At 45.7% G+C, this 72,089-nt stretch overlaps 2 protein-coding genes across 3 annotated transcripts in view; one reads left to right on the top strand and one right to left on the bottom strand.

Annotated features, from left to right (window-relative positions):
* LOC127911845 (ADP-ribosylation factor-like protein 15) overlaps positions 1-11,646 on the bottom strand; it is a 174,542-nt gene extending 162,896 nt beyond the window's left edge. Inside the window, exon 1 of the mRNA XM_052479729.1 lies at positions 11,283-11,646. Coding sequence (XP_052335689.1) covers positions 11,283-11,498 — 216 coding nt within the window. The 5' untranslated portion in view covers positions 11,499-11,646. The remainder of the gene's footprint in view (positions 1-11,282) is intronic.
* A 17,629-nt stretch (positions 11,647-29,275) lies between these two features.
* snx18a (sorting nexin 18a) lies at positions 29,276-59,772 on the top strand. 2 transcript variants are annotated; one of them, XR_008079618.1, is made up of 4 exons: positions 29,276-30,632; positions 31,625-32,094; positions 56,287-56,974; positions 57,102-59,772. XR_008079618.1 is itself a non-coding variant. In XM_035736562.2 (3 exons), the coding sequence occupies exons 1-3, from the start codon at positions 29,593-29,595 to the stop codon at positions 56,538-56,540; spliced, it is 1,764 nt and encodes a 587-aa protein (XP_035592455.2). In that variant the 5' UTR covers positions 29,276-29,592; the 3' UTR covers positions 56,541-59,772. The 2 variants fall into 2 exon arrangements, 1 of the variants encoding a protein (XP_035592455.2); XM_035736562.2 differs by having other exon boundaries at positions 56,287-59,772.
* Positions 59,773-72,089: the final 12,317 nt, after the last annotated feature.

The following is a 72,089-nucleotide window of genomic DNA, read 5'->3' as shown; positions in this document are numbered from 1 at the left end:
GACATCAAATCAAATAACATTTTATTAGTCACATGCGCCGAATACAACAGGTGTAGTAGACTTTACAGTGAAATGCTGAATACAACAGGTGTAGTAGACCTCACAGTGAAATGCTGAATACAACAGGTGTAGTAGACTTTACAGTGAAATGCTGAATACAACAGGTGTAGTAGACCTTACAGTGAAATGCTGAATACAACAGGTGTAGTAGACCTTACAGTGAAATGCTGAATACAACAGGTGTAGTGACTTTACAGTGAAATGCTTACTTACGAGCCCCTAACCAACAGTGAAGTTTAAAAAATATGGATAAGAATAAGAGATAAAAGTAACAAGTAATTAAAGAGCAGCAGTAAAATAACAATATATACAGGGGGGTACCGATACAGAGTCAATGTGGAGGCTTATATACAGGGGGTACCGATACAGAGTCAATGTGGAGGCTATATACAGGGGGGGTACCGGTACAGAGTCAATGTGGAGACTATATACAGGGGGTACCGATACAGAGTCAATGTGGAGGCTATATACAGGGGACCACCGGTACAGAGTCAATGTGGAGACTATATAAGGGGGTACCGATACAGAGTCAATGTGGAGGCTTATATACAGGGGGTACCGGTACAGAGTCAATGTGGAGGCTTATATACATAAAATAGAACAGAGTCAATGTGGAGACTATATGACAGGGGGTACCGGTACAGATAAAGGTTTCAAGCAATGTGGAGGCTATATACAGGGGGTACCAAATAGGGTACAGAGTCAATGTGGAGGCTTATATACTGGGGGTTCCGATACAGAGTTTTTGTGGAGGCTTATATACAGGGGGTTCCACATTACAGAGTCAATGAATGGAGGCTTATATACAGGGGGTACCGATACAGAGTCAATGTGGAGGCATTTTATATACAGGGGGGTACCGATACAGAGTCAATGTGGAGGCTTATATAAATGGGGGGTACCGATACAGAGTCAATGTGGAGGCTTATATACAGGGGGGTACCGTACAGAGTCAATGTGGAGGCTATATACAGGGGGTACCGATACAGAGTCAATGTGAGGCTTATATACAGGGGGTACCGATACAGAGTCAATGTGGAGGCTTATATACAGGGAAATGCCGATACAGAGTCAATGTGGAGGCTATATAGGGGGACCGATACAGAGTCAATGTGGAGGCTATATACAGGGGGTACCGATACAGAGTCAATGTGGAGGCTTATATACAGGGGGGTACCGATACAGAGTCAATGTGGAGGCTATATACAGGGGGTACCGATACAGAGTCAATGTGGAGGCTTATATACAGGGGGTAAGAATACAGAGTCAATGTGGAGGCTTATATACAGGGGGCAGCAGTACAGAGTCAATGTGGAGGCTATATACAGGGGGGTACCGATACAGAGTCAATGTGCGGGGGCACCGGTTAGTTGAGGTAGTATGTGCATGTAGGTAGAGTTAATTAAAGTGACTATGCATAGATGACAACAGAGAGTGGCAGTGATGTGTAGAGGGGGGGGGGTTCAATGCAAATAGTCTGGGTAGCCATTTGACTAGATGTTCAGGAGTCTTATGGCTTTGGGGGAGAAGCTGTTTAGAAGCCTTTTGGACCAAGACTTGGAACTCCAGTACCGCTTGCCTTGTGGTAGCAGAGAGAACCGTCTATGACTAGGGTGGCTGGAGCCTTTGACAATTTTTAGGGCCTTCTACTGACACCGCCTGGTAAAGAGGTTCTGGATGGCAGGAAGCTTGGCCCCAGTGATGTACTGGGGCCATTCGCACTACCCTTTGTAGTGCCTTGCGGTCGGAGGGCCGAGCAGTTACCATACCAGGCAGTGATGCAACCAGTCAGGATGCTCTCGATGGTGCAGCTGTAGAACCTTTTGAGGATCTGAGGACCCATGCCAAATCTTTTCAGTCTCCTGAGGGGAGAATAGGTTGTGTCGTGCCCTCTTCACAACTGTCATGGTGTGCTTGGACCATGTTCGTTTGTTGGTGATGTGGACACCAAGGAACTTGAAGCTCTCAACCTGCTCCACTGCAGCCCCGTCAATGAGAATGGGGGTGTGCTCAGTCCTATTTTTCCAGTAGTCCACAATCATCTCCTTTGTCTTGATCAAGTTGAGGGAGAGGTTGTTGTCTTGGCACCACACGGCCAGGTCTCTGACCTCCTCCCTATAGGCTGTCTCATCGTTGTCGTGATCAGGCCTACCACCGTTGTGTCATCGGCATATTAATGATGGTGTTGGAGTCGTGCCTGGCCGTGCAGCCATGAGTGAACAGGGAGTACAGGAAGGGGCTGAGCACGCACCCTTGAGGGGCCCCCGTGTTGAGGATCAGCGTGGCGGATGTGTTGTTACCTACCCTTATCACCTGGACCGGCCTGTCATGAAGTCCAGGGTCCAGTTGCAGAGGGAGGTGTTTAGTCCCAGGGTCCTTAGCTTAGTGATGAGCTTTGAGGGCACTATGGTGTTGAACGCTGAGCTGTTGTCAATGAACAGCATTCTCACATGTGTTTCCCTTTGTCCAGGTGGGAAAGGGCAGTGTGGAGTGCAATAGAGATTGCATCATCTGTGGATCTGTTGGGGCGGTATGCAAATTGGAGTGGGTCTAGGGTTTCTTGGATAATGGTGTTGATGTGAGCCATGACCAGCCTTTCAAAGCACTTCATGGGTACAGATGTGAGTGCTACAGGTCAGTAGTCATTTAGGCAGGTTACCTTAGTGTTCTTGCGCCTTAAAATATAGCACAGGAACTATGATGGTCTGCTTGAAACATGGTTGGTATTACCGACTCTGACAGGTAGAGGTTGAAAATGTCAGTGAAGACATTTGCTAGTTGGTCAGCGCATGCTCTCAGTACACGTCCTGGTAATCCATCTGGCCCTGCGGCCTTGTGAATGCTGACCTGTCTAAAGGTCTTACTCACATCGGCTGCAGAGAGCGTGATCACACAGTGGTGACAAGCCTTGTTAAAATGATAACCTTGGATTAGCTAACACAACGTGCCATTGGAACACAGGAGTGATGGTTGCTGATAAATGGGCCTCTGTACGCCTACGTAGATATTCCATAAATTAAAATTCAAAATGAGTTTTTCAGCACCAATGACAAACGCCCTAATTACTGTCCCAGTAAGGGATATCTCCAGGGGTGTGCTTAATGGACCAGTATACTTAGACCAATGTCCAGTCCAGTTTAAATCCTCGCTAGGCAGGGTGGATCTGAAATAACTTCACCGGTGAAAGCAATAGGATGAATACACCTTGAAGTAAATCTCAGGTCTGTTAAATGAACACTCAATTGTTATTGATCATAGTGATTTAGGAGTATAATCGTTAAAACAGGACAATATACCCCACCAACATTACACAACTATACTGAAACCCCTTAAAATGCTGAAATGAAATAAGTATGCCTAAATCGAAATCAGATTAACCGATACGTGACACGGACATAGCGCCATAGCAGGAAGCTTGGAAAACTGTCAAGCCAAGAGGTTGTGAGTTCAAATCCCAGGTGAGGACATGTTGAATAATAATGACTGTATAAATGTACACAAATGTAATTATGTGTCAAAAGTAAATTGAAAATACGTTGTTAAAAGCACTGTGTAAGTATCCCTAATCCTGCCAGCAGACGAAGAACAATTACTGGATCAGTGGCTCACCAATCAGGGCCTTGATTGAACTGGCAACAGTAACAAGGCTTGATGTGTAATGGAACAATACATTTTTGGGGGGAGAACGTTTCTTTGGGACCATCAGGCGACGTCCTGACAACTGATACACAGAAACGGTTCTTGCAAACGTTCCCATGAAACACAACCATCTTATGTTCTGAGAACCGTGTCTAGAACATAACCATGGCAATCATGTTCTCAGAACCCCTCAGAAAACTGGACATACGAAACGTGTCTAGAACATAACCATGGCAACCATGTTCTCACAAACCCTCCGAAAACTGGACATACGAAACGTGTCTAGAACATAACCATGGCAACCATGTTCTCAGAACCCCTCAGAAAACTGGACATATGAAACGTGTCTAGAACATGTAATATTGTACGACACACTGCATTTGGGAAAGTATTCAGACCCCTTTAACTGTTTCCACATTTTGTTATGTTACAGCCTTATTCTAAAACTGATCAAATAAAACATTATCCTTCATCAATCTACACACGATACCTCATAATGACATCACAATACCCCATAATGACATCACAATATCCCATAATGACATCACAATATCCCATAATGACATCACAATACCCCATAATGACATCACAATACCCCATAATGACATCACAATACCCCATAATGACATCACAATACCCCATGATGACAAAGCGAAAACTGTTCCTTTTTATTTTTGCAAATATAAACAGAAATACTTATTTACATAAGTATTCAGACCCTTTCCTATGAGACTCAAAATTGAACTCAGGTGCATCCTGTTTCCCATTGATCATCCTTGAGATGTTTCTACAACTTGATTGGAGTCCACCTGTGGTAAAATCAATATATTGGACATGATTTGGAAAGGCACACACCTGTCTATATAAGGTCCCACAGTTGGCAGTGTATGTCAGAGCAAAAACCAAGCCATGACGTCGAAGGAATTGTCTGCAGAAAAAAATTCTGCAGCTTTGAAAGTCCCCAAGAACACAGTGGCCTCCATCATTCTGAAATGGAAAAAGTTTGGAACCACCAAAACTCTTCCTAGAGCATAGAGATCCTTGAGGAAAACCTGCTGCAAAGCCCTCAGGACCTCAGAATGAGTAGTTGTTGTGTGACTGAGTAGACTGAGTAGCAGTTGACTGAGTAGTCGTTGTGTGACTGAGTAGTCGTTGTGTGACTGAGGAGACTGAGTAGTCGTTGTGTGACTGAGGAGACTGAGTAGTCGTTGTGTGACTGAGTAGACTGAGTAGTCGTTGTGTGACTGAGTAGTCGTCGACTGAGTAGTCGTTGTGTGACTGAGGAGACTGAGTAGTCGTTGTGTGACTGAGTAGACTGAGTAGTCATCGACTGAGTAGTCGTTGTGTGACTGAGGAGACTGAGTAGTCGTTGTGTGACTGAGGAGACTGAGTAGTCGTAGACTGAGTAGTCGTTGTGTGACTGAGTAGTCGTCGACTGAGTAGTCGTTGTGTGACTGAGTAGACTGAGTAGTCGTAGACTGAGTAGTCGTTGTGTGACTGAGTACTGAGTAGTCGTCGACTGAGTAGTCGCTGTGTGACTGAGTAGACTGAGTAGTCGTTGACTGAGTAGTCGTTGTGTGACTGAGTAGACTGAGTAGTCGTCGACTGAGTAGACGCTGTGTGACTGAGGAGACTGAGTAGTCGTAGACTGAGTAGTTGTTGTGTGACTGAGTAGACTGAGTAGTCGTCGACTGAGTAGTTGTTGTGTGACTGAGTAGACTGAGTAGTCGTTGACTGAGTAGTCGTTGTGTGACTGAGTAGACTGAGTAGTCGTCGACTGAGTAGTTGTTGTGTGACTGAGTAGACTGAGTAGTCGCTGTGTGACTGAGGAGACTGAGTAGTCGTCGACTGAGTAGTCGTTGTGTGACTGAGTAGTCGTCGACTGAGTAGTCGCTGTGTGACTGAGTAGACTGAGTAGTCGTCGACTGAGTAGTCGTGGTGTGACTGAGTACTGAGTAGTCATCGACTGAGTAGTCGTTGTGTGACTGAGTAGACTGAGTAGTCGTCAACTGAGTAGTCGTTGTGTGACTGAGTAGTTGTTGACTGAGTAGTCGTTGTGTGACTGAGTACTGAGTAGTCGCTGTGTGACTGAGTAGACTGAGTAGTCGCTGTGTGACTGAGTACTGAGTAGTCATTGACTGAGTAGTCGCTGTGTGACTGAGTAGACTGAGTAGTCGCTGTGTGACTGAGTAGACTGAGTAGTCGCTGTGTGACTGTAGTGACTGAGTAGTCGTTGTGTGACTGAGTACTGAGTAGTCGCTGTGTGACTGAGTCGACTGAGTAGTCGTTGTGTGACTGAGTACTGAGTAGTCGTCGACTGAGTAGTCGTTGACTGAGTAGTCGTCGACTGAGTAGTCGTGGTGTGACTGAGTACTGAGTAGTCATCGACTGAGTAGTCGTGGTGTGACTGAGTACTGAGTAGTCGTCGACTGAGTAGTCGTGGTGTGACTGAGTACTGAGTAGTCGTCGACTGAGTAGTCGTTGACTGAGTAGTCGTCGACTGAGTAGTCGTGGTGTGACTGAGTAGACTGAGTAGTCGTCGACTGAGTAGTCGCTGTGTGACTGAGTAGACTGAGTAGTCGCTGTGTGACTGAGTACTGAGTCGTCGACTGAGTAGTCGCTGTGTGACTGAGTACTGAGTCGTCGACTGAGTAGTCGTTGTGATCAGAAGAATGTGATCAATGACTTCCGAAGTCTTGTTTTGTCAAATAGCCACCTGACTGGTTGGGTAGACTCTTCATGAAACACCCCCTATCCCTGATAATTAGGCTTGGGCGGTATACCGTATACAGGGGTATTTTCGAAAAAGCCACAGGATGTTTTCTCAGGTTACACTCACCCCAATTTGATCGCCTCCATTTCCGTGGCAACCAGTCCATGGGTCAACAGCATCAATGTAACAGTTTTCCTTCCGTCCCTCTCCTCGCCCCTACCTGGGCTCGAACCAGGTACCCTCTGCACACGTCAACAACCGACACCCTTAAAGCATCATTAACTATCGCTCCACAAAAGCCACGACCCCTTGCAGAGCAAAGGGGAACAACTACTCCAAGGTCTCAGAGCGAGTGACGTCACCGATTGAAACGCTATTAGCACCACCGCTAATGGCTAGCTAGCCATTTCACACCAGTTACAGGTGCATACCATCCAGTATTTTACTCGCTAATGTTCAATCCAGGTGTGCAAAGCTCTTAGAGACTTCCCAAAAGAAAGACTCACAGCTGTAATCACTGCAAAAGGTGACTCAGGGGTGTGAATACTTATGTTAATGAGATATTTCTGTTTCTTTTTTTTTTCAATAAATTTGCTAACATTTCTAAAAAAAAAAAACTGTTTTCACTCTGTCATTATGGTTGGTATTGTGTGTAGTTGGGTGAGAGAAAAAAAACGTTAATTTAATCCATTTCAAATTCAGGCTGTAGTCCAATGCTCTAACCACTAGGCTCCCTGCCGCCCCATAAATCAAGGGGTGTGAAACCTTTCTGAAGGCTATGAATATTGTCTATGTTTAAGCTACTTTTTAAATCATCAAAAGTTGAATAATTAGTGCTGAGCGTTTAAACCAAAATAGTTTTTTTTGTTTTGTATTTTTTAAACAACTAATTGACCAACGTCCGGTTAAGTTATTTGAATTGCATTTCGTTCTTTTCTTCTTTTTTTTTCTGCGAGCTGAATTTTGAATATTGCGCAGTTTCTCTAAAGATAAAATAATATCAAAAACCAAACCGAACTGTGCGATGTAGTAGGGAGTTGTAGTTTGCAACTGGGCAACGTTCTACATAGTTTAGCGCAGAAAGTGTGGTTAATAACCTACTACGTCCGGTCTGAGACGCAGAGAAGAGGCAGAAGAACTCGATAGAGGGACAGAGAGCAGTTGCTTTGTGAGTTACTTCCACCTGAAAATAAATGACCTAAGATTGATAGTATTCAGCAGTCATAAAAGTATGCCTTATTTACTGGGAAGAACTACTAAAAATAGTGATTTTTGTCAGACAGCAGCTCTATAGAGATGAGATGATGACTTGGATGAACCAGTCATCTAATAAAACTAATTTAATATACACAACAACTGAAATATTTTATTAAAATAAAGTCATGTGAATGAATGATATGCAGTACTCTGCAGTCACTATACCACGATGGGATTTTTTATTTTTTTTTGTCAAGCAGGTTAATGAACTCCGGGCTCTATGCAGTTCTCTGGAAAATGACACAACTGTAAGTGGAAGGTCAATGACATTCTGCTGGCAGAACGCATGGCCCCTCTTTTGATTGGCCCTCACGTGTCTGACAATGGGCCGCGTGCCAAGTCTCTCACTACCTGCTGCCAGTGTCGTTTTCTCATAGTAGGCTTTGGTAGGTGTTGTATTAGGAAACAACATTGAGGTCAAAGTAGCTTGTTTGACACGTGTCAACGAGCTTTGGGTGTCGGGTGTGTTGGGGAAACAACTGTATTTTGATATACATCACTGGAATGTAACAAGTAGGTTAGATTGTATTTTTCAACAAGAGAGTTGGACTCAAGTATCTACGTTACAAACAAAAAAACACAATGACCCCAAATACTACATCAACAGAATGACTACGGTAGGCAGCTACAGGCTTGGCCAACATAATGCACAGAGATAACGGTCGGAGACACCTGCCAATTCACACAATGCCTCAGCAAGAAATACAAAGTACTAGCTCTTCATTACCTTTTGCGCCATACACTGAGTTGACAAAACATTAAGAACACCTGCTCTTTCCATGACAGCGACCAGGTGAATCCAGGTGAAATGTTATGATCCTTCCTTGATGTCACTTGTTACATCCAGGAGATCAAGGGTCAAAATAATGCTGTTTAAAGCCTTGACACAACTGAAACATGGATTGTGTCTGTGTGCCATTCAGAGGGTGAACGGGGCAAGACAAAATATTGAAGTGCCTTTTGAACAGGGTATGGTAGTAGGGTGCCAGGCGCAACGGTTTGAGTCAAGAACTGCAACGCTGCTGGGTTTTTCACACTCAACAGTTTCCATGTGTGTATCAAGAATGGACCACCACCCAAAGGACATCCAGCCAAACTTGACACAACTGTGGGAAGCATTGGAGTCAACATGGACCAGCATCCCTGTGGAACGCTTTGTGGAGACCTTGCAGAGTCCATGCCACAATACATTGTAAAATGTATAAAATAAAATAAATAAATAAAATACTCTTCTGAGGGCAAAAGGGCAACTCAATAGGAAGTTGTTCATTGCGTTTTGTACATTCGGTGTTTAATTTTTTGTTCAAATCACCTCTATAGAAACACTTTTTTTTTTAAAGCAAAAGCTTCACCGATCCATTAACCGCTTAAGGATTTCGAAAGCCTTTCTCAAAAGACAAAACAACAACGCAGTACCTCTATATGTAGCTCTGTATCAAATCAATGAAGAAACACATCCTGAAGAGACATCAGCCTCCCAACACATAGGACAGTCAGGGGGAGAGATAAACATATAACTCAGTAAAGTATCTCAGCTGATTTAGACTAGACTATGTGATCTGCCTCAGGCTTAGGAACCATATCTACGGCTACGTTTACACAGGCAACACAATTCTGATCTTTTGCCCAATTATTCGGCAAAATATATTTTTTAATGTTTTTATTTTATTTAACCATTATTTTGTATTTTTTATTTTACCAGGTAAGTTGACTGAGAACACATTCTCATTTACAGCAACGACCTGGAGAATAGTTATGGGGGAATAGCGGGGCGGGATCTGATCTGATCTGTTCAAAAGACCAACTACGGGTCAAAAGATGTGTAAACTCAGCCTTAAACATCTTCACAGCAATATAAGCACAGAGATATTGGCTAAACCGCTTCATTTAATACTCGGCTTTATATCCTATCTTGACGCCTTCATACCAGAAGACTGGACTGGAGAGAGAGCTGCTTAGTGCATCTCCATTCATACCAGAAGACTGGACTGGAGAGAGAGCTGCTTAGTGCATCTCCATTCATACCAGAAGACTGGACTGGAGAGAAGACTGTGAATCTCCATTCTACCAGAAGACTAGACTGGAGAGAGAGAGCTGCTTAGTGAATCTCCATTCATACCAGACTTAGTGCATCTCCATTCATACCAGAAGACTGGAGAGAGAGCTGCTTAGTGCATCTCCATTCATACCAGAAGACTGGACTGAGCTGAGTGAGAGAAGAGACTGCTTAGTGAATCTCCATTCATACCAGAAGACTGGACTGGAGAGAGAGAGCTGCTTAGTGCATCTCCATTCATACCAGAAGACTGGACTGGAGAGAGAAGAGACTGAAGAGAGAGAGCTTAGTGCATCTCCATTCATACCAGAAGACTGGACAGAAGTGCATCTCCATTCATACCAGAAGAGACTGAGAGAGAGAGAGCTACCAGAAGACTGGACTAGTGAATCTCCATTCATACCAGAAGACTGGACTGAAGAGAGAGAGAGCTGAGAGAGACTAGTGATCTCCATTCATACCAGAAGACTGGACTGGAGAGAGAGAGCTGCTTAGTGCATCTCCATTCATACCAGAAGACTGGACTGAGAGAGAGAGTGCATCTCCATTCATACCAGAAGACTGGACTGGAGAGAGAGCTGCTTAGTGCATCTCCATTCATACCAGAAGACTGGACTGGAGAGAGAGCTGCTTAGTGCATCTCCATTCATACCAGAAGACTGGACTGGAGAGAGAGAGAGCTGCTTAGTGAATCTCCATTCATACCAGAAGACTAGACTGGAGAGAGAGCTGCTTAGTGCATCTCCATTCATACCAGAAGACTGGACTGAAGAGAGAGAGAGCTGCTTAGTGCATCTCCATTCATACCAGAAGACTGGACTGAAGAGAGAGAGCTGCTTAGTGAATCTCCATTCATACCAGAAGACTGGACTGAGAGAGAGAGCTGCTTAGTGAATCTCCATTCATACCAGAAGACTGGACTGAAGAGAGAGAGAGCTGCTAAGTGAATCTCCATTCATACCAGAAGACTGGAGAGAGAGAGAGCTGCTTAGTGCATCTCCATTCATACCAGAAGACTGGACTGGAGAGAGAGCTGCTTAGTGCATCTCCATTCATACCAGAAGACTGGACTGAAGAGAGAGAGCTGACTTGAAGAGAGAGAGAGCTTAGTGAATCTCCATTCATAAACCAAACAGTGGCTCCCTTAGTGCCTGCTGGACCCCTTGCATACCAGAAGAAACCCCAGTGCATCTCCATTCACAGAAGACTGGATCTAGACCCCTCCATTCATACCAGAAGACTGGACTGAAGAGAGAGAGAGCTGCTTAGTGCATCTCCATTCATACCAGAAGACTGGACTGAAGAGAGAGAACTGCTTAGTGAATCTCCATTCATAAACCAAACAGTGGCTCCCTGCCTGCTCCCCCTTGCATACAGAAAACCCCACCCCCACCATCTCCCCCCTCTCTCTCTCACACACACACACACACATACACACACGCACACACACACACACACACTCACAAAAACAAGAGCACACCCACATAACAGACATCTTCCCCCACACTCACAACACACCACCTGTTATGACGATGGTTGGATATATACATTTCTTACCGTATAGAAGCCGATCCTACACAGAGCTAAGGACAGCTGCATGTGCTCAGACATCGTCCCCGGCAACAGCGTTACCCCCGACAACACAACAAGCCAAGCTGGTAGAGAGGTTACTGAATGAGGCCAGGCAGGAAGGAGGGACGACGGAGTGAACAGCGTAGGGAGACGATCCTCGGCACACTTCCAAGTCAACAGGAGAGACCTGTCGCACAGCATAGTATGGAACCTGAACCAGCCAATCGTTTACACATCTAATATCTTCCTTGAACTTCAACTGAAAACCGGAGGAGAAGAGGGAAGAGAAACAGGAGGAAGAGGAGGAGCAGGAGGTAAGAGAGGAGGAGCAGGGGGACGAGAGAGGAGGAGCAGAACCACAGAGGAGAAAAAGGAGGAAGGAGTACTCTTCATATTCATTCATAAAACTAAAGAGAAACAATGAGAATGAAGCTGTTAGGCAGAGATTAGTAGGAGGAAGAGGAGGAGGAGGATAGCTCTGTATGGCGATTAAGGGCTCAGATATAACAACTAGCCTACCAGCACACTCCAAAATAAGATTACAAATTGGATTAGAGACAATTACACAAGTCCACGCTGTTTACACACCAGTGCCCTCACCACACAATGTCAATCAAACTGGGTTGACGTGTGTCATATTGATCTGGTCACGCTGTCTGTCTGTCTGTCTGTCTGTCTGTCTGTCTGTCTGTCTGTGTCTGTCTGTCTATATATACGTCTGTCTGTCTGTCTGTCTGTCTGTCTGTCTGTCTGTCTGTCTGTCTGTCTGTCTGTCTGTCTGTCTGTCTGTCTGTCTGTCTGTCTGTCTGCCTGCCTGCCTGTCACCTGTCTGTCTGCCTGCCTGCCTGTCTGTCTGTCTGTCTGTCTGTCTGTCTGTCTGTCTGCCGGCCTGTCTGTCTGCCTGCCTTCATCACTAACAACCATCCTGACCCAGCTCCACCACATACCTTCATCACTAACAACCATCCTGACCCAGCTCCACCACTTCATTCACTAACCACCATCCTGACCCAGCTCCACCACTTCATTCACTAACCACCATCCTGACCCAGCTCCACCACTTCATTCACTAACAACCATCCTGACCCAGCTCCACCACTTCATTCACTAACAACCATCCTGACCCAGCTCCACCACTTCATTCACTAACAACCATCCTGACCCAGCTCCACCACTTAATTCACTAACAACCATCCTGACCCAGCTCCACCACTTAATTCACTAACAACCATCCTGACCCAGCTCTACCACTTCATTCACTGACAACCATCCTGACCCAGCTCTACCACTTCATTCACTAACAACCATCCTGACCCAGCTCTACCACTTCATTCACTAACAACCATCCTGACCCAGCTCTACCACTTCATTCACTAACAACCATCCTGACCCAGCTCCACCACTTAATTCACTAACAACCATCCTGACCCAGCTCTACCACTTCATTCACTAACAACCATCCTGACCCAGCTCCACCACTTCATTCACTAACAACCATCCTGACCCAGCTCTACCACTTCATTCACTAACAACCATCCTGACCCAGCTCTACCACTTCATTCACTAACAACCATCCTGACCCAGCTCTACCACTTCATTCACTAACAACCATCCTGACCCAGCTCTACCACTTCATTCACTAACAACCATCCTGACCCAGCTCCACCACTTCATTCACTAACAACCATCCTGACCCAGCTCCACCACTTCATTCACTAACAACCATCCTGACCCAGCTCCACCACTTCATTCACTAACAACCATCCTGACCCAGCTCCACCACTTCATTCACTAACAACCATCCTGACCCAGCTCTACCACTTCATTCACTAACAACCATCCTGACCCAGCTCCACCACTTAATTCACTAACAACCATCCTGACCCAGCTCCACCACTTCATTCACTAACAACCATCCTGACCCAGCTCCACCACTTCATTCACTAACAACCATCCTGACCCAGCTCCACCACTTCATTCACTAACAACCATCCTGACCCAGCTCCACCACTTCATTCACTAACAACCATCCTGACCCAGCTCCACCACTTCATTCACTAACAACCATCCTGACCCAGCTCCACCACTTCATTCACTAACAACCATCCTGACCCAGCTCCACCACTTCATTCACTAACAACCATCCTGACCCAGCTCCACCACTTCATTCACTAACAACCATCCTGACCCAGCTCCACCACTTCATTCACTAACAACCATCCTGACCCAGCTCCACCACTTCATTCACTAACAACCATCCTGACCCAGCTCCACCACTTCATTCACTAACAACCATCCTGATCCAGCTCCACCACTTCATTCACTAACAACCATCCTGACCCAGCTCCACCACTTCATTCACTAACAACCATCCTGACCCAGCTCCACCTCATACCTTAATTCACTAACAACCATCCTGACCCAGCTCCACCACTTCATTCACTAACAACCATCCTGACCCAGCTCCACCACTTCATTCACTAACAACCATCCTGACCCAGCTCCACCACTTCATTCACTAACAACCATCCTGACCCAGCTCCACCACTTCATTCACTAACAACCATCCTGACCCAGCTCCACCACTTCATTCACTAACCACCATCCTGACCCAGCTCCACCACTTCATTCACTAACAACCATCCTGACCCAGCTCCACCACTTCATTCACTAACCACCATCCTGACCCAGCTCCACCACATACCTTCATTCACTAACAACCATCCTGACCCAGCTCCACCACTTCATTCACTAACAACCATCCTGACCCAGCTCCACCTCATACCTTAATTCACTAACAACCATCCTGACCCAGCTCTACCACTTCATTCACTAACAACCATCCTGACCCAGCTCCACCACTTAATTCACTAACCACCATCCTGACCCAGCTCTACCACTTCATTCACTAACAACCATCCTGACCCAGCTCCACCTCATACCTTAATTCACTAACAACCATCCTGACCCAGCTCCACCTCATACCTTAATTCACTAACAACCATCCTGACCCAGCTCCACCACTTCATTCACTAACAACCATCCTGACCCAGCTCCACCTCATACCTTAATTCACTAACAACCATCCTGACCCAGCTCCACCACATACCTTAATTCACTAACAACCATCCTGACCCAGCTCCACCACATACCTTAATTCACTAACAACCATCCTGACCCAGCTCCACCTCATACCTTAATTCACTAACCACCATCCTGACCCAGCTCCACCACGTACCTTCGTCAGGTCATTGAGTTTATGGCTCTATTTATTTGTTACATAGAGCCCAACCCAAAATAAATATATAATTTGTTTACAATAACAACATGCCAGACCAAAATAACACATTATTATGAAACCCCACTTCATTAAAAACATATTTTAAAATGTAAGCCACCATTTCAGCAGAGGGAGGTTTGATAGTAATTAATAAAGTATTAGGTAATTAGCTGTCTAATCGCCTAAACAGAATTGGGTCATTTGTTGGATGATTGACAAGTGAGTGCCAGCAGCCTCGAAACACCATACAAGGATAGATTGACTTATGATTAGCGACCTTTAACAACAATGTAAGTATTCAGGAATGCACCAAGATACAATTGTATCTCCTCAAAAGATGTAGGCCTATGTATGGCAACAAAACAGCTGGCAACAAAATGAATTCAAACATTGGGGCTGGTGTAACATAAATCGCCCCAAATAAGGCATCCCTCATAATTATCTCCGTGGCAACGCACGACTCCAACACCATCATTAAGTTTGTTGACAACACGACGGTGGTAGGCCTGATCACCGAAGACGATGAGACAGCCTATTTTGGGAGGAGGTCAGTGACCTGGCAGTGTGTTGACAGAACGACAACCTCTCTCTCAACATCTGCAAGACAAAGTAGCTGATCGTAAAAATAGAGGAAACATAGGGGCCAAGCACGCCCCCATCCACATCAACGGGGTTGTAGTGGAGCGGGTTTTAAATTCCCTTGGTGTCCACACACACCAACACAGTCGTGAAGAAGGCACGACGACATCTCTTCCCCCTCAGGGGGCTGAATAGATTCGGCATGGGCCCTTAGATCCTCAAGAAGTTCTACAGCTGCACCATTGAGAGCATGTTGACTGGATGAATCACCACTTGGTACGGCAACTGCTTGGTATCCGACCGGTAGGGCGCTACAGAGGGTAGTGTGTACGGCCCAGTACATCACTGGAGCCAAGCTCCCTGCCAACCAGGACTTCTATACCAGGCAGTGTCAGAGGAAGGCCCTAAAAATTGTCAAAGACTCCAGACACCCAAATTATAGACGGTTCTCTCTGCTACCGCACTGCAAGCGGTACCGATGAATAAGTCTGGAACCAACAGAACCTTGAACAGCTTCTACCCCCCCCCCCAAGCCATAAAACTGCGAAAATTATTAACCAAATAGTTACCCGGACAATCTGCATTGACACCCTTTTAGCACCAACTCTTTGACTCATCACATACGGCTGCTTATTAACTTTACTTAACCTTTATTTAACATTTACTTTACCTTTATTTAACCTTTATTTAACCTTTATTTAACCATTACTTAACCTTTATTTAACCTTTACTTAACCTTTACTTAACATTTACTTAACCTTTATTTAAACTTTATTTAAACTTTAATTAACCTTTATTTAAACTTTATTTAAACTTTATTTAAACTTTATTTAAACTTTACTTAACCTTTATTTAAACTTTATTTAAACTTTACTTAACCTTTATTTAAACTTTACTTAACCTTTATTTAAACTTTATTTAACCTTCATTTAAACTTTATTTAAACTTTACTTAACCTTTATTTAAACTTTACTTAGCCTTTATTTAAACTTTATTTAACCTTTATTTAAACTTTATTTAACCTTTATTTAAACTTTATTTAACTCGGCAAGTCAGTTAAGAACTAATTATTATTTACAATGACGGCCTACCAGAAGCACTCCTGTGGGGGGATGGGGGCCTGGGTTTAAAAATTACAAATAAATTAAATAATAAATATAGGACAAAACACACATCCTGAAGAGAGACAACACAACACGACATAAAGAGAGACCTAAGATGACAATATAGCATGGCAACAACACATGACAACACAGCATGGCAACAACACAACATGACAACACAGCATGGTAGAAATATAACATGACGACAACATGGCAGAAACACAACATGGTAGCAACACAACATGGTAGAAACACAACATGGTAGCACCACAACATGGTAGAAACACAACATGGTAGCACCACAACATGGTAGAAACACAACATGGTAGCAACACAACATGGTAGCAACACAACATGGTAGCAACACAACATGGTAGCAACACAACATGGTAGAAACACAACATGGTAGAAACACAACATGGTAGAAACACAACATGGTAGCAACACAACATGGTAGAAACACAACATGGTAGCAACACAACATGGTAGAAACACAACATGGTAGCAACACAACATGGTAGCAACACAACATGGTAGCAACACAACATGGTAGAAACACAACATGGTAGAAACACAACATGGTAGAAACACAACATGACAACACAGCATGGTAGAAATATAACATGACGACAACATGGTAGAAACACAACATGGTAGAAACACAACATGGTAGCAACACAACATGGTAGAAACACAACATGGTAGAAACACAACATGGTAGAAACACAACATGGTAGCAACACAACATGGTAGAAACACAACATGGTAGCAACACAACATGGTAGAAACACAACATGGTAGAAACACAACATGGTAGAAACACAACATGGTAGACACAACATGGTAGCACCACAACATGGTAGAAACACAACATGGTAGAAACACAACATGGTAGCAACACAACATGGTAGAAACACAACATGGTAGAAACACAACATGGTAGCACCACAACATGGTAGCAACACAACATGGTAGAAACACAACATGGTAGAAACACAACATGGTAGCAACACAACATGGTAGAACCACAACATGGTAGCAACACAACATGGTAGAAACACAACATGGTAGCAACACAACATGGTACAAACATTGTTGGGCACAGACAACAGCACAAAGGGCAAGAAGGTAAAGACAACAATACATCACGCAAAGCAACCACAACTGTCAGTAAGAGTGTCCATGATTTGAATCTTTAAATGAAGAGATTGAGATAAAACTGTTCCGTTTTGAGTGTTTGTTGCAGCTCGTTCCAGTCGCTAGCTGCAGCGAACTGAAAAGAACTAAGTGTGGGATGTCCGAACCAGGGATGAGTGTACGTTGGGAACCATTAACAGAATGTGACTAGCAAAACGGGTGTTGTAAATGAAGAGATGAGATAAAACTGTTAGATATCTCAGATAGGGGGTGTTTGTTGTCTGTGGAGGATGAGGGCTGCAGTAGGTATCTCAGATAGGGGACTGAACAGGTGTTGTATGTGGAGAATGAGGGCTGCAGGATATCCCAGATAGGGGGATGAACAGGTGTTGTACGTGGAGGATGAGGGGAACCATTAACAGATAGGGTGACTAGAACAGGTGTTGTATGTGGAGGATGAGGGCTGCAGTAGGTATCTCAGATAGGGGAGTGAACAGGTGTTGTATGTGGAGGATGAGGGCTGCAGTAGGTATCTCAGATAGGGGGAGTGAACAGGTGTTGTATGTGGAGAATGAGGGCTGCAGTAGGATATCTCAGATAGGGGGAGTGAACAGGTGTTGTATGTGGAGGATGAGGGCTGCAGTAGATATCTCAGATAGGGGGAGTGAACAGGTGTTGTATGTGGAGGATGAGGGCTGCAGTAGATATCCCAGATAGGGGGGAGTGAACAGGTGTTGTATGTGGAAGATGAGGGCTGCAGTAGGTATCTCAGATAGGGGGGAGTGAACAGGTGTTGTATGTGGAGGATGAGGGCTGCAGTAGGTATCTCAGATAGGGGGGAGTGAGGCCTAAGAGGGTTTTATAAATAAGCATCAACCAGTGGGTCTTGTGACGGGTATACAGAGATGACCAGTTTACAGGGGAGTATAGAGTGCAGTGATGTGTCCTATAAGGAGCATTGGTGGTAAATCTGATGGCCGAATGGTAAAGAACATCTAGCCGGTCGAGAGCACCCTCCTTACCTGCCGATCTATAAATTACGTGTCTGTAATCTAGCATGGGTAAGAACATCATCTAAATCAGGGTTAGTTTGGCAACTGGGGTGAAAGAGGAGCGATTGCGATAGAGGAAACCAAGTCTAGATTTAACTTTAGCCTGCAGCTTTGATATGTGCTGAGAGAAGGACAGTGTATCGTCTAGCCATACCTCCAAGTACTTGTATGAGGTGACTACCTCAAGCTCTAAACCCTCAGAGGTAAAAATCATTCTTCTTATCTATTCTGTTGCCCAATCACTTTACCCATACCTATATGTACATATCTACCTCAATTACCTCGTACCCCTGTACATCGACTCAGTACTAGTACCCTGTGTATATAGCCACCCCTACACATTGACTCAGTACTGGTACCCCGTGTATATAGCCATGTTATTACCTAGTACTTCCTGTATATAGCCATGTTATTACCTTGTACCCCGTGTATATAGACTCAGTACTGGTACCCCGTGTATATAGCCATGTTATTACCTCGTACCCCGTGTATATAGACTCAGTACTGGTACCCCGTGTATATAGCCATGTTATTACCTCGTACCTCTACACATTGACTCTGTACTGGTACCCCGTGTATATAGACTCAGTACTGGTACCCCGTGTATATAGACTCAGTACTGGTACCCCGTGTATATAGCCATGTTATTACCTCGTACCTCTACACATTGACTCTGTACTGGTACCCCGTGTATATAGCCATGTTATTACCTCGTACCCCGTGTATATAGCCATGTTATTACCTCGTACCTCTACACATTGACTCTGTACTGGTACCCCGTGTATATAGCCATGGTATTACCTCGTACCTCTACACATTGACTCTGTACTGGTACCCCGTGTATATAGCCATGTTATTACCTCGTACCTCTACACATTGACTCTGTACTGGTACCCCGTGTATATAGCCATGTTATTACCTCGTACCTCTACACATTGACTCTGTACTGGTACCCCGTGTATATAGCCATGTTATTACCTCGTACCTCTACACATTGACTCAGTACTGGTACCCCGTGTATATAGCCATGTTATTACCTCGTACCTCTACACATTGACTCTGTACTGGTACCCCGTGTATATAGCCATGTTATTACCTCGTACCTCTACACATTGACTCTGTACTGGTACCCCGTGTATATAGCCATGTTATTACCTCGTACCTCTACACATTGACTCTGTACTGGTACCCCGTGTATATAGCCATGTTATTACCTCGTACCTCTACACATTGACTCTGTACTGGTACCCCGTGTATATAGCCATGTTATTACCTCGTACCTCTACACATTGACTCTGTACTGGTACCCCGTGTATATAGCCATGTTATTACCTCGTACCTCTACACATTGACTCTGTACTGGTATATATAGCAAAGTTATCTTTACTCTGTGTATTTATCTTTCTGCTATTTCTCTATTTTCTTTCTCTCTGCATTGTTGGGAATGGTCTGTACTGCACTGTTAGTCCACCTGTTGTTTATAGCCATGTGACAAATACATTATGATTTGATCTAAAGAAGGTATTGGCATCATGTTGTTACCTGTGATAGAAGGATAAACAGCCGCGGGAAGATGGCGAGAATTACATTGTCAATGTTCATCCAAATATAAGCAATACAAGAACAACAGAGAAAATACAAAAGTATGAAAATATATTACCAGATAGTCCATGAACTGTAATTTGAAATCAGTCTTCCGATGAGTCGATCTACTCAATGCGGATGATTGCTGGAGTGCACATTGCTTTTGTATTTCCCTGCCTTTCCATAGAAAACCTGACAAAATAACATGAAGCAGGTTGGGAATACCGTTGGAGTTGGTCTGCTTGTATAGTATATGCACCCAACTGTGTATCTAAAATCAATGTATCCACGTTGAATTACATGAATGAATGAATGGATCTATTGGCTGCTACGACCACTTCTGTGTTTCACCCTGTGATAGAAACACTCCCACGACCACCGCACAACATCCACCGGCTCCGTTTGCAAATATGTATCCAGTCAAAACTGTTCGCTGCTCTGGCCCCCCAATGGTGGAACAAACTCCCTCACGACGCCAAGACAGCGGAGTCAATCACCACCTTCCGGAGACACCTGAAACCCCACCTCTTTAAGAAATACCTAGGATAGGATAAAGTAATCCTTCTCACCCCCCTAAAAGATTTAGATGCACTATTGTAAAGTGGCTGTTCCACTGGATGTCATAAGGTGAATGCACCAATTTGTAAGTCGCTCTGGATAAGAGCGTCTGCTAAATGACTTAAATGTAAATGTAATGTAAATGTAATGTAAATGTAAATGTAAATGTAATGTAAATGTAATGTAAATGTAATGTAAATGTAATGTAAATGTAAATGTAAATGTAATGTAAATGTAATGTAAATGTAATGTAATGTAAATGTCAATATCAGTGTGGGTTTGGAGGAAACTACGGCGCTACGTTATTTGTCTCCTTTCACAACGTAGCATATGGATGGTCAGCTGACCAAACCATCCCATTGGTTGAATCAACGTTCTTTTCCACGTCATTTCAACAACAAAAAATATGTCATTTCTTGACGTTGAATCAACGTGGGAAACGAATTGGGTCCCCCCCCCCCCCCAACAAAGTTATCAGCGTAAGGGAGTTTTTAACCACGTGTTTTACCTAAATCCAATGATATGGAGAAATGTTTTGTTGATTTCACGTTAGTTGATAACTCACAAAAAAATGTCAATCGAAAGGTCGAGGTCGAACTGACATCTATGCGCAGTGGTTTACTGTCCATGATGTAGACCGTTTGTGTTACCACGTTACACAAGCTGACGTGTTGACAACATCTAGTGGTGAAGTGAAGGGTAATATATTTTTTTAAATAAATCTATGTCTTGTCTATAAGGGAGCAGCTACGGCATAATTTTCAACTTAACTTTTAGGAACATTAACTTCCAATGATAAATACTACTGAATGGGTCCAAAAACATTCTGTGACTGATTTATTTTGATATTCCAAGAAATCACCAAAACGGATTTGCCCTGCCTAGTAGAAGGCTAGAACGCATTGGAGTGGGGGCAGGAGTATGGCGTCACTGTTTTGGATTCATTCAAACAAATATGTGGAGTTCCAGGTGCCGGTGGTCATTATTTACAGTGTACAGTAGGACAAACACAAGGCTTACACTGGGTGTTTAGGTTGTCCCATTTGGCTTAGGCCCTAAAAAGATCCTGGCTTCCACATCAAAGGTTTCCAATGGTCTGCCGTTTACCAAAGCACTCTACTCTAGACCGTCCGTACATACTGTACTTAGCTTGGCACTTACTGGATATAGAACAAACATAGTTAACCCATCAAACAACAAAATATTTTTTTAAATGACATATTCTCCAAAATATAAGATACAAGTAGTATAAATGGATAATGAAAATCAGACAAATTACTAACTTTTCATAAACAATTTGGAGTTGAACTTATTTATTGTGAGGCTACTTGGTCTGAACCCCGAGAACCCCTCTACATAATTTAAATATCCCAACTCCCAAGTTTTTATTGTAAATCCAGTGATTTACATATAAACTTCATAAAAGTCACCTTGTCTGAGAGATATTTACATGGTTGTCAAAATGTCACGCCAGGGTAAGCCCTTATGTTAACTGTTTCTAAAATCTGCTGTGGGAGAAAATTAATGGTCAAAAAACGATTGGAACCATTTCCTTGTTTGACTTCTTTATTTTTGGCAACTGGTTAACAATGCTACCTTATATAATGTTACTTACCCTACATTATTCATCTCATATGCATATGTATATACTGTACTCTACATCATCGACTGCATCCTTATGTACATGTATCACTAGCCACTTTAAATGCCACTTTGTTTACTTTGTCTACACACTCATCTCATATGTATATACCATACCATCTACTGTATGCTGCCCTTACCATCACTCATTCATATATCCTTATGTACATATTCTTTATTCCCTTACACTGTGTATAAGACAGTAGTTTTGGAATTGTTAATTACTTGTTGGTTATCACTGCATTGACGGAACTAGAAGCACAAGGGCATTTAACATCTGGTATGTGGTGATTTGATTTGATTTGATTTGATCTGGGCAGGGGGCGGGGGGTGTCTCTCTCTGTGTCCAGTGCCCCCTCTCCCAGCTATCCAGGAGGTGTCGCTGTTTTGCATGCTATACCGGTATTCATTGATTGATTCTAGTAAAAATAAACTTACTTCCTAAAAAAACAATTTTGCTCCACTCCTGTGGTCTTCTGTACAATATTTTTGGGTGTTCATAACTCTTCATAGATATGGCTGATGATGCATTATCACATTAGCCTGGTTAAAACAGACTGAAAACTGCTGTTGCAATGTTGTTTCGATGGTGAGTGGAGCATTCAGTCTGGTTTAACCAGGCTATTATCACCAGCATCAAAGAGAAGAAAAAATCACATTTGATTTTATAATGTGACGCAGACTGTGTGCCAGGCTGAAGTAATCCTCTCTCTCTCTCTCTCTCTCTCTCTCTCTCTCTCTCTCTCTCTCTCTCTCTCTCTCTCTCTCTCTCTCTCTCTTTCTCTCTCTCTCTCTCTCTCTCTCTCTCTCTCTCTCTCTCTCTCTCTCTCTTCTCTCTCTCTCTCTCTCTCTCTCTCTCTCCCTCTCTCTCTCCATCTACAGTTCTGCTCTCGTCCTGTTCAATATTTAATGTCCTGCTGTAGGCTGCTGCTGTGCGATAAATGAGATCTCCCTGATCTGAGGAAGAAGAAGGTGGGTGGGTGGGTGAGAAGATTGTTGCATATGTTGGACTGTATGAATAATGCAGTAAAAAGTGTTGTATCAAAAATGTATGATAAATTCACAGATGCATGCTAGCCTACCATACACAGACCAGAATCAAATCAAATGTATATATAAAGCCTCTTCTTACATCAGCTGATATCTCAAAGTGCTGTACAGAAAAACAGCCTAAACCCCCAAACAGCAAGCAATGCCAGTGTAGAAGCACCGTGGCTAGGAAAAGCTCCCTAGAAAGGCCAGAACCTAGGAAGAAACCTAATGAGGAGCCAGGCTATTAGGGGTGGCCAGTCCTCTTCTGGCTGTGCCGGGTGGAGATTGTAACAGAACATGGCCAAGATGTTCAAATGTTCATAGATGACCAGCATGGTCAAATAATAATAGATAATAGATATCATTCACAATTTTTTTTAAATCCCAATAAAAGAGCAAGTATTATTATTACACATTATATTTAACAAGGAGTCTGCATAGCTCTATTTATGTCATTTATTGACGCTTCAAGTGAGTGATATCCGCATCAAACTGCAATCCCTCTTTCATAGTGACCAACCATGACCACTGGGGGGCAGTATTTACCAGAGTAAGTTAAATTCGCTGTAGTAACGTTGTTTAAAATCAAATTCATTTTACGCTGGGTTTCGAAATACGGGGGGGGCGGGGCTCAGCTCGGCTGAATGAGACGTCATCTCTCCTAAATGCCAGTCCTCTTCTGGTTGTGCCGGGTGGAGATTATAACAGAACATGGCCAAGATGTTCAAATGTTCATAAATAACCAGCATGGTCCAATAATAATAATAAGGCAGAACAGTTGAAACTGGAGCAGCAGCACGGCCAGGTGGACTGGGGACAGCAAGGAGTCATCATGTCAGGTAGTCCTGAGGCATGGTCCTAGGGCTCAGGTCCTCCGAGAGAGAGAGAAAGAAAGAGAGAAAGAGAGAATTAGAGAGAGCACACTTAAATTCACACAGGACACCGAATAGGACAGGAGAAGTACTCCAGATATAACAAACTGACCCTAGCCCCCCGACACATAAACTACTGCAGCATAAATACTGGAGGCTGAGACAGGAGGGGTCAGGAGACACTGTGGCCCCATCCGAGGACACCCCCGGATAGGGCCAAACAGGAAGGATATAACCCCGCCCACTTTGCCAAAGCACAGCCCCCACACCACTAGAGGGATATCTTCAACCACCAACTTACCATCCTGAGACAAGGCCGAGTATAGCCCACAAAGATCTCCGCCACGGCACAACCCAAGGGGGGGTGAGCCAACCCAGACAGGAAGATCACATCAGTGACTCAACCCACTCAAGTGATGCACCCCTCCCAGGGACGGTATGAAAGAGCCCCAGTAAGCCAGTGACTCAGCCCCTGTAATAGGGTTAGAGGCAGAGAATCCCAGTGGAAAGAGGGGAACCGGCCAGGCAGAGCAAGCAAGGGCGGTTCGTTGCCCCAGAGCCTTTCCATTCACCTTCCCACTCCTGGGCCAGACTACACTCAATCATACCACCTGGTTCGGATACGCGAGGGGGATGAGTGGAAGACAGCCTTCAACACTGCCAGTGGATATTATGAGTACCAGGTCATGCCGTTTGGACTCACCAATGCCAGCACTGTCTTCCAGGCCCTGGTAAACGATGTTCTCCGGGAGATGTTAAATCGTTTCGTGTTCGTCTACCTCGACGACATCCTGTTTTTTTCGTTCTGCCCAAGAACACGTCCTCCATGTCCGACAAGTTCTTCAGCGCCTCCTGGAGAACCAGTAATATTGAAAGCGGAGAAATGCGAGTTCCACCGTTCTACCCTCTCCTTTCTGGGATATGTCATCGCTGAAGGAAATGTCCAGATGGACCCGTAAAAGGTGAAAGCAGTAGTGGAGTGGCCCCAACCTACGTCCAGAGTACAGCTACAATGTTTCCTTGGGTTTGCCAATTTCTACTGGCTTTTTGTTCAAGGCAACAGCACCCTAGTGGCCCCCTTCTCGGCACTCACCTCTCCCAAGGTACCGTTCACAGCGCTTGACAGAGCCTTTATGGACATGAAGCATCGGTTCACCACAGCCCCCATCCTCGTCCATCTGGACCCGTCCCGTCAGTTTGTGGTTGAGGTCGATGCTTCTGATGTTTAACCGACCACAAGAATTTGGAATTTGGCTCTGTTATTCACCAGGTTCAACTTGCCTACCGCCCAGGGTCCAATAATGTTAAACCTGACGGCCTCTCACGCCTGTACAGTCCCGCTGCCACATCCTCTGACTCCGAGACCATCCTCTGTACCTCATGCCTTGCAGTTGCTGTGGTCTGGGGTATTGAGACCCTGGTCCGCAAGGCACAATGTTCCCAGCCTGCCCCTGGAGGGGGCCCAGCTAACCGGTTGTTTGTCCCTAATTCAGTCTGTTCCCGGGTCCTGGCTCATTCCTCCAGGTTTACCTGTCATCCGCGTTACCGTCGAACCCTGTCCTTCCTCTGATAATGTTTATGGTGACCCACAATGGTTCCTGACGCCTCTGCCTTCGTGCTCAGAATAAGACTCTGCAGCAAGCCATTTCCGGCTTCCTTCAGCCACTAACTGTCCCTCATCGTCCCTGGTCCCATATCTCCCTGGACTTTGTCACTGGGCTCCCTCTGTCTGATGGCAACACCGTCATACTGACGGTAGTGGATCGGTTTTCCAAGGCCGTCCATTTCATCCCTCTCCCAAAACTATCCTTTGCCAAAGAGACGGCCCAGCTCATGGTGCAGCACATCTTCAGGATCCACGGACTCCCAGTGGACATGGTCTCCGACCGGGGTCCTCATTTCTCGTCTCAGATCTGGAAGGCGTTCTGCACCCTTATTGGGTCATCGGCCAGCCTGTCCTCTGGATTCCATCCCCAATCCAACGGAGTGAACAAACCAAGACCTGGAAACAACCTTTAGATGTCTCACCACAGATTCATGAGAAGGGTGTGCTTGAAAGGATGTTCATAACTCTGCAATGTTGGATAGTATTGGACAGAGTCTCAGTCATAAATAATTTTCTACACACAGTCTGTGCCTGTATGTAGTTTTCATGCTAGTGAGGGCCGAGAATCCACTCTCACATACAGTTGAAGTCGGAAGAGTACATACACCTTAGCCAAATACATTTAAACTCAGTTTTTCACAATTCCTGACATTTCCTGAAGTTCCTGACATAAACATTTTTCACATTTCCACAAAAATGATTTCAAGAATATGCATATCGTTGCTTCAGGTGCAGAGCTACAGGCAGTTCGGTTTGGGTATGTGATTTTAGACTAACATTTTTTTTAAAGAATTAGATCCTTTTAATGGGTGATATTGTTGTAATAACCTAATGATTTCCCCCCCCAGAGAAACACATTTGCTGAGCTCAAAAACTCAACGGTCTCAAATGACACGTCAACATGACAAATGATCAATTCACATGACATCACCCAAAACAAACAAGATCCACGACTCTCTGATCATGACAAGCTATTACAAGGACCACGGGTGAATATATCTCTGAGGGGACTCTTTCCGGCCGGTGTCCATATGTAATCTGATCTCCTGCTGCATATCTGCCAGCTCTGAAAACAGCCCTCTTATATCCCCACCAGGTCCAGACCTGGGTTCAAATACTATTTGAAATCATTGCAAATACTTGCCTGGCCAATGGTAGCAAAATAAAATAGTTGCAAAAGGGAGAACCCCATCCATCTGGTACTCCAGGCTAAAGCAAATACTAAAAGTATTGGAAAGATTTTAAATAACAATTTAAATGCAGGTCTGATCCCCTCCCGCTATTAGGACTTGAGACCAACCTTCAGGCCTCCAGGCCCCCACCTCCAGCCCCCACCTTCAGGCCTCCAGCCCCCACCTTCAGGCCTCCAGCCCCCACCTTCAGGCCTCCAGGCCCCCACCTCCAGGCCTCCAGGCCCCCACCTCCAGGCCTCCAGGCCCCCACCTCCAGGCCTCCAGGCCCCCACCCCACCCCCAGGCCTCCCCACCTTCAGGTCCTCCAGCCCCCCCCTTCAGGCCTCCAGGCCCCCCCCACCTCCAGGCCCCCACCTCCAGGCCCCACCTTCAGGCCTCCAGGCCCCCACCTCCAGGCCCCACCTTCAGGCCTCCAGGCCTCCACCTCCAGGCCCCACCTTCAGGCCTCCAGGCCCCCACCTCCAGGCCCCACCTTCAGGCCTTCAGCCCCCACCTTCAGGCCTCCAGGCCCCCACCTCCAGGCCCCACCTTCAGGCCTCCAGCCCCCACCTTCAGGCCTCCAGGCCCCCCCCCAGGCCCCCCACCCCAGGCCCCCACCCCAGGCCCCCACCTCCAGGCCCCCACCTCCAGGCCCCCACCTCCAGGCCCCACCTTCAGGCCTCCCCCCCACCTCCAGGCCCCCACCTCCAGTCCCCCACCCCCAGAACCCCACCCCAGGCCTCCAGGCCCAGACCCCACCCCAGGCCTCCAGCCCCCACCTTCAGGTCCCCAGGCCCCCACCTCCAGGCCCCCACAGGCCCCCACCTCCAGGCCCCCACCTCCAGTCCCCCACCCCCAGAACCCCACCCCAGGCCTCCAGGCCCACACCTCCAGTCCCCCACCCCCAGGTCCCCACCTTCAGGCCTCCAGCCCCCACCTTCAGGCCTCCAGGCCCCCACCTCCAGGTCCCCCACCTCCAGTCCCCCACCCCCAGAACCCCACCCCAGGCCTCCCACACCCCAGTCCCCCACCCCCAGGCCTCCAGGCCTCCAGGCCTCCACCTCCAGGCCCCCACCTCCAGCCCCCACCTTCAGGCCCCCACCTCCAGGCCCCCCACCTCCAGTCCCCCACCCCCAGAACCCCACACCAGGCCTCCAGGCCCACACCTCCAGTCCCACACCCCCAGGTCCCCACCTCCAGGCCCCCACCTCCAGGCCCCCACCTCCAGCCCCCCACCCCCAGAACCCCACCCCAGGCCTCCAGGCCCCCACCCCCAGGTCCCCACCTCCAGGACTCCAGGCCCCCACCTCCAGGCCTCCAGTCCCCCACCCCCAGGCCCCCACCTCCAGGCCCCACCTCCAGCCCCCACCCCCCCCCAAGCCTCTAGCCCCCACCTCCTGGCGCCCATGCCCCCATCTCCACCCCACCCCCAGGCCTCTAGCCCCCCACCTCCTGGCCCCTAGGCGTCTAGCCCCCACCTCCTGGCGCCCATGCCCCCACCTCCAGGCCACCACCCCCTGGCCTCTAGCCCCCCACCTCCTGGCCCCTAGGCGTCTAGCCCCCCACCTCCTGGCGCCCATGCCCCCACCTCCAGGCCACCACCCCCTGGCCCTCACCCCCGGTATGATGGGATACTGGTGGTGGAGTCTAAACAGAGGACACCTGTTAGGATACAAAGTGAGGAGAAGGGCTATTAATGATTGACTATTGATTATTACTCTATTGATTAGGTAAGGATGTGAGTTAAAGTACAGACGGTGACCTGATCAGATAATACAGTACCGCGAACAATAGTGATTGATTGCATTGTTTTTTTTACATGAATTATATAATTATAAATATTTCTCTAACCATACCATTTATATCTGGCATTGCTTTGCTATATAAAGCTATTGGTAGTAATGTTATTGAATTACTTAACAGTATAAATGCTTTATTTTAAAACAATTTTCTTAAAATTATATTTTTGTTTAAGTGTTCAATTTGCTTTAGATTGTAAATAGACACATGAGGTGTGTTCGTCATTGAGAACTTGATAATATAGATGTTCTGTACATTGAGGGCTGACTGAGACTATAAATATAGACTTGAAAGAAGATACGAATGGGATTAAAAAGTGATACATTGTCACATTATAATCACCAATGTTACTACATTGATCATACAAATAAATACATGTAAATGCAGTAGGATTCTGGTAACATCTATGAATTGATACGTTAAAGAAAATCACATCACATAACTGAAATTCCACACCCGCCCATCAACTAAAGCATAGGCGTTTGATTAATGTCGCCTGTTATCTGATCGTCCTCCTCGCTCCACCCTCCATTATTCGGACTGATTATGTGTGGTTGTTGCGCGGAGAAGGGAGTCTACGAGGAGAGAGAGAGAGAAACACAGTAAACTAGGCTACACATCTAACGGGGTAAACCTGGACGAAAGAACGGGATTTTATTGCACGTTTTAACGGTAACAAAATCAAATTTAATTGTAGTACGTAAGTCGCTTGAAGAAGGGACATTTCGGTGGGAGTTTTCCCCAAAGCAGTGTGCCTTCTCAACCTTCATACACAGACTTCTAGTAGTTTGGATAGGCTTGTCCGCTGGGGGAGAGTTTGTTGTGTAGCTCGAGCTGGTTATTTTGTTGCGCGTTAGGCGCTCCCGTTGTTGTTGAACTATGGCGCTCAAGGCGAGGGCTTTATACGACTTCAATTCCGAAAACCCCGGGGAGATATCAGTGAAAGAAAATGAAATAGTGACTCTGTACAGCGAACAGGATATTGAAGGCTGGCTAGAAGGATCCAACAGCAAAGGCGAGAGAGGTCTCTTCCCCGCGTCCTACGTTGAGATCCTGAAGAACGACACCGCGTCCACGTTTAACAACAACGGCACATCCGGATCCCGGTACGCCAATATTCCAACCGGAGGTTTCGAGGATGCCTCCTCTTATAACATCCAGAATCATACTGAAAACTTGTCCAAAACATCAGTAACATCGCCCGGGCTTCCGGCGTTGTCACCACCTGCCCCAGCACAGCAGCAACCCATTTATCAAGCCAGCCAGGGCAGCGACGAAGACTGGGATGATGACTGGGATGACAGCTCGACAGTGGCGGACGAACCCGGGGTTGTTGGGGTTAATTACCAAAGGGACTTTGATGGCAACGGACCGTCTACATACAGAATGTCAACATCAATGTCTAAAGGTAGCAACGTTCAACAAGCCAAGAGCTCTGCTACGGTCAGTAGAAACCTCAATAGGTTTTCAACATTTGTGAAATCAGGAGGGGAAGCGTTCGTGTTAGGTGAGGCAGCTGGGTTTGTGAAAGATGGGGATAAGATCTGTGTTGTAACGGGACAATACGGTCCAGAATGGCAGGAAAACCCATACCCCTTCGCCTGTACCATAGACGACCCCACCAAGCAGACCAAGTTCAAAGGGATGAAGAGTTACATTGCCTACAAGCTGACGCCCACCCACACTCAGACCCAGGTAAACAGAAGGTATAAACACTTTGACTGGCTCTACGCCCGGCTGGTGGAGAAGTTCCCTGTCATCTCGGTGCCCCACATCCCAGAGAAACAGGCCGCGGGGCGGTTTGAGGAGGACTTCATCTCTAAAAGGAGGAAAGGGTTGATATGGTGGATGAATCACATGACCAGCCACCCGGTCCTGTCCAAGTGTGATGTCTTTCAGCACTTCCTCACCTGCAACAGGTAGGCTTCTCCTCTCCCCATCTCTCTCTCCTCCCCTCTCTCCTCTCCCCATCTCTCTCTCTCCTCCCCTCTCTCCTCTCCCCATCTCTCTCTCTCCTCCCCTCTCTCCTCTCCCCATCTCTCTCTCTCCTCCCCTCTCTCCTCTCCCCATCTCTCTCTCTCCTCCCCTCTCTCCTCTCCCCCTCTCTCTCTCTCCTCTCCCCATCTCTCTCTCTCCTCCCCTCTCTCCTCTCCCCATCTCTCTCTCCTCTCCCCACCCCACCCCCTCTCCTCCCCTCTCCCCCCCCATCTCTCTCCACCCCTCTCCTCTCCCCATCTCTCTCTCTCCCCCCTCTCTCCTCCCCTCTCTCCTCTCCCCATCTCTCTCTCTCCTCCCTCTCTCCTCTCCCCATCTCTCTCTCCTCCCCTCTCTCCTCTCCCCATCTCTCTCTCTCCTCCCCTCTCCCCACCCCACCCCACCCCCTCTCCTCCCCCATCTCTCTCCTCCCCTCTCTCATCTCCCCATCTCTCTCCTCCCCTCTCTCATCTCCCCATCTCTCTCCTCTCCTCCCCCATCTCTCTCCTCCCCTCTCTCATCTCCCCATCTCTCTCCTCCCTCTCTCCTCTCCCCACCCCCCTCTCCTCTTCGTGTTTCTTTGCTCTGTAAAGCTAGCCTGAGTGCCAGTCTGTTTTTTTGTTGTTGCTCTCTTGCCAACTCCTCATAGAATTGGTGTGTTTGGCGCGACGATGACAGCAATAGAGTTGTCATAATAGCACAAAGAGACTGGCACTCAGGCTAGCGTAAAGCGTATTTTGGGTCATTGAAAAGCTCCAGCCAGTAGTGGCCTAGGGATGGTCTGGTGGTAACTGCTTGCCATTCAGATCACACATGTAGACTAGGCCTGTGTTGGTATGGGTACGAATCTGGCCCACGCCAACCCTGTTCTTCACTGACTCTGTAAAACAAAATTAAAACGCTTTGTGAAAACCCAAGGTTTAATTATTTTCCACAGCACAGACGAGAAGTCATGGAAGCAGGGGAAGAGGAAGGCGGAGAAGGACGAGATGGTTGGGGCTAACTTCTTCCTCACTATCTCCACGCCCTCCGGACCCCCCCTGGACCTTGTCGAGGTCGAGTCCAAGATCGACGGCTTCAAAGCTTTCACTAAGAAAATGGACGACAGCGTGATCCAGGTCAACGCCACCACCAACGAGTTCGCCCGGAAACAGATCACGGGGTTTAAGAAGGAGTACCAGAAAGTGGGCCAGGCGTTTAAAGTCCTGGGGCAGGCGTTTGAGCTGGACCAGCAGGCGTATTCAGTAGGGTTGAACCAGGCCATGGCGTATACAGGAGAAGCATACGACGCTATCGGAGACTACTTTGCAGAGCAGCCGAGACACGATGTGGATCCGTTAATGGATTTGTTACAGCTGTACCAGGGACATCTGGCCAACTACCCTGACATCATCCACGTACAGAAAGGTAATGTCCTCATACTACCCTGACATCATCCACGTACAGAATAGGTAATGTCCTCATACTACCCTGACATCATCCATGTACAGAAAGGTAATGTCCTCCTCATACTACCCTGACATAATCCATGTACAGAAAGGTAATGTCCTCCTCATACTACCCTGACATCATCCATGTACAGAAAGGTAATGTCCTCCTCATACTACCCTGACATCATCCATGTACAGAAAGGTAATGTCCTCATACTACCCTGACATCATCCACGTACAGAAAGGTAATGTCCTCATACTACCCTGACATCATCCCATGTACAGAATAGTTAATGTCCTCATACTACCCTGACATCATCCACGTACAGAAAGGTAATGTCCTCCTCATACTACCCTGACATCATCCATGTACAGAAAGGTAATGTCCTCATACTACCCTGACATCATCCCATGTACAGAATAGTTAATGTCCTCATGCTACCCTGACATCATCCACGTACAGAAAGGTAATGTCCTCATACTACCCTGACATCATCCCATGTACAGAATAGTTAATGTCCTCCTCATACTACCCTGACATCATCCACATACAGAAAGGTAATGTCCTCATACTACCCTGACATCATCCCATGTACAGAATAGTTAATGTCCTCATACTACCCTGACGTCATCCACGTACAGAAAGGTAATGTCCTCATACTACCCTGACATCATCCACGTACAGAAAGGTAATGTCCTCATACTACCCTGACATCATCCCATGTACAGAATAGTTAATGTCCTCATACTACCCTGACATCATCCCATGTACAGAAACCATACTACCCTGACATCATCCCATGTACAGAATAGTTAATGTCCTCATACTACCCTGACATCATCCCATGTACAGAAACCATACTACCCTGACATCATCCACGTACAGAAACCATACTACCCTGACATCATCCCATGTACAGAAACCATACTACCCTGACATCATCCCATGTACAGAAACCATACTACCCTGACATCATCCCTTGTACAGAAACCATACTACCCTGACATCATCCCATGTACAGAAACCATACTACCCTGACATCATCCACGTACAGAAAGGTAATGTCCTCATACTACCCTGACATCATCCACGTACAGAAAGGTAATGTCCTCATACTACCCTGACATCATCCCATGTACAGAATAGTTAATGTCCTCATACTACCCTGACATCATCCCATGTACAGAATAGTTAATGTCCTCGTACTACCCTGACATCATCCCATGTACAGAATAGTTAATGTCCTCATACTACCCTGACATCATCCCATGTACAGAAACCATACTACCCTGACATCATCCCATGTACAGAAACCATACTACCCTGACATCATCCCATGTACAGAAAGGTAATGTCCTCCTCATTCTACTAGACTCAGGCCTTGTAACTCCACTAATCAGCTGATTGTAAATCTTTGTGTGATTAACATTTGAATGGGTGTAGCTAAGTGTAAACATTGGTTCATTATGGATTGGTTCATCAGGGATCAAATGACTTTGTTGCAACCTCATGGGGCTGTCAGACAGCAACAACAACATACATGGGCTCGATCAAGAGCCTTCATGTTTTGTTTCTGATAAGGAACCTCACTCCCTAGGCTTTTTCTCCACCTGTCATGGTAGCTGTAGTCTCCGTATCGGCAGCTCTGCAGCAGTCGTCACCATTATCACTGAGAGGAGGGGACCAGCTTTGCATGAGTGATGGGGAAATGTTTATGTTGAGGGTATTGACTCACACACACACACACACACACACACACACACACACACACACACACACACACACACACACACACACACACACACACACACACACACACACACACACACACACACACACACACACACACACACACACACACACACACACACACACACACACACAGGTTTCATTTGACTGCTGAGTCATATGGGAGGCAGCCTGTGGTTTAGCTGATGCGTTGTGTTTTCACGTCTGTGTGTGTGTGTGTGTGTGTGTGCAGTCATTGTGGTGCATGACCCATGTATAAAGCCTGGAAACAACAGAAATTGCCACGGGTTTTGCCGGGAAAGCCAGTCAGTCTATCACCTGTGACCTACAGTAGTATCTAAGGCTGTGATGGTCATGGAACTTTGGATGAAAGGTTGATTGGCCAGCCAAATTACCACGGTCACCGTGGTAACCATTTGAATAGCATTTTTTTATTTTTTTATTTTTTTTAAATATTCGTTAAGTTACATTTTCTCTTTTGCTCAGCCTGCATTTGCTGCAGTAGAAATAGAAGGAAGAGAATGGTGTCCCCGTTCAAGTCAATGATGATACTGTACTCTATATCATCTACTGCATCTTTATGTGATACATGTATCACTAGCCACTTTAAACTATGCCACTTTGTTTACATACCCTACATTACTTATCTCATATGTATATACTGTACTCGATACCATCTACTGCATCTTGCCGTTCTGTACCATCACTCATTCATATATCTTTATGTACATATTCTTTATCCCTTTACACTTGTGTGTGTGTATATGGTAGTAGTTGTGGAATTGTTAGCTAGATTACTCGTTGGTTACGACTGCGTTGTCGGAACGAGAAGCAACAAGCATTTCGGTACACTCGCATTAACATCTGCTAACCATGTGTATGTGACAAATAACATTTTTGATTTGACATAATGGGTGGAATGGTGGCCATTGCGAGGAGCAAAGCAGGAAGTATAAAAGCAGGAAGTATAAAAGTAGGAAGTATAAAAAGCAGGAAATGTACCCATCGATATGTGCTGTGATTTTTTTTGATTCAAAAAATTACATTCCATAGATCTCGCCAGCTTGTAGTCCTACGTCCAGGCAATGAGTTTCCTCTGGTTCGTTCAGCCATTCCTGTGGTGAAAGAATAAGGGTTTGGGATAAACGTGGAAAATAAAGTCTGAGGTTCACACAGGCTCAGGAAATCACAGCAGTCATTTTACATAACTTTTTAAAAAATTAATTATGACGCTTTTATGTGCTTTGTGTTTTTCTATTCCATAAATGCTTCATCATTTCACAAAAAGGGACGTTAGCTGATGATTATTACATAGAACTAAACGTATAAGATCTGTGTTCACCTCTGACCTTATTTAAGGAATTTATCCCCCCCCTCCCAAAAAAAACGTTGGTTTTGTCCAACGAACCATGGCGGTGTTGAGCCCCTCTTCCATTAGCAGTTTGAAGTCCACCTAGGTTGGGCTGGCCTTGGGTGGGCTAGGTCAAATTGTGTTTTCACTGCCTCCAGAAATGAGAAATTATGTCATGTTGCTTGGTAGCCAATAGGTGTCTGCAGCTGACGTAGCTAGCTAGCCTTTTACTGAGGAGCTGTCGTCAAGGCAAAGGGTGGATATTTTGAAGAATCTCAAATATAAAATCTATTTTGATTTAGTTTTGATGTCTTTACTATTATTCCACAATGTAGAAAATAGTAAAAAAATACACATATTTTAATGTGATTATATATGTGTGTGTGTGTGTGTGTGTGTGTGTGTGTGTGTGTGTGTGTGTGTGTGTGTGTGTGTGTGTGTGTATATACACACACACACACATGCATGTATGTACAGTTGAAGTTGGAAGTCTACATACACATTTGCCAAATACATTTAAACTCTTTTTTTTCACAATTCCTGACATTTAATCCTCGTAAAGAATTCCCTGTTTTAGATCAGTTAGGATCACCACTTTTATTTTAAGAATGTAAAATGTCACAATAATAGTATAATTATTTATTTCAGCTTTTATTTCTTTCATCACATTCCCAGTCGATCAGAAGTTTACATAGACTCAAATAGTATTTGGTAGCATTGCCTTTACATTGTTCAACTTGGGTCTGTCACACTCTGACAATTATTTGCGTTGTTTGATCCAATTTGTAAGTCGCTCTGGATAAGAGCGTCTGCTAAATGACTTAAATGTTAAATTTTCTATGTTTTGTTTGGTCAGGGTGTGATATGAGTGGGCATTCTATGTCTAGTTAGTCTGTTTTGGTTCTCAATCAGTAGCGGGTGTTTGTCGTTGTCTCTGATTGGGAACCGTATTTAGGTAGCGTGTTTTGTATTGTGGTTGGTGGGTTATTGTCTATGTTTCTATAGCGGTCACGGTCGTTTTGTTTGTTTAATGAACTTCGTGTTTTTCGTCAATCTTTAAAGTTCATACCACGATCGTGACGGCGTCAAGTGTTTCGGGGAGCCTTCCACAAGCTTCCCACAATAAGTTAGGTACATTTTGGCCCATTCCTCCTGACAGAGCTGGTGTAACTGAGTCAGGTTTCTTGGCCTCCTTGCTTCCACACGCTTTTTCAGTTCTTCCCACAAATGTTCTATAGGAGTGAGGTCAGGTGATGGCCACTCCAATACCTTGACTTTGTTGTCCTGAAGCCATTTTGCCACAACTTTGGAGTATGCTTGGGGTCATTTTCCATTTGGAGGACCCATTTGCAACCAAGCTTTAACTTCCTGACTGATGTCTTGAGATGTTGCTTTAATATATCCACATATTTTTCCTTCCTCATGTTGCCATCTATTTTGTGAAGTGCCCCAGTCCCTCCTGCAGCAAAGCACCCCCACAACATGATGCTGCCACCCCCGTGCTTCACGGTTGGGATGGTGTTCTTCGGCTTGCAAGCCTCCCCCTTTTTCCTCCAAACATAACAATGGTCATTATGGCCAAACAGTTCTATTTTTGTTTCATAAGACCAGAGGACATTTCTCAAAAAAGTATGATCTTTGTCCCCATGTGCAGTTGCAAACCGTAGTCTGGCTTTTTTTATGGCGGTTTTTGAGCAGTGGCCTCTTCCTTGCTGAGTGGCCTTTCAGGTTATGTCGATATAGGACTCGTTTTACTGTGGATATAGATCGTTTTGTACCTGTTTCCTCCAGCATCTTCACAAGGTCCTTTGCTGATGTTCTGGGATTGATTTGCACTCTAGGATACAGAACGCGTCTCCTTCCTGAACCGTATGACGGCTGGGTGTTCCCATGGTGTTTATACGTACTATTGTTTGTACAGATGAACGTGGTACCTTCAGGCATTTGGAAATTGCTTCCAAGGATTAACCAGACTTGTGGAGGTCTACAACAACAAAAATATTGGCTGATTTCTTTGGTTTTCCCATGATGTCAAGCAAAGAGGCACTGAGTTTGAAGGTAGGCCTTGAAATACATCCACAGGTACACCTCCAACTGACTCAAATGATGTCAAATTATGTCAATTAGCCTATCAGAAGCTTCTAAAGCCATGACATAATTTTCTGGAATTTTCCAAGCTGTTTAAAAGGCACAGTCAACTTAGTGTATGTAAACTTCTGACCCACTGGAATTGCAAATAATTTTTCCAACAATTGTTTACAGACAGATTATTTAACTTATAATTCACTGTATCGCACAAAGTAGATGTCCTTTTACTGACTTGCCAAAACTATAGTTTGTTAACAAGATATGTGTGGAGTGGTTGAAAAACGAGTTTTAATGACTCCACCCTAAGTGTATGTGAACTTCCGACTTCAACGTGTGTGTGTGTGTGTGTGTGTGTGTGTGTGTGTGTGTGTGTGTGTGTGTGTGTGTGTGTTGGTGGCTAGATAGATAGATAGATAGATGCAAAGTTTGGTAACAGAATGACAGTAAATTTGACCATTTATGTGACCACGTTTTCAAAAAACTCATCTCGTCCACTTTTAAGATTCAAAGATGTCTGCAATAAGAATGGGGTGTCAGCTATGACATGACACCTTGACTCTCGTTTGGGTTATTTTACTACAGTAAGTGAAGTGGTTTAACACCCGGTAACAGAAGGACGGTAACACTGACATCATGGGTCCGTGGAGGAATGCATCATTCTGAACGTCGTTCTGTTCATGGTGATGTCGTCTCAATAGGTAGGAACATTTTTTAATGTTCTCCAAAAGCATGTTTTGGGAATTGTTCTACACACGGGTTATTATTCTAATGCCCCAAAAGCAGAGCAGGGTTTGGTCCCGGTAGAGCAGGGTTTGGTCCCGGTAGAGCAGGGTTTGGTCCCGGTAGAGCAGAGCAATTTGTAAGTCGCTCTGGATAAGAGCGTCTGATAAATGACTTAAATGTAAATGTAAATGTAAAGGGTTCGGTCCCAGCAGAGCAGAGCAGGGTTTGGTCCCGGCAGGGCAGTTTTTATTACATTTTTTTATTGTAGTATTTATTTAACCTTTCATTTAACAAGGCAAGTCAGCAGAGTAGAGTTCAGCACAGGAAAAATAATAATAGTCATTGAGTAGTAACAATTAACAGGATACTACAGTAAGAAATGAACGAGAACAATAATAAAATAGTGACAAAGACACAGGAAGCAATGATAATGCTGTGGTTGGTCATTCCACTGGCTGGCCCTACGGTGTGGCAGGTGCTATATATTCTGGCACAAAGATACTGGATTTTCTGGTTTTGTTTTCTAAATGTTTTTGTTTTCAATTTTGTAAAATAAATTGCTGATAAGTCTCGTTCTCTCAGTGTAGGAGAAAATACAGCCTCTCTCTTCCTGTCTCTCTCGCTCTCCCTGTTCTCTCTCTCACTTCTCTCTCCCTCTTTCTCTCTGTTCTCGCCTTCACTCTCTCTCTCACTTCTCTCTCCCTCTTTCTCTCTCTGTTCTCTGCTTCTCTCTCTCTCTCTCCCCGTCTCCCTGTTCTCTCGCTCTTTCTCTCTCCCTCTTTCTTTCTGTTCTCGCCTTCGCTCTCTCTCTCACTTCTCTCTCCCTCTTTCTCTCTCTGTTCTCTGCTTCTCTCTCTCTCTCCCCGTCTCTCTGTTCTCTGCTTCTCTCTCTCTCTCTCGTTTGTCTGTGTATCTGTATTAATCTGTTCTGCATTAGAGATTCTGTGGATCTGGGTTAAACCTCAGCAGTGGAGCAGAGATATTTCCAAGATGAGGGGAGGGGGGGGCTTATTTTAGGGAATGTCAGCATGTTTTCCTCGCTTCATGCACAAGTCTGTCTGTGGTATGTCTGGACAGAATACTGTAGAATAAAATAGATTTATTGTCCTCTGAGCAGGAAATTGTTTTTCATAAGCTTGTACATTTTACACAAACCTCAAACCTACGGCTCATCACTCAGACATAGGGATGGGCATTTTACACAAACCTCAAACCAACATCAAACCTACGGCTCATCACTCAGACATAGGGATGGGCATTTTACATTTTTTTGGACTGTTAGAGCAATTCTTTTTTCTTTTTCTGTGGGGCAAAAAAGTATTTAGTCAGCCACCAATTGTGCAAGTTGTCCCACTTAAAAAGATGAGAGGCCTGTAATTTTCATCATAGGTACACTTCAACTATGACAGACAAAATGAGGGAAAAAAATCCAGAAAATCACATTGTAGGATTTTAAATGTATTTATTTGCAAATTATAGTGGAAAATAAGTATTTGGTCAATAACAAAAGTTTATCTCAATAATTTGTTATATACCCTTTGTTGGCAATGACAGGGGTCAAACATTTTCTGTTAGTCTTCACAAGGTTTTCACACACTGTTGCTGGTATTTTGGCCCATTCCTCCATGCAGATCTCCTCTAGAGCAGTGATGTTTTGGGGCTGTTGCTGGGCAACACGGACTTTCAACTCCCTCCAAAGATCTTTCTATGGGGGTTGAGGCCACTCCAGGACCTTGAAATGCTTCTTACGAAGCCACTCCTTCGTTGCCTGAGCGGTGTGTTTGGGATCATTGTCATGCTCAAAGACCCAGCCACGTTTCATCTTCAAAGCCCTTGCTGATGGAAGGAGGTTTTCACTCAAAATCTCACGATACATGGCCCCATTCATTCTTTCCTTTACACGGATCAGTCGTCCTGGTCCCTTTGCAGAAAAACAGCCCCAAAGCATGATATTTCCACCCCCATGCGTCACAGTAGGTATGGTGTTCTTTGGATGCAACTCAGCCTTCTTTGTCCTCCAAACACGACGAGTTGAGTTTTTACCAAAAAGTGATCTTTTTTTTTTTGTGATCATTTTGACCCCACTGGGTGAGATCTTGCGTGGAGCCCCAGATCGAGGGAGATTATCAGTGGTCTTGTATGTCTTCCATTTCCTAATAATTGCTCCCACAGTTGATTTTTTTCAAACCAAGCTGCTTACCTATTGCAAATTCAGTCTTCCCAGCCTGGTGCAGGTCTACAATTTTGTTTCTGGTGTCCTTTGACAGCTCTTTGGTCTTGGCCATAGTGGAGTTTGTTGTGTGACTGTTTGAGGTTGTGGACCGGTGGCTTTTATACTGATAACAAGTTCAAACAGGTGCCATTAATACAGGTAACGAGTGGAGGACAGTGGAGCCTCTTAAAGAAGAAGTTACAGGTCTGAGAGCCAGAAATCTTGCTTGTTTGTAGGTGACCAAATACTTATTTTCCACCAAAATTTGCAAATAAATTCATTAAAAATCCTACAATGTGATTTTCTGGATTTTTTTTCTTCTAATTTTGTCTGTCATAGTTGAAGTGTACCTATGATGAAAATTACAGGCCTCTCATCTTTTTAAGTGGGAGAACTTGCACAATTGGTGGCTGACTAAATACTTTTTTGCCCCACTGTGTGTTTCTAACACAAGGCCCGCACCACATTTTTGTTGCATTTATCTATATGCCAACAGATCAACCATTACAGATAACATATCCTAATTGCTCAATTGCTCCATATAAAGTGCATTCTGAAAGTATTCAGACCCCTTGACCTTTTCCACATTTTGTTTACGTTACAGCCTCTAAAAGATATGACATCCTCACAACTAGCTAGCTAGTTAATGTTAGACTAATGTGTTTTTTTTAGCTTGTTAAATAAATAGCTACGCTAGCCACGGGGTGTCAAACTCAAAACGGTGCAGTATTGAAAAAAATCCAAAACGAAATTGTGGGCCAGAACAGCCTATTTATTTTTATAATTCTTTTTACAACTGCTACCCAAACTGGTCTTTGTTTTTATTAGAAAAAAACGTGCCCTTTTTATAATGTCCACTTATGTATATACTGTAGGATAGCATTTTACATATTAAAACGACAGATAAATCATATTTGTCCAGCCTTTGCTGCTATGCTTGCAGATGTTTATAATAATGCAAAAGTATTTAACTCCAAATAACAACAATATAGAGCTATAGGTTGTTTTGTAACCATTTTAATCTTTTTAAAACGTGTTTTTCCTTTTTTGCACTGCATGGTTTAGTTTTTTTTTTTAGGATTTATTATCGGGCTTTAAAAACCAAAGCCAGACTGCAACATTTTAGTAGCCTAGCTAAGGACTGTGGCACGTGTCTGTACACTTTCCTTCCGCTGCGCGCTGTAAACCGGACACACGAACGTTTGCGTCAGTTGAATTCACCTGCGCAAGCGCATCAGGCTGTAATTTCATAAAGTACATGACTTACTGGTGTGTCCCTTTTTTTTTTTTAGCCCGCGAGCTTTGTGTTTGGCCACGTTATGACTGCCCTTTGCTGAGATTGTATTGACATTCCCAGCCTTAGTTTAGTCATTTAAACCAAAACCGTGCATCCGATTGGCTGGAGGCAGCAAACAATGTACCAGACCAGCTGTGATACCTGATAGCAATATTATTGTTGGACTACCAAGAAATGTATTGGTGAATTATTAAATTAAATAATTATTATCTATTCTGCCAACAATTCCTTACTATGTCATGGAACGTTGAGTCACATAGAAACCTTTTTTTGTTTTTCAAACCTAAAAAAGTTTGTTTTGAAGCATATCTTTGACTGATTTTTGTTTCATATCTGCACAAGTAGTTTAAACACGCTGTCAGTTTCTCTTTAAATGATAGATGTTCTCTTTTGTTGCACATGGCACTGAGAAGGGACCATTGCACTTCTATTGCAGAAACAGACATTTTCCCGTTTTTCTTGTGGAGTCTGGAATGGAGTAGAATAGATTATAATGAATGATGATGATCTGTGTCAGGTCTGAATAGAGTGGACTTGAATATATGTATTTCCTAGGAGAAGGTAACTATTTCCTGTTCCTGTTGTTAAACTTTACACAAACACCAAACCAATATATAATCATTAGGGCGCAGCGGTCTAAGGCACTACAGACACCCTGGTTCGATTCCAGGCTGTATCACAACCGGCTGTGATTGGGAGTCTCATATTTGTGCACAATTGGCCCAGCGTCGTTAGGGTTTAGCTGGGGTAGGCCGTCATTGTAAATAAGAATTTCTTCTTAAAACTAACTTGCCTAGTTAAATAAAGGTTACATTAAAAAAAAGTTTCTTACACATGGAGAAATGACCATTAGACCTCACAAGAAACAGGAAATGTCTGTTTTTGCAATAGAGGTCTATGTGAGAGAGCAGACAACAGAGTGCAACGTCAGTGTATTTACGTTCTCTTGATGATTGGCCAATGAAAGGTCTTCCTGTCAGGGACAGACCAATCCCAGCTCTTTTATTTTGACAGAGGCAATTACTCATGGTGACCGAGTTCACTAAATGACACCAAATCCCGGGGCAGAATCATGCAGGAAGGTTGGCTGCATGCCTGAAAGGTGAGGATAGTTTCACTCCCTCCCCCTAAAAGACCAACAACATGTCTGAACTCATGAGGGATTTCACTGGGTTCTGAGATGGCTGTCCTGTGACCGGGGTCACACGGGTTCTGAGATGGCTGTCCTGTGACCGGGGTCACACTGGTTCTGAGATGGCTGTCCTGTGACCGGGGTCACACTGGTTCTGAGATGGCTGTCCCGTGACCGGGGTCACACTGGTTCTGAGATGGCTGTCCTGTGACCGGGGTCACTGGTTCTGAGATGGCTGGTTCTGAGATGGCTGTCCTGTGACCGGGGTCACTGGTTCTGAGATGGCTGTCCTGTGACCGGGGTCACACTGGTTCTGAGATGGCTGTCCCCGGGGTGACCGGGGTCACACTGGTTCTGAGATGGCTGTCCCGTGACCGGGGTCACACTGGTTCTGAGATGGCTGTCCTGTGACCGGGGTCACACTGGTTCTGAGATGGCTGTCCTGTGACCGGGGTCACACTGGTTCTGAGATGGCTGTCCCGTGACCGGGGTCACACTGGTTCTGAGATGGCTGTCCCGTGACCGGGGTCACACTGGTTCTGAGATGGCTGTCCCGTGACCGGGGTCACACTGGTTCTGAGATGGCTGTCCCGTGACCGGGGTCACACTGGTTCTGAGATGGCTGTCCTGTGACCGGGGTCACACTGGTTCTGAGATGGCTGTCCTGTGACCGGGGTCACACTGGTTCTGAGATGGCTGTCCCGTGACCGGGGTCACACTGGTTCTGAGATGGCTGTCCCGTGACCGGGGTCACACTGGTTCTGAGATGGCTGTCCTGTGACCGGGGTCACACTGGTTCTGAGATGGCTGTCCCGTGACCGGGGTCACACTGGTTCTGAGATGGCTGTCCTGTGACCGGGGTCACACTGGTTCTGAGATGGCTGTCCTGTGACCGGGGTCACACTGGTTCTGAGATGGCTGTCCCGTGACCGGGGTCACACTGGTTCTGAGATGGCTGTCCCGTGACCGGGGTCACACTGGTTCTGTCCTGTGAGATGGCTGTCCCGTGACCGGGGTCACACTGGTTCTGAGATGGCTGTCCCTGGTTCTGACCGGGGTCACACTGAGATGGTTCCTGAGATGGTTCTGAGATGGCTGTCCTGTGTGACCTGAGATGGGTCACACTGGTTCTGAGATGGCTGTCCCGTGACCGGGGTCACACTGGTTCTGAGATGGCTGTCCTGTGACCGGGGTCACACTGGTTCTGAGATGGCTGTCCCGTGACCGGGGTCACACTGGTTCTGAGATGGCTGCTGTCCACTGGTTCTGAGACCGGGGTCACACTGGTTCTGAGATGGCTGTCACTGGTTCTGAGATGGCTGTCCTGTGACCGGGGTCACACTGGTTCTGAGATGGCTGTCCCGTGACCGGGGTCACACTGGTTCTGAGATGGCTGTCCTGTGACCGGGGTCACACTGGTTCTGAGATGGCTGTCCTGTGACCGGGGTCACACTGGTTCTGAGATGGCTGTCCTGTGACCGGGGTCACACTGGTTCTGAGATGGCTGTCCTGTGACCGGGGTCACACTGGTTCTGAGATGGCTGTCCCGTGACCGGGGTCACACTGGTTCTGAGATGGCTGTCCTGTGACCGGGGTCACACTGGTTCTGAGATGGCTGTCCTGTGACCGGGGTCACACTGGTTCTGAGATGGCTGTCCTGTGACCTGAGATGGGGTCACACTGGTTCTGAGATGGCTGTCCTGTGACCGGGGTCACACTGGTTCTGAGATGGCTGTCCTGTGACCGGGTCACACTGGTTCTGAGATGGCTGTCCTGTGACCGGGGTCACACGGGTTCTGAGATTGGTGACTAGGGTTTCACTAGTCCCCCCTTATCTTTAATGATTTAGAACAGACCTGTGTAGGGTTGGGGATATTCAAAAACGTTCCCAAATTCCCATAATTCCCTGTTTTTATCAGAAATCCTAGTTGGGAGGATGACTTCTGTAATGAGGAGGGAATCGACTGTGAGGGAATCCTTTGGGCTCCCGAGTGGTGCAGTGGTCTAAGTCACTGCAATTCAAATCATATTTTATTGGGTCACACAACACATGGGTTAGCAGATGTTAATGCGAGTGTAGCGAAATGCTTGTGCTTCTAGTTCCGACCGTGCAGTAATATCTAACAAGTCATCTCACAATTTCACAACAACTACCTCATACACACAAGTGTAAAGGAATGAATAAGAATATGTACATATAAATATATGGATGAGCGATGGCCGAACGGCATAGGCAAGATGCACTAGATGGTATAGAGTACAGTATATACATGTGAGATGAGTAATGTAGGGTATGTAAACATTATATAAAGTGGCATTGTTTAAAGTGGCTAGAGATACATTTATTACATCCAATTTTTCCATTATTAAAGTGGCTAGAGATTTGAGTCAGTGTGTTGGCAGCAGCCACTCAATGTTAGTGATGGCTGTTTAACAGTCTGATGGCCTTGAGATGGAAGCTGTTTTTTAGTCTCTCGGTCCCTGCTTTGATGCAAATGACTGATGTATTAGAGGTCGGCCGATTATGATTTTTCAACGCCGATACCGATTTATTTGGTGGACCAAAAAAAAAAGGAGATACCGATTAATCGTCCGATTTCTTTTTAAATGTATTTATTTGTAATAATGACAATTACAACAATACTGAATAAACACTTATTTTAACCTAATATAATACATCAATAAAATCAATTTAGCCTCAAATAAATAATGAAACATGTTCAATTTGGTTTAGAAAGTAGAGAAGAAAGTAAAAGTGCAATATGTGCCATGTCAGAAAGCTAAAGTTTAAGTTCCTTGCTCAGAACATGAGAACATATGAAAGCTGGTGATTCCTTTTAACATGAGTCTTCAATATTCCCAGTTAAGAAGTTTTAGGTTGTAGTTATTATAGGAATTATAGGACTATTTCTCTCTATACCATTTGTATTTCATTAACCTTTGACTATTGGATGTTCTTATAGGCACTTTAGTATTGCCGCTCGAACCAGCAACATAACGACAACAGCCACCCATGCAAAGCAAGGGAAACAACCACTCCAAGTCTCAGAGCGAGTGACCTTTGAAATGCTATTAGCTAATTAGCTAACCATTTCACATCGGTTACACCAGCCTAATCTCGGGAATTGATAGGCTTGAAGTCATAAACAGCTGCTGGCAAACACACGAAAGTGCTGTTTGAATGAATGCTTACGAGCCTGCTGCTGCCTACCATCGCTCAGTCAGACTGCTCTATCAAATCATAGACTTAGTTATAACATGATACCACACAGAAATACGAGCCTTAGGTCATTAATATGGTCGAATCCGGAAACTATCATCTCGAAAACAAGAGGTTTATTCTTTCAGTGAAATACGGAACCGTTCCGTATTTTATCTAACGGGTGGCATCCCTAAGTCTAAATATTGCTGTTACATTGCACAACCTTCAATGTTATGTTATAATTACGTACAATTCTGGCAAATTAGTTCTCAACGAGCCAGGCGGCTGCATATACCCTGACTCTACGCGCAATGAACTCAAGAGAAGTGACACAATTTCACCTGGTTAATATTGCCTGCTAACCTGGATTTCTTTTAGCTAAATATGCAGGATTAAAAATATATACTTCTGTGTATTAATTTTAAGAAAGGCTTTGGTGTTTAAGTACACAAATGTGCACTGCATCGATTATATGCAACGCAGAACACGCTAGATAAACTAGTAATATCATCAACCATGTGTTATGACTAGTGATTATGATTGATTGATTGTTTTTTATAAGATAAGTTTAATGCTAGCTAGCAACTTACCTTGGCTTCTACTGGATTCGCGTAACAGGCAGGCTCCTCGTGGAGTGCAATGTCATCAGGTGGTTAGAGCGTTGGACTAGTTAACTGTAAGGTTGCAAGATTGAATCCCCGAGCTGACACGGTAAAAATGTTGTTCTGCCCCTGAACAGGCAGTTAACCCACTGTTCCTAGACCAGTTAACCCTCTGTTCCTAGACCAGTTAACCCACTGTTCCTAGACCAGTTAACCCACTGTTCCTAGACCAGTTAACCCACTGTTCCTAGACCAGTTAACCCCACTGTTCCTAGACCAGTTAACCCACTGTTCCTAGACCAGTTAACCCCACTGTTCCTAGACCAGTTAACCCACTGTTCCTAGACCAGTTAACCCACTGTTCCTAGACCAGTTAACCCACTGTTCCTAGACCAGTTAACCCACTGTTCCTAGACCAGTTAACCCACTGTTCCTAGACCAGTTAACCCACTGTTCCTAGACCAGTTAACCCACTGTTCCTAGACCAGTTAACCCACTGTTCCTAGACCAGTTAACCCCACTGTTCCTAGACCAGTTAACCCCACTGTTCCTAGACCAGTTAACCCACTGTTCCTAGACCAGTTAACCCCACTGTTCCTAGACCCACTGTTCCTAGACCAGTTAACCCCACTGTTCCTAGACCAGTTAACCCCACTGTTCCTAGACCAGTTAACCCACTGTTCCTAGACCAGTTAACCCCACTGTTCCTAGACCAGTTAACCCTCTGTTCCTAGACCAGTTAACCCTCTGTTCCTAGACCAGTTAACCCACTGTTCCTAGACCAGTTAACCCACTGTTCCTAGACCAGTTAACCCACTGTTCCTAGACCAGTTAACCCCACTGTTCCTAGACCAGTTAACCCACTGTTCCTAGACCAGTTAACCCCACTGTTCCTAGACCAGTTAACCCACTGTTCCTAGACCAGTTAACCCACTGTTCCTAGACCAGTTAACCCACTGTTCCTAGACCAGTTAACCCACTGTTCCTAGACCAGTTAACCCACTGTTCCTAGACCAGTTAACCCCACTGTTCCTAGACCAGTTAACCCACTGTTCCTAGACCAGTTAACCCACTGTTCCTAGACCAGTTAACCCACTGTTCCTAGACCAGTTAACCCACTGTTCCTAGACCAGTTAACCCACTGTTCCTAGACCAGTTAACCCACTGTTCCTAGACCAGTTAACCCACTGTTCCTAGACCAGTTAACCCACTGTTCCTAGACCAGTTAACCCCACTGTTCCTAGACCAGTTAACCCCACTGTTCCTAGACCAGTTAACCCACTGTTCCTAGACCAGTTAACCCCACTGTTCCTAGACCAGTTAACCCACTGTTCCTAGACCAGTTAACCCACTGTTCCTAGACCAGTTAACCCACTGTTCCTAGACCAGTTAACCCACTGTTCCTAGACCAGTTAACCCACTGTTCCTAGACCAGTTAACCCACTGTTCCTAGACCAGTTAACCCACTGTTCCTAGACCAGTTAACCCCACTGTTCCTAGACCAGTTAACCCACTGTTCCTAGACCAGTTAACCCACTGTTCCTAGACCAGTTAACCCACTGTTCCTAGACCAGTTAACCCACTGTTCCTAGACCAGTTAACCCACTGTTCCTAGACCAGTTAACCCCACTGTTCCTAGACCAGTTAACCCACTGTTCCTAGACCAGTTAACCCACTGTTCCTAGACCAGTTAACCCACTGTTCCTACCCCAGTTAACCCACTGTTCCTAGACCAGTTAACCCCACTGTTCCTAGACCAGTTAACCCACTGTTCCTAGACCAGTTAACCCCACTGTTCCTAGACCAGTTAACCCCACTGTTCCTAGACCAGTTAACCCACTGTTCCTAGACCAGTTAACCCACTGTTCCTAGACCAGTTAACCCCACTGTTCCTAGACCAGTTAACCCACTGTTCCTAGACCAGTTAACCCACTGTTCCTAGACCAGTTAACCCACTGTTCCTAGACCAGTTAAACCCACTGTTCCTAGACCAGTTAACCCACTGTTCCTAGACCAGTTAACCCACTGTTCCTAGACCAGTTAACCCACTGTTCCTAGACCAGTTAACCCACTGTTCCTAGACCAGTTAACCCTCTGTTCCTAGACCAGTTAACCCTCTGTTCCTAGACCAGTTAACCCACTGTTCCTAGACCAGTTAACCCACTGTTCCTAGACCAGTTAACCCCACTGTTCCTAGACCAGTTAACCCCACTGTTCCTAGACCAGTTAACCCCACTGTTCCTAGACCAGTTAACCCACTGTTCCTAGACCAGTTAACCCCACTGTTCCTAGACCAGTTAACCCACTGTTCCTAGACCAGTTAACCCACTGTTCCTAGACCGTCATTGAAAATAAGAATGTGTTCTTTAGACCAGACTTAACCCCCTAGTTAAACCAGGTTCAAATTACTGTTATAAAAAAAACATGTTTCCAGAAGTTACCCACTGTATTCAGACAATCCCACTTTTGTAGGCAAAATACTCCCAGCTCTATTGAAATGAGCTAAGACCAGACTAAGCACTGTTCCTCGCCAACAGACACAACATGGAAGGAGAACACTGTTTTAGCAGTAGGTTAACCAACCAAACCTGGTTCTCTGACCATGAATCTGTTCCTAGACCAATCAAACAGTAGTTCCTAACTAGTAACCCACTGTTCCTAGACCATCTTACCCAAAGCCAACCATCGGACACTTGTTTGCATTAACCCTTGTTTCCCAGAGTCAACCCTCAGGTACCATTTAACCCTCTGTTCCTAGACCAGTTCGGGTTAGATGAGTTAACCCACTGTTCCTAGACCAGTTAACCCAGTGTTCCTAGGACCAGTTAACCCACTGTTAGGATGACCAGTTAACCCGGGTTAGGATGAGAGAGTTAACCGGGTTAGGATAGAGAGAGTTAACCCGGGTTAGGATGAGACCAGTTAACCCACTCGGGTTAGGAGACCAGTTAAGTCACTGTTCCTAGACCAGAGTTAACCCGGGTTAGGATGAGACCAGTTAACCCGGGTTAGGATAGACCAGTTAACCCGGGTTAGGATGAGTTAGAGAGAGTGGTTAGGATGAGTTAACCCCACTGTTCCTAGTCGGGTTAAGGATGAGAGCGAGACCAGTTAGGATGAGAGCGAGAGTCGGGTTAAGGATGAGAGAGTCGGGTTAGGATGAGACCAGTTAACCCCACGGGTTAGGATGAGTTAGACCCGGGTTAGGAGAGAGTTAACCCCAGGGTTAGGATGAGAGAGAGAGTAGGGTTAGGATGAGAGAGAGAGTAGGGTTAGGATGAGAGAGAGAGTAGGGTTAGGATGAGAGAGAGTAGGGTTAGGATGAGAGAGAGAGTAGGGTTAGGATGAGAGAGAGAGTCGGGTTAGGATGAGAGAGAGAGTAGGGTTAGGATGAGAGAGAGAGTAGGGTTAGGATGAGAGAGAGTCGGGTTAGGATGAGAGAGAGAGTCGGGTTAGGATGAGAGCGAGAGAGTAGGGTTAGGATGAGAGAGAGAGTAGGGTTAGGATGAGAGAGAGAGAGTAGGGTTAGGATGAGAGCGAGAGAGTAGGGTTAGGATGAGAGAGAGAGTAGGGTTAGGATGAGAGAGAGAGTAGGGTTAGGATGAGAGAGAGAGTAGGGTTAGGATGAGAGAGAGAGTAGGGTTAGGATGAGAGAGAGAGTAGGGTTAGGATGAGAGAGAGAGTAGGGTTAGGATGAGAGCGAGAGAGTAGGGTTAGGATGAGAGGAGAGAGTAGGGTTAGGATGAGAGAGAGAGAGTAGGGTTAGGATGAGAGAGAGAGTAGGGTTAGGATGAGAGAGAGAGAGAGTAGGGTTAGGATGAGAGAGAGAGAGTAGGGTTAGGATGAGAGGGAGAGAGTAGGGTTAGGATGAGAGGGAGAGAGTAGGGTTAGGATGAGAGGGAGAGAGTAGGGTTAGGATGAGAGGGAGAGAGTAGGGTTAGGATGAGAGAGAGAGAGTAGGGTTAGGATGAGAGAGAGAGAGTAGGGTTAGGATGAGAGGGAGAGAGTAGGGTTAGGATGAGAGGGAGAGAGTAGGGTTAGGATGAGAGGGAGAGAGTAGGGTTAGGATGAGAGTAGGGTTAGGAAGAGAGAGAGCGTAGGGTTAGAAAGAGAGAGCGTAGGGTTAGAAAGAGAGAGCGTAGGGTTAGGAAGAGAGAGAGCGTAGGGTTAGGATGAGAGAGAGCGTAGGGTTAGGATGAGAGAGAGAGAGTAGGGTTAGGATGAGAGAGAGCGTAGGGTTAGGATGAGAGAGAGAGTAGGGTTAGGATGAGAGAGAGGGAGAGTAGGGTTAGGAAGAGAGAGAGCGTAGGGTTAGGATGAGAGAGAGCGTAGGGTTAGGATGAGAGAGCGTAGGGTTAGGATGAGAGAGAGAGAATGGGGTTAGGATGAGAGAGAGAGAGTGGGGTTAGGATGAGAGAGAGCGCAGGGTTAGAAAGAGAGAGAGCGCAGGGTTAGAAAGAGAGAGCGCAGGGTTAGAAAGAGAGAGAGCGCAGGGTTAGAAAGAGAGAGAGCGTAGGGTTAGAAAGAGAGAGAGCGCAGGGTTAGGAAGAGAGAGAGCGTAGGGTTAGGAAGAGAGAGAGCGTAGGGTTAGAAAGAGAGAGAGCGCAGGGTTAGAAAGAGAGAGAGCGTAGGGTTAGAAAGAGGGAGAGCGCAGGGTTAGAAAGAGAGAGAGCGTAGGGTTAGGAAGAGAGAGAATTTCTGATTCTGTGCTAATTATTTGTGCATGCTTCAGTCAAGCAGAAACGAAGTGGGATGCAGCTGTCTGGTCAGCTGGGTCACACATTGTTTAGGCATACAACTTGGCAACGAAAGGGGTGAAGTGGTGGAATGGTGAGAAGCAAAACCCGTGCCTCCTTTCTAAAAGGGAGGTTCAGTAAGGTCTTGTTTAGCCTGCCATATTTGTTGAATATAACTTAATATTCACAATATTGTTTATTTAGGTTAATGAAGTAGCATTGCTTTTGCATGTAAATTAAGAGTATCCTAAATTGACAAAAAGACAAACAAATGAATTCCCCTTCCCTTGTTCTGTTGGCTTCTGCCAGTGCCCCGGAACTCTGTCAGTGCCCCGGAACTCTGTCAGTGCCCCGGAACTCTGTCAGTGCCCCGGAACTCTGTCAGTGCCCCGGAACTCTGTCAGTGCCCCGGAACTCTGTCAGTGCCCCGAAACTCTGTCAGTGCCCCGAAACTCTGTCAGTGCCCCGAAACTCTGTCAGTGCCCCGGAACTCTGTCTGTGCCCTGGACTGTATTCATTGTTTGAAAAGCCATGCTGCGTTGTAATGCTTTAAATCCCCTCCATGGCCATAGACCAGGCCTGTGCGGTAATACATGAGTATTTTTAGCTTTTACTTCCCCCTTTCACACCCATTATCATAGCCAATAATAATGCCCACAGACTCGGGCCTAGTCAGATCTCAGGCCGATGGGAACCGGTTGTTCATGCCAGGAATCTGGAGCCTATTTTTGGGTTGAGCCCTCGGTGTCATCGAGCCTGTTGTAGATCTATAATGATCTGTTATGAGAGGTTTTAATGGAAGTCTCCTTATGTCATATAATGTTATGTCTAGGTAATGGTAAAGTAATGTTGTTGTGATGTTGACTTTAGAACTCTTCCTCTAAAGGGAGAGTTCACCCAAATTCCAAAATTACACGTTGGATTCTTTACCCTGTCAGCAGGACAAGTTATGATGCACTGTTTCCACATGCTAATGGTTTTGTTTCCCTGGTCACCGTTTCCACATGCTAATGGTTTTGTTTCCCTGGCACTGTTTCCACATGCTAATGGTTTTGTTTCCCTGGTCACTGTTTCCACATGCTAATGGTTTTGTTTCCCTGGCACTGTTTCCACATGCTAATGGTTTTGTTTCCCTCTACTGTTTCCACATGCTAATGGTTTTGTTTCCTTGGCACTGTTTCCACATGCTAATGGTTTTGTTTCCTTGGCACTGTTTCCACATGCTAATGGTTTTGTTTCCCTCTACTGTTTCCACATGCTAATGGTTTTGTTTCCCTGGTCACTGTTTCCACATGCTAATGTGTTTGTTTCCCTGGTCACTGTTTCCACATGCTAATGGTTTTGTTTCCCTCTACTGTTTCCACATGCGAATGGTTTTGTTTCCCTGGTACTGTTTCCACATGCGAATGGTTTTGTTTCCCTGGCACTGTTTCCACATGCTAATGGTTTTGTTTCCCTCTACTGTTTCCACATGCTAATGGTTTTGTTTCCCTGGCACTGTTTCCACATGCTAATGGTTTTGTTTCCCTCTACTGTTTCCACATGCTAATGGTTTTGTTTCCTTGGCACTGTTTCCACATGCTAATGGTTTTGTTTCCTTGGCACTGTTTCCACATGCTAATGGTTTTGTTTCCCTGGCACTGTTTCCACATGCTAATGGTTTTGTGTCCCTGGTACTGTTTCCACATGCTAATGGTTTTGTTTCCCTGGTACTGTTTCCACATGCTAATGTTTTTGTTTCCCTGGTCACTGTTTCCACATGCTAATGGTTTTGTTTCCCTCTACTGTTTCCACATGCTAATGTTTTTGTTTCCCTGGTCACTGTTTCCACATGCTAATGGTTTTGTTTCCCTCTACTGTTTCCACATGCTAATGGTTTTGTTTCCCTGGTACTGTTTCCACATGCTAATGGTTTTGTTTCCCTGGTACTGTTTCCACATGCGAATGGTTTTGTTTCCCTGTTACTGTTTCCACATGCTAATGGTTTTGTTTCCCTCTACTGTTTCCACATGCTAATGGTTTTGTTTCCCTGGCACTGTTTCCACATGCTAATGGTTTTGTTTCCCTCTACTGTTTCCACATGCTAATGGTTTTGTTTCCCTGTCACTGTTTCCACATGCTAATGGTTTTGTTTCCCTGTCACTGTTTCCACATGCTAATGGTTTTGTTTCCCTGGCACTGTTTCCACATGCTAATGGTTTTGTTTCCCTGGCACTGTTTCCACATGCTAATGGTTTTGTTTCCCTCTACTGTTTCCACATGCTAATGGTTTTGTTTCCTTGGCACTGTTTCCACATGCTAATGGTTTTGTTTCCTTGGCACTGTTTCCACATGCTAATGGTTTTGTTTCCCTCTACTGTTTCCACATGCTAATGGTTTTGTTTCCTTGTCACTGTTTCCACATGCTAATGTTTTTGTTTCCCTCTACTGTTTCCACATGCTAATGGTTTTGTTTCCTTGGCACTGTTTCCACATGCTAATGGTTTTGTTTCCTTGGCACTGTTTCCACATGCTAATGGTTTTGTTTCCCTGGTACTGTTTCCACATGCTAATGGTTTTGTTTCCCTCTACTGTTTCCACATGCAAATGGTTTTGTTTCCTTGGCACTGTTTCCACATGCTAATCGTTTTGTTTCCCTGGTACTGTTTCCACATGCTAATAGTTTTGTTTCCCTGGTCACTGTTTCCACATGCTAATGGTTTTGTTTCCTTGGCACTGTTTCCACATGCTAATGGTTTTGTTTCCCTCTACTGTTTCCACATGCTAATGGTTTTGTTTCCTTGGCACTGTTTCCACATGCTAATGGTTTTGTTTCCTTGGCACTGTTTCCACATGCTAATGGTTTTGTTTCCCTCTACTGTTTCCACATGCTAATGGTTTTGTTTCCTTGGCACTGTTTCCACATGCTAATGGTTTTGTTTCCCTCTACTGTTTCCACATGCTAATGGTTTTGTTTCCTTGGCACTGTTTCCACATGCTAATGGTTTTGTTTCCTTGTCACTGTTTCCACATGCTAATGGTTTTGTTTCCCTGGCACTGTTTCCACATGCTAATGGTTTTGTTTCCTTGGCACTGTTTCCACATGCTAATTGTTTTGTTTCCCTGGTACTGTTTCCACATGCTAATGGTTTTGTTTCCCTGGTACTGTTTCCACATGCTAATGGTTTTGTTTCCCTGGTCACTGTTTCCACATGCTAATGGTTTTGTTTCCCTCTACTGTTTCCACATGCTAATGGTTTTGTTTCCCTCTACTGTTTCCACATGCTAATGGTTTTTCCACATGCGAATGGTTTTGTTTCCCTGGTCACTGTTTCCACATGCTAATGGTTTTGTTTCCCTGGTCACTGTTTCCACATGCTAATGGTTTTGTTTCCTTTTCACTGTTTCCACATGCTAATGGTTTTGTTTCCCTGGCACTGTCTCCACATGCTAATGGTTTTGTTTCCTTGGCACTGTTTCCACATGCTAATGGTTTTGTTTCCCTGGTACTGTTTCCACATGCTAATGGTTTTGTTTCCTTGTCACTGTTTCCACATGCTAATGGTTTTGTTTCCCTGGCACTGTTTCCACATGCTAATGGTTTTGTTTCCTTGCACTGTTTCCACATGCTAATGGTTTTGTTTCCCTCTACTGTTTCCACATGCTAATGGTTTTGTTTCCCTGGTCACTGTTTCCACATGCTAATGGTTTTGTTTCCCTCTACTGTTTCCACATGCTAATGGTTTTGTTTCCCTCTACTGTTTCCACATGCTAATGGTTTTGTTTCCCTCTACTGTTTCCACATGCTAATGGTTTTGTTTCCTTTTCACTGTTTCCACATGCTAATGGTTTTGTTTCCCTGGCACTGTTTCCACATGCTAATGGTTTTGTTTCCTTGGCACTGTTTCCACATGCTAATGGTTTTGTTTCCCTGGTCACTGTTTCCACATGCTAATGGTTTTGTTTCCCTCTACTGTTTCCACATGCTAATGGTTTTGTTTCCCTGGTACTGTTTCCACATGCTAATGGTTTTGTTTCCCTGGGTACTGTTTCCACATGCTAATGGTTTTGTTTCCCTGGGTACTGTTTCCACATGCTAATGGTTTTGTTTCCCTGGTCACTGTTTCCACATGCTAATGGTTTTGTTTACCTCTACTGTTTCCACATGCTAATGGTTTTGTTTCCCTCTACTGTTTCCACATGCTAATGGTTTTGTTTCCCTGGTCACTGTTTCCACATGCTAATGGTTTTGTTTACCTCTACTGTTTCCACATGCTAATGGTTTTGTTTCCCTCTACTGTTTCCACATGCTAATGGTTTTGTTTCCCTCTACTGTTTCCACATGCTAATGGTTTTGTTTCCCTGTTCACTGTTTCCACATGCTAATGGTTTTGTTTCCCTGTTTACTGTTTCCACATGCTAATGGTTTTGTTTCCCTGGTCACTGTTTCCACATGCTAATGGTTTTGTTTCCCTCTACTGTTTCCACATGCTAATGTTTTAGCATTTGTAGCACACATATCATTTAAGTTATGAGACCAATATTAGCGGGGGGTTTTTCACATGTCCAAATTAACTGAAAATATCTCAAATTCATTGTGAAGCTCAACCCAGTTGCTTATCGGCGTTTTGAACATGTGTGGAAAAAGTCTGATATTTGTGCCACAAAATGCTAAAATGTTTGCACAGTGTTAGGGAAACTAAACCAAAGCATGGATTTCTGTCACACCTTGTCCAAAGACAACGTACAGGGTGAGGAAACCATTGTCATGTTGTAATTTGGGTTTGCCTTTTAATTGGCTATTTGGATGCACATATTAACTATTTTGTTGTTTCCTCTCCTTTAATGAACTGTCGATAAAAATGGCCACTGACCCTCTCCTCTTTCTCCTGCACTGACCCTCTCCTCTCTCCTCTCTCTCCAGGAGCACTGACTCTATGGACCACTGCTTGCTTTCTGGACCACTGACCCTCTCCTCTCTCCAGGACCTTAACCCTCTCCTCTTTCCTGACCACAGACCCTCTCTCTCTCCTGGACCACTGACCCTCTCCTCTTTCTCCTGGAGTACTGACCCTCTCCACTCTCCTCTCTCTCCAGGAGCACTTACCAAGGTGAAGGAGTCCCAGAAGCACGTTGAGGAAGGCAAGATGGACGCTCCCCAGGCGGACGGCGTCAACGAGCGCTGTAACATCATCTCCTTCGCCACGCTGGCAGAGATCCAGCACTTCCACCAGGTCAGGGTGAGGGACTTCAAGGCCCAGATGCAGCAGTATCTAACCGAGCAGATTGGCTTCTTCCAGAAGATCACCGGAAAGCTGGAGGAGGCCCTACAGAAGTATGACAACGCTTAGTCTCCCCCCTCTACTCTAAGGGACACCTCTGATTGGTCTAAATCCGATTGACCACGTTCTGATTGGTCGAGATCTCATATCCGAACCCCCCCCTTCCCCGATTAGTCCAGAAATGACCCTTGACCTCCCTCAGTCGGCCAATCATTGAAGCCCCAGGTGGACATTACCTTCAACTGCCAAACAGCAATACAATCCACTGTGAGAAGACACAGACAACACTGAGCGACCTGGATAGTCCCCTGAAGGCTGGATGTTGATCCCATCCCTACTGTTTAAATGGGTTTTAATGCAGTGTTGTTTTTCCTGGATCAAAATGGGGCTTGGGTGGTGGGTGTGGCAGGGGCGTGGCCATGAGCGTGACAAAATGTATCTGTTTTAAAGCTAATCTCCTGCAATTCTACACATTTTGCCATGTGGCTGAGAGAACATTAGCAGTTTTTTTTAAAGCTTATATCTATAATTCTACACATTTTGCCATGTGACTGAGAGAACATTTGCAGTTTTTTAAAGCTTATATCCTATAATTCTACACATTTTGCCATGTGGCTGAGAGAACATTAGCAGTTTTTTAAAGCTTATATCTATAATTCTACACATTTTGCCATGTGACTGAGAGAACATTTGCAGTTTTTTAAAGCTTATATCCTATAATTCTACACATTTTGCCATGTGGCTGAGAGAACATTTGCATTTTTTTTAAAGCTTATATCCTGTAATTCTACACATTTTGCCATGTGGCTGAGGGAACATTTGCAGTTTTTTAAAGCTTATATCCTATAATTCTACACATTTTGCCATGTGGTTTATGCTGTCTGAGTGACTCAAACATTCTAATGAAATTAATGGGGGCACCATGCCATGACAAATATTCCTGAATGCATCATTTTTTAAATTTTAGATTCTCCCTGACAGTCTGGCTTTTGTTATGGTGATTGTTACTTTTTAAGAGGCTGTTATTTAAGAAATAAATACATATATATTAGTTTTTCTACATACTTTATATCTTGTTTTAGTCGTTTTAAGTTTACACTGAAAAATGTTTTTCCATATTTTTATTTTATTTTACTGTTTGGACATAGACGGTCCGAAAACAACACTGAGGCAGCAGACAGCCCAATGCTTTTCTATGTAGAGAAAACACTGAGGCAGCAGACAGCCCAATGCTTTTCTATGTAGAGAAAACACTGAGGCAGCAGACAGCCCAATGCTTTTCTATGTAGAGAAAACACTGAGGCAGCAGACAGCCCAATGCTTTTCTATGTAGAGAAAACACTGAGGCAGCAGACAGCCCAATGCTTTTCTATGTAGAGAAAACACTGAGGCAGCAGACAGCCCAATGCTTTTCTATGTAGAGAAAACACTGAGGCAGCGGACAGCCCAATGCTTTTCTATGTAGAGAAAACACTGAGGCAGCGGACAGCCCAATGCTTTTCTATGGAGAGAAAACACTGAGGCAGCAGACAGCCCAATGCTTTTCTATGGAGAGAAAACACTGAGGCGGTTTAGGAGGTGAGCCACTCAGACGTGAGACTACAGAAGCGGAAGGTCGTTAAAGCTTCTCTTTTTGTTTTTGATCGACAATGAGGCAAGCCTTCGGTTGGTTGTAAAGTGTTGATTTTACCGAGGGCTATCCTCGTCGCGATTTGGTTTGGTAGGTGTCCGTAGTCCAGCGAGTGGGTGGACGATTAAAATACCCTCTCCTGTAAACTTATTATTCCCTACTGCTGCTTGTAGCTACACGGGAAGGTATCTTAACCTTGTAGATCACACTATGTCCACTAAACCTGTTTTAAACAACGTGACTGGTTATTAAGATGGAGTCCCATAAAGGGACAGTGATTTGTTCAGAGGGGGGAGTCTCTACCGTTAGTGGCTTTAAACCGTTACAATGCTGCCTTCTGCTATAACACTTGAGCTCCTCATAGTGTGTGTGTGTCCCAAATGTCTTCATACTTCCTAGTATATAGTGCATTACTTTTGACCAGAGCCCCTATGCGTAGTGTGCTATATAGGGGAATAGTGTTTCCATTTGGGACATGTTGACACACACAGACTCCTAGCAGACCAGACAACCGGACTTGTGCCTTCTTTTCTTTTTTTTTGGATTGTCTCTCTCTGATGAAACATTATTTTAATTTTCTTTAAAAAATAATTTCTATAAAGGTTTATGTAATATAAATATATTCTCATATTTAGTTTTTAAGATGCTTGTTTGTTGCAAATATTATAGAAAGATTATCAAGGACCACGCGATGCTTTTGGACTTGTGTTTTGTTGGAGTTGAGAGAAGTGCCCAGCCGATGGGGAGCAGAGTCCGTCTGGACTGCTTGGAGTGCTGACCTCGATGATTCTCCCTTCAGAGACTGAAGTCTGATTCAGGGGCGTCAATGTAGAGAGAACATCCCACCGACACTGCGCTCGGTGGGATAACCTGTTCTGTTCTTACTGCAGGCTTGGATTCCATTCAGTGGATATCATGGGACCATGAACTCTGCCTGCTTAAAGGTTCAGAGCCTTGGAACGCAAAGGAACATGTCTCAGACTGAAATGGACTGGACAGCCGGCTTGGACTGAAATGGACTGGACAGTCGGCTCAGACTGAAATGGACTGGACAGTCGGCTCAGACTGAAATGGATTAACACAGACTGAAATGGACTGGAATGTCGGCTCAGACTGAAATGGATTAACACAGACTGAAATGGACTGGACTGTCGGCTCGGACTGAAATGGATTAACACAGACTGAAATGGACTGGACTGTCAGCTCGGACTGAAATGGACTGGACTGTCGGCTCAGACTGAAATGGACTGGACTGTCGGCTCGGACTGAAATGGATTAACACAGACTGAAATGGACTAGACTGTCGGCTCAGACTGAAATGGACTGGACTGTCGGCTCAGACTGAAATGGACTGGACAGTCGGCTCAGACTGAAACTAAACTGGACATTTTAGCCCTCCCTGAAATTATAACGTTATTTTTTAAAAATGACTTTAAATATTATTCTTGCACAATGTTATTTTTTTTTACTTTTTTTTTTTTTTTACTGTTGATGGATGTCAGTCTGTCAGTCAGACTGGTTGATGGGTGGACATCTTTCCTCTCCTGTTATTAATTGTCTACTGATCCTAGTACAGATCTGGACACCTCAGCCAGCCTGACTCTCCTGTTATTTCAACTTATGTGCCAGTTTTCGTGTCGAGTCAGAGACTAAATAAACTACATAAACTCCTCCACGTATCTCATTTGTACATGTCTGCCGTCACATTGTGATGTTTCTGCTCAGGGACTCCCAGTGGTCTTGTCTGGTCCGAAAGGGTTCATTTCTCCCTGCTTCTTCACACGTAATCTAACTAGTCCGACGTAGGCTACACTGATCTGATGACAGACCTGCAGGCAGGATCAGGATCAGGATCAGGCTCGGGATCAGGATCAGGCTCGGGATCAGGATCAGGCTTAGGATCAGGATCAGGCTCGGGATCAGGATCAGGCTTAGGATCAGGATCAGGCTCGGGATCAGGATCAGGCTTACGATCAGGATCAGGCTTAGGATCAGGATCAGGCTTAGGATCAGGATCAGGCTCGGGATCAGGCTTAGGATCAGGCTTAGGATCAGGATCAGGCTTAGGATCAGGCTCGGGATCAGGCTTAGGATCAGGCTCAGGATCAGGCTTAGGATCAGGCTTAGGATCAGGCTTAGGATCAGGCTCGGGATCAGGCTTAGGATCAGGCTCGGGATCAGGCTTAGGATCAGGATCAGGCTCGGGATCAGGCTTAGGATCAGGCTCGGGATCAGGATCAGGCTTAGGATCAGGCTCGGGATCAGGCTCGGGATCAGGCTCAGGATCAGGCTCGGGATCAGGATCAGGCTCAGGATCAGGCTCAGGATCAGGCTAGCCATCAGATGCTCATGTCCAGTGTTTTAAAGGTGCCAGAGAAGATGACAAGGTACATCCTCCAAACAGCCAACTTCAACAGCTTTTCACTGAATGTGACGGAAGATTTGAGTGGTACTTATTTAAGAGTGTGTTGTTTGATTGAACATCCATCATCCCTGAGAAATCCTATTAATCCCTGAGTCTGTACTGGGGAGAGAGAAAAAAGTTTTGTCACGGACAAATTTGCTGTGGGAAAAAAATACATCTCAGCCTTGTCTTGGAATGGAGAAAGATAGAGATAGATAGATATTTGGAGAAAGGAAGGAAGTGTGTTTTGTTTGGGTTGGAGGAGAATCCATGCGTGAAGGATGTGGTGGTGGTGGTGGTGGTGGGTGATGGCAGCAGGATCTGAGACAGTCCTTTCAGCTCTTCTGGACATTAACTGGGTTAGTGGTAGGGCTCTGTTAATGTGTACAACACTGTCAGACAGACGAGACTTCCCCCTGCCTTCTCCTTGACCTCCTGTAAATGAAATACTTTACTGTCCTATGAAAATTGTTTCCAGATACCTGTTCCACAAAAAAAAAAAAAACACACAAAAAGTAAAACTGCTGTAATCAGAGCTTAGTCTGGCTCTGAGGGCTGTTTGCTATTGTCAAGACTGGACAGCAAAGGTGACCATGTGTTCAGTTCTTGACGGAATGCTAACGGGTTGACTCAACATGTTGATGTAGTAAAATGTTTGCGTGAAAGAAGGGTCTATACTGATACTGTGGCCTTCCGTTTGGATTGTAACATGAACCCAGTGTCTGAAGGAATGGCTAAACGTTGTTGTTGTTGTTGCAAAAGGTTTTGCTATTGTGTGCCTTAATGAATACAACCCTGGGTTCCTAGATCTGCCAATTCTGTGTCCAGGGTCCCTGGATTGAGGGTAGTGATAGTTCCCAGAATGTTCCTAGATCTGTCCAGGGTAACCTCCTGTGAGGCTAGCGGCCCATCAAAGAGCAGCAGAGGCTCAACAGACAGGCAGTAATTGAAAACAGACCAGAGCCTGTTTCCATGAGGAATCTGCTGTGTACAAGCTCCTCACATTCCAGCAGAATGAACTCTGCAGAAAGAGAAGGGGGGAAAAAAAGCACTTCTTTTTCATAAGACTGAGGCATGAACTGTGATGTTTTGGTCCTGACCTGGTATTCATTTGTATTGTAAGATTGTATCGGTATCAGATTATCTGTTGTCAGTTTGCTTGTTAGTGAGAAGAAAGAAAAAAAGTTGAATCTTGAAGTGACAAAAGCATGGATTAGCTTTCTGTATCATTTTTTTTTGGACAAGTTTACGATTTTTTGCAATGTTACGAAGATGGGTGGGGAGGGGGAGCTGCTCTTGAAATATTTTTGATATGTTCGTCAAAAGAAGAGATCAGGGTGCAGAGTAACTCCGAGGTCCTTCAGTTTTATTTGAGACGACTGTACAACCATCGAGATTCATTGTCAGATCCGACAGCAAATAAAAAAAAATTATCCGGACATAGAACTAGCATATCTGTTTTGCACGAGTTTAAAAGTAAAGAAATTGCCACCATCCACTTATGTCTGAAATACAGGCTTCCAGGGTAGGCATTTTTGGGGCTTCACCATGTTTCATGGAAATGTACAGGTGTGTTTTGTCTGCATAGCAGTGACAGTTGGCATTTTGTTTCCGAATGACATCACCAGGAGGTAGAATATATAGTGAAAACAATAGGGGTCCTAAAACAGAACCTTGAGGAACATCGGAACTTACAATTGATTTGTCACAGGACAAACCATCCAGAGACAAACTGATACCTTTCAGACACATAAGATATAAACCAGGCCAGAACTATCTAAACCAGGCCAGAACTTAGACCAATTAGGGTTTCCAGTCTCTCCAAGAAATGTGATGAACGATGGTTTCGAAAGCGGTACTAAGGTCTAGGAGCACGAGGACAGACTCAGACTCAGAGTCTGACGCCATTAAAAGGTCATTTTACCACCTTCACAAGTGTTGTCTCAGTAGTATGATCGGGGTTTAAAACTTGGAGCATTTCATAAACATTATTTGTCTTCAAGAAGCAACATCTTAAAAATATATATATATGATAATAGAGACATGTGAGATTCGAATATAGGCCGAGTAGTTTGAAAAACGAATTCATGTGTCAGGTTGGGCTTTTTCAGGAGAGGCTTTATTACTGGCACGTTTAGTGAGTTTAGTACACATCCGGAGGATAGGGAGCCGTTTATTATGTTCAACACAGGAGGGCCAAGCAGAGGAAGTAGCTCTTTTAGTAGTTTAGTTGGAATAGGGCCCAGTAGACAGGAAGGTTTAGAGGCCATCTTGAGGACATATTGTAGACATGTTATTGACGTAACAATAGGACATGTTGACATAACAATAGGACATGTTGACATAACAATAGGACATGTTATTGACGTAACAATAGGACATGTTGACATAACAATAGGACATGTTGACATAACAATAGGACATGTTATTGACGTAACAATAGGACATGTTGACATAACAATAGGACATGTTATTGACGTAACAATAGGACATGTTGACATAACAATAGGACATGTTGTTGACGTAACAATAGGACATGTTGACATAACAATAGGACATGTTATTGACGTAACAATAGGACATGTTATTGACGTAACAATAGGACATGTTGACATAACAATAGGACATGTTGACATAACAATAGGACATGTTATTGACGTAACAATAGGACATGTTGACGTAACAATAGGACATGTTATTGACGTAACAATAGGACATGTTGTTGACATAACAATAGGACATGTTATTGATGTAACAATAGGACATGTTGACATAACAATAGGACATGTTATTGGCATAACAATAGGACATGTTATTGACGTAACAATAGGACATGTTGTTGACATAACAATAGGACATGTTATTGACGTAACATAGTCAAATAATGAACATCCAATCACATTCACCGTTACTCATCCAATCACATTAACCGTTACTCATCCAATCACATTAACCGTTACTCATCCAATCACATTAACCGTTACTCATCCAATCACATTAACCGTTACTCATCCAATCACATTAACCGTTACTCATCCAATCACATTAACCGTTAGTCTCTCGCAGGAAACCTTCACTGGTAGCGGAGTGAGTTATTCACAATTTTTGATGAACAAATAAGGTTTTATATGTAAGATGGTTAAATAAAGAGCAAAATTATAGATTATTATTATATTATTTGTGCCCTGCTCCTATAAGAGCTCCTTGTCACTTCCTACGAGCCGGGTTGTGACAAAAACTCTGTTTATTAAACATGTCGTATAGTGTGTGTGGTCAGGCTTACAATGATGGCAAATACAAAACAACAATTTGAGAGTGAGCTGACCCTGGAGGGGTACAGGTGACCCTGGAGGGGGTACAGCTGACCCTGGTGTTAGAGGGGGTACAGTTGACCCTGGAGGGGGTACAGTTGACCCTGGAGGGGGTACAGATGACCCTGGAGGGGGTACAGCTGACCCTGGAGGGGGTACAGCTGACCCTGGAGGGGGTACAGTTGACCCTGGAGGGGGTACAGTTGACCCTGGAGGGGGTACAGTTGACCCCGGAGGGGGTACAGCTGACCCCGGAGGGGGTACAGCTGACCCTGGAGGGGGTACAGTTGACCCTGGAGGGGGTACAGTTGACCCTGGTGCTAGAGGGGGTACAGCTGACCCTGGAGGGGGTACAGCTGACCCTGGTGCTAGAGGGGGTACAGAAGACCCTGGTGCTAGAGGGGGTACAGTTGACCCTGGTGCTAGAGGGGGTACAGTTGACCCTGGTGCTAGAGGGGGTACAGTTGACCCTGGTGCTAGAGGGGGTACAGCTGACCCTGGTGCTAGAGGGGGTACAGGTGACCCTGGTGCTAGAGGGGGTACAGCTGACCCTGGTGCTAGAGGGGGTACAGCTGACCCTGTAGGGGGTACAGTTGACCCTGGTGCTAGAGGGGGTACAGTTGACCCTGGAGGGGGTACAGATGACCCTGGAGGGGGTACAGCTGACCCTGGAGGGGGTACAGCTGACCCTGGTGTTAGAGGGGGTACAGTTGACCCTGGAGGGGGTACAGTTGACCCTGGAGGGGGTACAGCTGACCCTGGAGGGGGTACAGCTGACCCTGGAGGGGGTACAGTTGACCCTGGAGGGGGTACAGCTGACCCTGGAGGGGGTACAGTTGACCCTGGAGGGGGTACAGCTGACCCTGGAGGGGGTACAGCTGACCCTGGAGGGGGTACAGTTGACCCTGGAGGGGGTACAGCTGACCCTGGAGGGGGTACAGTTGACCCTGGAGGGGGGTGACCCTAGAGGGGGTACAGCTGACCCTGGAGGGGGTACAGTTGACCCTGGAGGGGGTACAGCTGACCCTGGTGCTAGAGGGGGTACAGCTGACCCTGGAGGGGGTACAGTTGACCCTGGTGCTAGAGGGGGTACAGTTGACCCTGGTGCTAGAGGGGGGTACAGTTGACCCTGGTGCTAGAGGGGGTACAGCTGACCCTGGTGCTACAGAGGGGGTACAGCTGACCCTGGTGCTAGAGGGGGTACAGTACAGCTGACCCTGGTGCTAGAGGGGGTACAGCTGACCCTGGTGCTAGAGGGGGTACAGCTGACCCTGGTGCTAGAGGGGGTACAGGGGTACAGCTGACCCTGGTGCTAGAGGGGTTGACCCTGGTGCTAGAGGGGGTACAGATGACCCTGGTGCTAGAGGGGGTACAGTTGACCCTGGTGCTAGAGGGGTACAGCTGACCCTGGTGCTAGAGGGGTACAGCTGACCCTGGTGCTAGAGGGGGTACAGCTGACCCTGGTGCTAGAGGGGTACAGCTGACCCTGGTGCTAGAGGGGGGTACAGCTGACCCTGGTGCTAGAGGGGGTACAGCTGACCCTGGTGCTAGAGGGGGTACAGTTGACCCTGGTGCTAGAGGGGGTACAGTTGACCCTGGTGCTAGAGGGGGTACAGTTGACCCTGGTGCTAGAGGGGTACAGCTGACCCTGGTGCTAGAGGGGGTACAGATGACCCTGGTGCTAGAGGGGGTACAGCTGACCCTGGTGCTAGAGGGGTACAGCTGACCCTGGTGCTAGAGGGGGTACAGCTGACCCTGGAGGGGGTACAGCTGACCCTGGTGCTAGAGGGGGTACAGCTGACCCTGGTGCTAGAGGGGGTACAGCTGACCCTGGTGCTAGAGGGGGTACAGTTGACCTTGGAGGGGGTACAGCTGACCCTGGTGCTGGAGGGGGTACAGCTGACCCTGGTGCTAGAGGGGCTACAGCTGACCCTGGTGCTAGAGGGGGTACAGCTGACCCTGGTGCTAGAGGGGACACAGTTGACCCTGGTGCTAGAGGGGGTACAGCTGACCCTGGTGCTAGAGGGGGTACAGTTGACCCTGGTGCTAGAGGGGACACAGTTGACCCTGGTGCTAGAGGGGGTACAGCTGACCCTGGTGCTAGAGGGGGTACAGCTGACCCTGGTGCTAGAGGGGTACAGCTGACCCTGGTGCTAGAGGGGTACAGCTGACCCTGGTGCTAGAGGGGTACAGATGACCCTGGTGCTAGAGGGGGTACAGCTGACCCTGGTGCTAGAGGGGGTACAGCTGACCCTGGTGCTAGAGGGGGTACAGCTGACCCTGGTGCTAGAGGGGGTACAGCTGACCCTGGTGCTAGAGGGGGTACAGTTGACCCTGGTGCTAGAGGGGGTACAGTTGACCCTGGTGCTAGAGGGGGTACAGCTGACTCTGGTGCTAGAGAGGGTACAGTTGACCCTGGTGCTAGAGGGGGTACAGATGACCCTGGTGCTAGAGGGGGTACAGCTGACTCTGGTGCTAGAGGGGGTACAGCTGACCCTGGCGCTAGAGGGGGTACAGTTGACCCTGGCACTAGAGGGGGTACAGTTGACCCTGGCGCTAGAGGGGGTACAGTTGACCCTGGTGCTAGAGGGGGTACAGCTGACCCTGGTGCTGGAGGGGGTACAGATGACCCTGGTGCTAGAGGGGGTACAGTTGACCCTGGTGCTAGAGGGGTACAGCTGACCCTGGTGCTAGAGGGGGTACAGCTGACCCTGGAGGGGGTACAGTTGACCCTGGAGGGGGTACAGCTGACCCTGGAGGGGGTACAGTTGACCCTGGAGGGGGTACAGTTGACCCTGGAGGGGGTACAGCTGACCCTGGAGGGGGTACAGCTGACCCTGGAGGGGGTACAGCTGACCCTGGAGGGGGTACAGTTGACCCTGGAGGGGGTACAGTTGACCCTGGTGCTAGAGGGGGTACAGCTGACCCTGGAGGGGGTACAGCTGACCCTGGTGCTAGAGGGGGTACAGAAGACCCTGGTGCTAGAGGGGGTACAGTTGACCCTGGTGCTAGAGGGGGTACAGTTGACCCTGGTGCTAGAGGGGGTACAGTTGACCCTGGTGCTAGAGGGGGTACAGCTGACCCTGGTGCTAGAGGGGGTACAGCTGACCCTGGTGCTAGAGGGGGTACAGCTGACCCTGGTGCTAGAGGGGGTACAGCTGACCCTGGTGCTAGAGGGGGTACAGCTGACCCTGGTGCTAGAGGGGGTACAGTTGACCCTGGTGCTAGAGGGGGTACAGTTGACCCTGGTGCTAGAGGGGGTACAGCTGGAGGTTGAACGTTTGAAGGGGTACGGGCCTATAAAACGTCTGGGAACCACTGCGTTAGGTGTATCCTATACTTGTTCAGTAACACCTTCACTACACCACTTCCATTAAATAACTGAGAGGACTTCCTTTTAAATAAATGACCACTTCCTCCCTTTCAAAAAAAAAAGCAAAGAAGAGATATGAGAGTGAGAATGATGAAATATCTTGTTCTTGAGTCCCAAACGGCATGCTATACCCTACATAGTGCACTATCCTTGACCTGAGCTTTATGGGCCCTGGTGGTAGTGCGCTAGATAGGGAATAGGGTGCCATTTGTGATGCAAGTCTCTGTTTTCTTCCTGATTCCACTTCCTGATTTATAGTATGAGTTTTGGGAAGCCTTTATCAACTGTTGGTAATGTTGACAGGGAAAAGGCTGTCACAATATCACAATGGCGTTTGTCCATAAAATGTCTTGAGGGCATTCTCAGAGAGTAGAACCTTTCCTGTATGTTCTAGCAACACTGCTGTAGGTGATGAGGGTTCGATGCAGAGAGACATAGGCTTGTGCAATTCACACACACACACACACACACACACACACACACACACACACACACGCACACGCACACACCAAGAGGTTATGTTTGTACACTCTTTACTCCATGTACAACAAGTGTTTAGTCTACAATTCAGTAATAGCCATGGCCTGCTCCTTAAGCACCTTACCAGCTACTGTTCTCAACTTATTTCACCATTTCCTACTCTGGCTCACAGCGGTACCATTGAATCGCAGGGTGGGGCGGGAAGGATACTGATTCAGTCGTTATGGGAGTTTTGCTGCAGTCGAATGCACCCACCGTGCCAGCTCATTAGGACACAGTTCCTCTGTGTGCTCCGTGCTCTCCAGACAGGTCCCAGAGCTGTTTGTGTTATCCAGTGGGACCAGGATAGGTGTTGGCGAGGCAGGACAAACACATACGGGGACAACACCAAACAGATCTGGGACCAGGTTATTGATTAGACAACACCAACAGTTCTGCGACCAGGTTATTGATTAGACAACACAAACAGATCTGGGAACCTTGCTATTGATTAGACAACACAAACAGATCTGGGAACAGGCTATTGATTAGACAACACAAACAGATCTGGGAACAGGCTATTGATTAGACAACACCAACAGTTCTGCGACCAGGTTATTGATTAGACAACACAAACAGATCTGGGAACAGGCTATTGATTAGACAACACCAACAGTTCTGCGACCAGGTTATTGATTAGACAACACAAACAGATCTGGGAACCTTGCTATTGATTAGACAACACAAACAGATCTGGGAACAGGCTATTGATTAGACAACACAAACAGATCTGGGAACCTTGCTATTGATTAGACAACACAAACAGATCTGGGAACAGGCTATTGATTAGACAACACAAACAGATCTGGGAACCTTGCTATTGATTAGACAACACAAACAGATCTGGGAACAGGCTATTGATTAGACAACACCTACAGATCTGGGAACAGGCTATTGATTAGACAACACCAACAGATCTGGGAACAGGCTATTGATTAGACAACACCAACAGTTCTGGGAACAGGCTATTGATTAGACAACACCAACAGTTCTGCGACCAGGTTATTGATTAGACAACACCAACAGTTCTGGGACCAAGCTATTGATTAGACAAGACCAACAGTTCTGCGACCAGGTTATTGATTAGACAAGACCAACAGATCTGGGAACCTTGCTATTGATTAGACAACACAAACATATATGGGGCCAGGCTATTGATTAGACAACACCAACAGATCTGGGAACAGGCTATTGATTAGACAACACAAACAGATCTGGGAACCTTGCTATTGATTAGACAACACAAACAGATCTGGGAACCTTGCTATTGATTAGACAACACAAACAGATCTGGGAAAGGCTATTGATTAGACAACACAAACAGTTCTGGGAACCTTGCTATTGATTAGACAACACAAACAGATCTGGGAACCTTGCTATTGATTAGACAACACAAACAGATCTGGGAACAGGCTATTGATTAGACAACACAAACAGTTCTGCGACCAGGTTATTGATTAGACAAGACCAACAGATCTGGGAACCTTGCTATTGATTAGACAACACAAACATATATGGGGCCAGGCTATTGATTAGACAACACCAACAGATCTGGGAACAGGCTATTGATTAGACAACACAAACAGATCTGGGAACCTTGCTATTGATTAGACAACACAAACAGATCTGGGAACCTTGCTATTGATTAGACAACACAAACAGTTCTGGGAACAGGCTATTGATTAGACAACACAAACAGTTCTGGGAACCTTGCTATTGATTAGACAACACAAACAGATCTGGGAACCTTGCTATTGATTAGACAACACAAACAGATCTGGGAACAGGCTATTGATTAGACAACACAAACAGTTCTGCGACCAGGTTATTGATTAGACAACACCAAACAGATCTGGGAACCTTGCTATTGATTAGACAACACAAACATATATGGGGCCAGGTTATTGATTAGACAACACCAAACAGATCTGGGAACAGGCTATTGATTAGACAACACAAACAGATCTGGGACCAAGCTATTGATTAGACAACACAAACAAATCTGGGACCAGGTTATTGATTAGACAACACCAAACAGATCTGGGACCAGGTTATTGATTAGACAACACCAAACAGATCTGGGACCAGTCTACGATCTCTCTGCTCCAGCTTTTAACACAGTGGAACGAGGTCAATTTACTGACTGTAGCAGTGAGGTAATCAGGAACACAAATTACTTTTCTTCTTTTAATAATACACTGCTCTAAACAATAAAGGGAACACTTAAACAACACAATGTAACTCCAAGTCAATCACAACTTCTGTGAAATCAAACTGTCCACTTAGGAAGCAACACTGATTGACAATAATTTTCACATGCTGTTGTGCAAATGGAGTAGACAACAGGTGGAAATTATAGGCAATTAGCAAGACACCCCCAATAAAGGAGTGGTTCTGCAGGTGGGGACCACAGACCACTTCTCAGTTCCTATGCTTCCTGGCTGATGTTTTGGTCACTTTTGAATGCTGGCGGTGCTTTCACTCTAGTGGTAGCATGAGACGGAGTCTACAACCCACACAAGTGGCTCAGGTAGTGCAGCTCATCCAGGATGGAACATCAATGCGAGCTGTGGCAAGAAGGTTTGCTGTGTCTGTCAGCGTAGTGTCCAGAGCATGGAGGCGCTACCAGGAGACAGGCCAGTACATCAGGAGACATGGAGGAGGCCGTAGGAGGGCAACAACCCAGCAGCAGGACTGCTACCTCCGCCTTTGTGCAAGGAGGAGCACTGCCAGAGCCCTGCAAAATGACCTCCAGCAGGCCACAAATGTGCATGTGTCTGCTCAAACGGTCAGAAACAGACTCCATGAGGGTGGTATGAGGGCCCGATGTCCACAGGTGGGGGTTGTGCTAACATCCCAACACCGTGCAGGATGTTTGGCATTTGCCAGAGAACACCAAGATTGGCAAATTCGCCACTGGCGCCCTGTGCTCTTCACAGATGAAAGCAAGTTCACACTGAGCACATGTGACAGACGTGACAGAGTCTGGAGACGCCGTGGAGAACGTTCTGCTGCCTGCAACATCCTCCAGCATGACCGGTTTGGCGGTGGGTCAGTCATGGTGTGGGGTGGCATTTCTTTGGGGGGCCGCACAGCCCTCCATGTGCTTGCCAGAGGTAGCCTGACTGCCATTAGGTACCGAGATGAGATCCTCAGACCCTTTGTGAGACCATATGCTGGTGCAGGTGGCACTGGGTTCCTCCTAATGCAAGACAATGCTAGACCTCATGTGGCTGGAGTGCGTCAGCAGTTCCTGCACGAGGAAGGCATTGATGCTATGGACTGGCCCGCCTGTTCCCCAGACCTGAATCCAATTGAGCACATCTGGGACATCATGTCTTGCTCCATCCACCAACGCCACGTTGCTCCACAGACTGTCCAGGAGTTGGCGGATGCTTTAGTCCAGGTCTGGGAGGAGATCCCTCAGGAGACCATCCGCCACCTCATCAGGAGCATGCCCAGGTGTTGTAGGGGGGTCATACAGGCACGTGGATGCCACACACACTACTGAGCCTCATTTTGACTTGTTTTAAGGACATTACATCAAAGTTGGATCAGCCTGTAGGGTTTTGAGTGTGACTCTAAATCCAGACCTCCATGGGTTGATACATTTGATTTCCATTGATAATTTTTGTGTGATTTTGTTGTCAGCATATTCAACTATGTAAAGAAAAAAGTATTTAATAAGAATATTTTATTCATTCAGATCTAGGATGTGTTATCTTAGTGTTAGTATTTTTTTGAGCAGTGTATATATGTACAGAACATTTGTTATTATTATTTTATTTCACAACAAATACACTTGTGAACAAGATCTTACAGGTGCATACAACAACAACCCTAACCCTAGTGTCCTGACCCTAACTCCTAACCCTAACCCCCAACCCTAGTGTCCTGAACCTAACCCTAACCCCCAACCCTAGTGTCCTGACTCTAAACCCTAACCCTAGTGTCCTGACCCTGACCCTAACCCCTAACCCTAACCCTAACCCCAACCCTAGTGTCCTAACCCCAACGCTAGTGCCCTAACCCTAACCCCAACCCTAGTGCCCTAACCCTAACCCTAGTGTCCCAACCTTAGCGTCCTAACCCTAACCCCAACCCTAGTGTTCCAACCTTAGCGTCCTAACCCTAACCCAAACCCTAGTGCCCTAACCCTAGTGCCCTAACCCCAACCCTAGTGTCCTAACCCTAACCCCAACCCTAGTGTCCTAACCCTAACCCTAACACTAGTGCCCTAACCCTAGTGCCCTAACCCCAACCCTAGTGTCCTAACCCTAACCCAAACCCTAGTGCCCTAACTCTAGTGCCCTAACCCCAACTCTAGTGTCCCAACCTTAGCGTCCTAACCCTAACCCTAACCCTAACCCTAACCCAAACC

Source organism: Oncorhynchus keta, chromosome 25 (assembly GCF_023373465.1).
Source record: "Oncorhynchus keta strain PuntledgeMale-10-30-2019 chromosome 25, Oket_V2, whole genome shotgun sequence".
In the NCBI taxonomy this organism is placed as follows: Eukaryota; Metazoa; Chordata; class Actinopteri; order Salmoniformes; family Salmonidae; genus Oncorhynchus; species Oncorhynchus keta.
This window is presented reverse-complemented; position numbering and strand designations above follow the sequence as displayed.

Coding starts and splice junctions, on each gene's coding strand:
- snx18a (XM_035736562.2), top strand. CDS start 29,593: ATGGCGCTCAAGGCGAGGGCTTTATACGACTTCAATTCCGAAAACCCC. Junction 30,633..31,624: donor CACTTCCTCACCTGCAACAG/GTAGGCTTCTCC, acceptor TATTTTCCACAG/CACAGACGAGAAGTCATGGA. Junction 32,095..56,286: donor CATCATCCACGTACAGAAAG/GTAATGTCCTCA, acceptor CTCTCTCTCCAG/GAGCACTTACCAAGGTGAAG.